Consider the following 72,089-nt stretch of genomic DNA (forward strand, 5'->3'; position numbering starts at 1 on the left):
AACTAAAATCGAACCAATAACCCAATAAAAAAATTTTATAAAATCATTAAAAAACTGCTAACTCAATAACCCTATAATAATAAACCAATAGCAATTTTATCAGTTTGGTTTATTATTTAGTTCGATTTTTACGCGCCCCTAGATATATCTTTACTTTTGCCTCTTGGGTCAGTTTATTTGAAAATGGTTCAGGATCAGGTTTTAAATGGACAAAAAATGGGTTGATGGTTAGTTGTATAAATGAGACATTTTTATGTGGATGACGTGGACTATTCAAGTGGTATTTTTTGTCCACTTGGCGTGTTTGATATCATTTCATTAGAAAGATAATTTTTTTAGCCAAAAATTTAACTGAAGGTTATTTTTGAACCAAAAAATTAAGGGAGATTATTTTGCTCAAAAACAAACAGAGGGTATTTTGCTCCAAAAAATTAAGGGAGATTATTTTGCTCAAAAAACTAACAGAGGGTATTTTGCTCTATTTTAAATAATTCAGGGGTATTTTTTAATCCTTTTCTATTTTTCAGTTACAAATGTAGTTAAGTGATTTTATTGATACAAAGACCCAAGTTCAATGATCTTATTGATATAAAATAAAGTTCATTGACTTTGCTAGATAAATTTTCAAAGTTGAATCATCTTTTGAGATATTAACTCAAAATAAAAATAACTCATCACCAAATGTAAAAATTTGTGTGATTCACTTTTAAAACTCACTCATTTAATCCATCCCCTACCCAATTAACTCAAAATAAAAATAACTCATCACCAAATGTAAAAATTTGTGTGATTCACTTTTAAAACTCACTCATTTAATCCATCCCCTACCCACTCTCTCAATTCAAATAAAAATAATACTAATATACACAATTTACACCCATATCATCTAAACCTTTCTTTGGCCTCACAGCGGACAAACTTTTTACATGGAATTTGAATTTTCAATATATAAGAAAGTCATTTTCTTTCTACCACCATCTTTTGATCTAATATCAGGTTTTAAAACTTATATTTGAAATTAGGGGCGGATTTATATGGAGGTCAGGGGGTTCATCCGAGCCCCCGTGACCGAAAAATCACTCTGCATATACAAGGTCAAATTATTGTTTTAGATATAAATAAATAATATTGCACCTCCTAAATGAAGGATAGTAGCTCAATAATAAAAGGGTGCAAAATCTCTTTTGCCCAAGATCGAATCTCGATGGATGCATATTTGAAGCAATGTTGTAGGCCCGCCATTTGCTTTTTGTCAATTTTGTAAAGAAGCTTTATATTGCTATAAACTTATTCAAATTTTTAAAATTCATGAGATTCTATTAAAACTTTGAATTAATATTTAATAATAATTTAATTAATAAATTAATTTCAAAGTAAATATTATTAAGTATTTGATAGAAAAGTTTAATAATCGTAGTTAATTTAGATTAAAGATATTGAATTTACGAGTAATTCTCTAGTACCTTAATTCATTAATCTAGCTAACACTATTAAAAAGTAGTTCAACCAAATCAAGTTTATTTTTATGTAATTTTGTTTAGTACGTAATGATGATTTGAACTTCCACATTTATGATGACAGAATGATAAGACTTATATTTATGTCAAGTTCTTTATCATGATTCGTTTGCAAATATAAATATTAGATTAAAAGTGATTAAGGAATCGTTTGATTACTCGTTAAGAAAGTTTATATATAGTCTCTCATATATCATACGACTCGTTCATATATATTCCGATCCGCTCATTTGCTATCACTATTGATATGCTTATTTTTTTCGAATTCCCTGGATGAAAATCCTGGATTTGCCACTGTTTGAAATAATCAATTAAAGAAGATTGCCATATATAAATGCAAAAAAAAATTCCAATATCTAATAAACGAATCATTAATGTTAACGGAAAAGTACCTAGGAATAGGTGAACCAAAAACTTAAAAGAATTTGGATTAATGAGAAGCGCCTCCGTAAAAAGGCAAAATGGTTCTATGGACCCCTGTACTATGTCGGTTTTGTAAGTTGGACACTTCTACTTACATGTTAATCATCTGGACCCCTGAACCCACTAAAAAACAATATTTCAAACTCTTTGACCGTTGACCAGGCCTATGTGGCATTAAAAGCGTTGACTAGGACGAGGCGCGTGTAGACATGTGCCTAAGGTGCGAGTGGAGTCAATTTTTCATCAATTTTATATTAAAATAATTTTATAAAAAATAAAAATAATATTAAAATTAAAAAAAAATCTTTTTTTCCTCCATCTTTTTTAATTTAAAAATATTTTTAAAAATAAAAAATAAGAAAGCCCCTTCCCCAACCCCCCAACCCCCATTCAGCCCCTCCCCATCCCACCCCAGCCCCCGGTCCAGCACCCCTCTCCATTCCCCCAACCCCAGCCTTCTCCCCCGTTGCCCCCCACCATTTCCCCAGCCTCCTTCCCCAAGCCCCTCTCCACCATTCCACCCCCCAGCCCCTCTCCCCTATTGCCCCACCAGTTCCCCAGCAACAAAGAAACTTTCATTTTTGAATTTTAATCAATTCACAAAACATCCCCAAAAAAATATTCACATTGAATTTCAAGAATTCCCAACATTCTTGAAATACCCAAATCACAAGAAATTTCAAGAAAAATAAAAATTAAGTCTGTACTTTGAATTTCAAGAATTTTTAACTTTCTTGAATTACCCAAATGACAAAAAAATCATAAAAATAAAGTTTTTACATTGAATTTCAAGAATTTTAAACTTTCTTGAATTACCCAAATCACAAAAAGTCTAAAGAAAGCATAAAAATTGAGTCTTTACATTGAATTTCAAGTTTCTTGAATTACCCAAATCACAAAAATTTCAAAGAAAGCATAAAACTTAAATTTTTGCATTGAATTTCAAGTTTCTCGAATTAGCCAAATCACAAAAAATTCAAAAAAGCATAAAAATTGAATCTTTACATTGAATTTCAAATTTCTTGAATCGCCTAAATCACAAAAATATCCAAAAATTCCTTCTTTCCATACTTCTTAAATTTTTCGGCCTTCACTTTTTAATTTTTTCGTAGAGCAAGAAGAATAAGAAGATGAAGAGATGATAAAGAAAAAGAAGAATGAGAAGAGAAGAAGAAGAAGAAGAAGAAAAAAGAAGAAGAAAGAAAGAAAGAAAGAAAGAAAGAAAGAAAGAAAGAAAGAAAGAAAGAAAAGGGGGAACAGAGGGGGTTATTTATTTATTTTAATAGTTAATATTTTTTATATGTAAAAATGACGTGAAAGATGATGTGGCAAATGTGGCAACTGACGTAGGACGAGTGTGTTACACTCACTGAAAAAGTGTTTAAAATATTGCTTTTTAATGAGTTCAAGGGTCCAGATGACAAACTTGTAAGTAGGAGTATCCACATTACAAAACGGACATAGTACAAGGGTCCACTGAACTATTTTACCCCGTAAAAAAAAGAACAAAAATAAATAAAAGATAGATAGACCAGAAAAAAAAAAGAACTTCAAGTGGAGGGAATTGAGATGGTATAAATGGGTGGGTGTCAAAAGTAAGGGTAAATCAGCAAAAAAGTACAATGTGAGAGATGTATTTGGATTCAAAGTATATCGAAAAGGATATATTTGGTCTAAAAGTATAAAGAGGGGCATATTTAAACTATTTCTAATAATACATACGTATCTTTGAACCAACATACAGTGAAACCTCTCTATAGTGACAGTATTTATACGAAAATTTCATGGTTGTTATAGATTGATATTCTTATATATGTATATTGGCATGTGACGTATAAATATCATTTAGCTTTTATAAACAAAATTACGCAAAATTAAAAAGAGCATGAATACATAAATGGTAAACATTGGCAGTTTTTTCCTCGTGAAATTATGAAATAACCGATGTGCATCATTTTAAATAATTTTTTTCTTTAAATTAGATATTCGTACTTGAAATTTAATGATAATTACCATAAATATTTTCATATTTTATTTTGTACATAATATATTTCTTACAAAAATTATTTCAAATAATGTTTATGTATATTGTAATAGAGAGGTAATTTTACAAAGAGTGTACCGTTGTAATAAACCTCATTATTATTACAGGTAGAATGTCGTAATAGATAAGTAAAATATAACATGAAAAATTGATTCTAGAAAAAATCTAGTTGTTATAGTAAAATATCGTTATAACGAGGTGACATTATAAAGAGGTGTAGCAGTATAACGTAAAAGGTAAATTTGGATCAAAAAATAATAAGGGGTATATTTAAATTATTTCTAATAATACATGGTTGTATTTTTGGCTCTTCTTCATATATGAAAAATCTCACAAGTTTGTTAAAGTTGTGAAAATTGTTCCAATTAGTCTTATATATTTTTTGTCAAATAAGCAAATTCAAGTTCATAAATAAGATATTAGAATATTTTAACACGTCGAAATGATAAATCGCATATCTCTATGTTAATTTTATAAATAAATTTTTGCGATCACAGACGTCAAATATACATAATTTAATAATAGTGTACTAGTCAACCATAATCGTGACTAGCAATTCTCTTATATAATCGTTTTAGTGAACAATCCCTTGATGCTGAGCATGAGTCTCATTTTGCCAAACTTAAAATGATGAAATTTTTCTTTCTTACAGAATATAAATTTATGAGTTATGCTTTACATTTAAAATAAAATCATGATCACAAATTACATGCCCAAATACTAATTTGAAATCATGATTTCAAACTGCATCTCCATAAACCTTCTAAACATACTCTTTTAAGTTATACAGAGTAAAAAATGGTGCTACTTACAATACTTGTGAGGTGCTAGCTTTCTAAGTTCATTTGCAAGGTGAATTGTTTATAGCTGATATCCTGTAATTTTGACATTTTTTCTTCTTTCTTTCCTTCTTTTTGGGGGGAGGGGGTGAGCAATCTTAGTCAGATGAACGACGAATATATATATATATATACGCGCTTCGCGTGTGTACTTCATTTTATTGAATTTAAACGTTACACTAAATAGGATATTTGTTTAAATAATAAAGATGAAAACAATAATTAAATTCAACATCTTTTGGAGAATTTATTTAATTAAACCTAACATTTACCAAAAAATAATTCTCAAAGCCGATCGATATTCATTTACCACCTGTAAACTGCAACGAAATAATACGATGATAAAGACATCAAAACAATATAATTAAATCTAACCTTTATACGAAAATTTCATCAAAGTTGTTCGATACTCATTTACCACCTGTAAACTATAACAAAATAATACGATAATAGAGATATTAAAATAATACAACTAAACTCTACCTTTACACAAAAAAAAAATTCAAAATAGAGATATAAAAAAAGTACAATTAAACATAATCTTATCTAAGAAAACTCCTCAAAGTCGACCGACATTCATCTACCACATGTGAATTCATCTAGACTGTAAACTGCAACAAAATAATACAATAATGATCACAAAGCTTCAGTTTTGATGAAAATAGTTCTTGTCTAAGCGAAAATTTTGACACTAAAGAATGACTTGAATGAAAACAAAGAAGATATATATATATATATACACACGTTAAATTCTATTATATTGACAAAAACAGTAAAGAAGTTGAGGGTTAAAAAATTAAGTATCCACCAATCTAGACATGCAATCGAATCAAGTTAGATGAGCATCAATCATATCTTTATATATATATATATATATAAGAATCACGGAAAGCTAAAAGGTTCATTTCTTTGTTGATAAATCAAACTAGGTATAATATCAAAAAGTTTTCTTTATGTATATAATACAAATCTTGTTTCATCTACTAACAGAATTTCTTAAACAATATATCAGGATCCTTTGTAAAACTATTAGTACGTTTTCTTCCCACACGTAGATCAGAATTTTTTCTTCATCAACAGTGTGAATAACTTAGTACAAATACATCCCTTCTTATAAGAAATTCAACTATGTGTATACCGCTTGAACTTATACTGTGTTCAGTGTAGTTATGTCCTTGAACTTGTATTTCTTACTTTTTAAATTGAACCTGAAAATAAAATTGTCTTTTTTGGAGTCTGTTTGGATAGGATTAAAATCTGGCCAAATCAACTTTTAATTTTTTTTTAGTTTTTTTATGTGTTTGGTAAAATTAAAAAGTGCTTAAAAAGGCTAAAAAAAAAAATTTAAAAAAAAAGTAAAAAGTGAAAAGCTAGATACCCCACCTTTTTTATTTTTAGATTAAAATTCTTTTAGGTTTAACCAATATATTTACCTTTTTATCCCTTATATTTTCCTTCAATTCCATCAATATCCTGAACTTGTAGCCCTTAAATATATATTTTTCCTTTCTTTTTCTTTGGGCTTTGCTTCTTCTCTTCCCTTCAAATTTTCTCATCTGTTTTCACCGAATCCATCATTACATTGGAGTTTTGCTCAAAAATTTTATTTTAAAATTAAAAATTATAAATAATTCACCTTATTTGTGGTGTTAACAACTTTAAGAACATTTAATTCATTTTAACAACAAAAAAGTGTTTAATATCACTTGTTTATCAAACATATCAACAACTTTTTTTCAATTTCACCAATTCTATCCAAACATTTATCTGCTTAATTTATAGAAACTTGTTTTAAGTTTTTAATCTCAATTGGCTCACTCCCTCTTAATCCACAACTCAAGCTAGAAAACAGTCATACTTCAATTGCAAATTAATTACGATCAACTATATAAATTATTATATATTATAGGGGAAAAGACAGAAACGACACTTCAAATTAAACTATTTTCATGAAAATGGCCATAGAATTTAAATTCCAATTTCTAGTCATTTCAATTTACTGGTTTGTTCTATACCGTTTCTACATACCTTCTACATAATTTCTATACAAATCTTATGCATATAAATATTCTATACAAAAATTATACTGTTTTGATACACAATTTATATAATAACTGTACATTTTTTTTTACACGTTTTATACAATAATTATATAATTTTCATACTTTCTATATATTTTTTATATATATTTTATACGTATACATATTTGATAGAACTATACAATTTCTATACATATATCTTATATAGATACATATTCTATTTAACAATTATATTGTTTTTATATAATTTAATTATTATTTCTAAACAATAAAAAAAATAGAATATTTGATCATTTAAAAAATTTATAGCAAAAAAAAAATTGAAATATTTTTAAAAGGTCCGAATTTTCCAAGTTGACTACTGTATCAGTATTGTATATAGACTGTATCAGTATTTTATATGGACTGTATATGAATTACGTAGGCCAAAATGATCCAAATCAGGAAATGACTATAAAACGAAAATAGTATATCCGACTGGTTACTTTTTAAAAAAATTTCAAACTTGGGCTATTTATTTTAAAAAGTATTATAGAGTGTCATTTTCCTACTATTTATTATATCCATAAACAACCGGTTTTCTTGCTTACCTCAAATTGTAAAATTCTATTTAATATAATAACTAGTACTCAAAAAATATAAAAGATTTATCAGTTACCTAAATTAATAATTAATTGTAATATTCTGAAACAATATCAAGTATCAGCCAAATAATAGATTGGTAATAAAACGTGATGTATTTTTGGCATCAAGAAAGTCACTTTCTAGTATTAGTTTACCCAGTCGTCATCGAAATAGGAAATATGACTTCCTCACTTGACTTCATATTAGTTGCATCAAATAACATTTAAACAATTTTACTAATTTTTAGTAATGAGAATTTTTATCATGTAACTCTCTTGCGTGCTAATTAAATATTTTATACTAAAGACGGTTTAATTATCTATGAAAATCAAAATATATTACTTTTGTCGTATCAGACAAAATATCATCCATAATTAATTTATTAATACACAATAATTTGTAATTGACTATTTGAGTAAGTTGATAATGGAAATACTTAAAACAAAAAAATTATACCTAATATTTAAAAATCTGCTACAGAATGAGTAAAAGGGAAGCGTTTTGCCATGATTTTTTTTTTCATTTTTTTCTGGAGTTGAACCCCAAAAAATAAGTTTGACCATAAAATTTCGAAATTAAACTCAAGTTAAATTTCAAAATATTCAGAAATTTGAAAAACACAAAAAAAAAAAAAAATTGTTCATTCCAAACTACTCACAAACATACAAAGAAAAAAACTTCAATTTGTACTTATGCCAAAACGCATCTATAATTTTTGAATATCATTTTTCATTACCTCTACGATTATGAAAGAGGCTAAAATAGGACATCATATATGCTTGATAAGCTCCATCAAAGATCAAATCTCTTCTTTTCATCCTTTCGGGAATCTCATTTAGCTTTGGACAGTCATGGATTCCAAGACCTTTAACCAGAGGCATAGCACTTGTGGCTAAATGCCATCTTTCTAGCTTCTTAAGATTCTCAAGGCGAAGGAACTCCAGTTGACCGAAGTTGTTATCACTGCAGATAATTTCATTTCCTTCATAAGCTCGGACTAAATCTAGATTCCTTAGGTGAGGCAACATTCCCAGAATAGGCATCGAGTCTTCCTTGAGTTTTGAATTCCAAAGGACCAACATTGTGATTGAATTTGGAAATGTGTTCGACAGAGGCATTTTCCCTATTCTCCCATTCAACCACAATTTGTGGAGCTTTTGACAAGAACTAAGAAATTCAAGGGATGGTAATGATTCAACAAGTTTACAATCCAAGAAGAGAGTGCGAAGGTGTTTCAAATTGCCAATGATATTCAGGGGGAAAGTTTTGGTAATGCCCAACATACGTAATTCTCGAAGATTGACTAAATCAAGTGGGTCAACATCTTTCCACTGATCACAAGAAATGCCATAAAGAAGTTGAGGACTTGTGAGTTTGCTTATACATTTCAGGGGTTTTGAATACCGAGCGACCAAATGTCTTAGATTCATCAGGTCAGTTGTCTCATGAGGTAGTTGGCATAAGCATCCGTATTCATTGTAGACACGAAGTGTCTATAAATTCTTGAGATTTTCAATGGAAGAAGGAAGATCATTGATACCTTTCAAAGTTAAGAACTTGAGGTGGTACAAACTCCCTATGGCATCAAGTAGTTTAATACCAGAATGAGTCTCCGAGATCAAAATATATATATGTCGGAACTCATTGCGGAAGTTCATAAGACACAGCTTACAAAAATTTTGATCATACAACACAATTGACCTTAACTTCAAGTTTGAAAGATCAAGTGAGAGGTACCTTTGTGCCTGACCATGAATGACATGTCTGAGACAAAAGGAGGATATGGAGTGCTTTCTTGGATCATAAATGTCAAAAAAGTTCACCTCCAATGCCTTTTTCACGAAAAAATCCCAAATTAGATCGTGAATCCTACATACATAAACTTTCTTCCAAAATACTTCAGCCACTTGAACCAATCTTCGTCTTATCAGCTCATTCAAGAAGCCTTCAGCGACATCCTCCATTCTTTCTTCTCCTCTTGGTATGAAAGCCATCTATAATTGTGTAATGTTATCAGCATAGATCAGGGGATCCTTTGGAAAAACACCAAAGTAAAGAAAACACTGCTTGAGCGTAGTTGGCAAATCATTGTAGCTAAATAATAGTATGTCGGAGATTTCAGTTGTTACATTTTTAATGTTGTGCCAAAGGTGGTCCTACGCCTTTAGCCATTCTTCTAGCCCCCTTTTATGCAAAAATTGTCCGCTTAATACAACAATTGCAAGAGGTAAGCCTCCACATGTATCCACCATATCTCTATCTAACCTTTCCATTTCTAAAAACCATTGCCTGCACATCAAGTAGTTTCCTACAAAAGAGATTCCAACTTTCTTTTTGGCTTAGGAAACGAAGTCCATGGACAAAGCCTTTGTCGTCTACTTTTTCAGCGACATCCTCTTTGCGTATGGTAATAATTACTCTGTTGTCATTCTTTCTATCTGGAAATACTCGTTTCAAACTTTCCCAAGCATCTCTATGCCATACATCATCAACCACCACAAGGTATTTGCGTCCTTTTAATAGATCACACAGATAACTTTCTAGATCTGTTCCAGTCATCTTTTACAACAAATCTAAACTTTTCTTTGTGCATCCTTGGATAGATTTGATGATATTCCTAAGAAGATCCATGGTATTGTACTCTTGAGAAACACATATCCAAGCACGTGTTAGGAACCTAGAGACTATGTTAGGACAGTCGTAGAGGTTTCTTGCAAGAATTGTCTTACCAAATCCACCCATACCATAAATGGAAATTGTTAGAAATCAGGCATAAATAAAGCAAACCACAAGCAGAAAGAAAACAATAACACATAGATTTACTTGGAAACCCTTGCAGGAAAAACCACGGCCATGTGAAAAATATCTAAAGTGGATTTTTTGAAAGAATGAGTATCATAGTTTTCTAGTTAAATTTCTAGAATAGTCTAGTTAGTGAAACATAGGTTCTAGATAGGTTTCTAGGATAATCTAGTGTAGTCACTTGGATAAGAAAATATCTAGAGTAGAAGTAGAAGATAAAGATTTCTAGATTTTTGTTGTAGAAGTAGCTAGAAGATTTTCTAGAACCATTTATACACAAGTATAAGTAGGGATAACTTGAACATTTGTAACTATCCAAAAAAAAAATCCAATACAAAGCATATCCAAGTAGTCTTCTTCCAAATCCAAGTTCTTCTTTCAATATCTTTCTTTACCTTTCAAGCTTCCTCTTCTTAGTTGAATCTTCCGATCTTAGTTAACGATCTTGGGATAGCAGAAGGTCTCTCCAACTACACCTTTCTTATACTATTCTCTACATGGTATCAAAGCCAAAGTCGTAGATTAACTTGTGTTTATTTCAAGATCAGGTTTGTGGTCGATTTAAGTGGTTTGTCTTAATGGATTTAAGAGTTCGCGTTAATGGATTGGGAATGGAGTTTCTAAACCAGTCCAATTGCAAGGTATGGAAGACTTGTATAGAATCATACCTTGTGGGTGAGGATTTGTGGGATATTGTTAACGGGAGTAACACAAGTCCTCCGAACGACGGACCGGAAACTAGTAGTGCATACAAGAAGTGAAAGCAGATTAATGCAAAAACGGGGTTCATTCTGAAGAGGTCTATCTCCTCCAATTTGTTTGACCATATTATAAGGTGTAATTTAGCTCATGAAATTTGGTGTACCCTCGATTAGTTGTTCAATAAGAAGAATAAAGCCCGGCTACAAATGTTGGAGAATGACTTGGTGAACAACACTCAAGGTAATCTTTCTATTGTCGAGTACTTTTTAAAGATTAAGAAATTATGTTCTGAGATTTCTTTATGGAATACGGACGAGGCTATCTCTGAAGCACAAATGAAAAGAATTATTATTCGTGGTTTGAAGCCGGGATATACTCCCTTTGTGACATCGATTCAAGGATGGGCTCAACAACCATATTTAGAGGAATTTGAGAATTTGTTATTGTCACAGAAGTTACTAGCCAAACAATTGGCTGGTGAATTTATCAAAGAAAGGGAAGAAAATGCTCTTGTAGCTGACAAGAGGAACGTTAGAGGAAAGATAAGAGATATGCCTCACTCTCGATTCTCTTGTGGTTCAAGCTTACTTGGAAAGAAGGAAGAGTCTTTTAACAATTATAAAAAGCCTCTCGGATGTTATCGGTATGGCAAAACAGGACATATAAGAAGATATTATCGAGCCACGGAGATCAATATGGTTCATACTAAAAAAGTTGTTAAAGAAGAAGAAGGCTGGGAAAGATACTTAGAAGCTAGAGTCGAGCAATAAATGCCTTGAATTTTATTAATTTGGAAAGAGATTATATCGGATGTAATACAATCTATCATGTGGAGAAGAAAGAAACAGATAAGAAGAAAGAGGATACTGAAGATGTTCAGACTGGAGACGTGGTAGCTGCTATCGAGGAAATAAAAGAAGAAAATCCTGAAATTAGCCATAAAAGTCTGAACGTGAAAGATGTTAAAGTAGATTCTGAGGAGATAGTGTCTGAAAATTAATATGCCAATGATGACATTATCGAATAAAAAATTGAGGGAGATATAATGAAAGTTAAAGTCTCTGATCGATCATTATCATATCAAGGTCAATCACTGGCTTCAAACAAATATTAGAAGTTGATGAAGAAGCTAAAGATCAAATAGATGAAAACATTGAAATTAAATCCCCAATTTCATATGGAGAGACATACATATAATTGAAGAGCTAGAAACAGAATCTAGCAGTGGATCATATTATGGAGCTAAGGCTTCACAGAAAATTGATGATCAGGTCATCATCGAATCAAATGAGGAGGCTGATATAGATGAAATGTCCTTGTATTATAGAGTTGCTTCAGAAAGAGTAAGTTCAAAAATCTAGAATGCTAGAGATCCAAACTTTTCCATTACATTAGTGTCTATAGATAATGAAGTTGTGGAGGATCTCGGAGAAAGGGGGAGCTCGAGAACTCAACATCATAAAACACAGCAAGGACAAATAGATGACAGAAAATCTTCATCATTGGAAGGAGAAAAGGGAGTTGGAAAAAAATGGCTAAGAGTTTCATCAAGGCATGGTTCAAAGCTTCGTTTGAGTTTTTCTGCAACGAGTTTGAGATAGCTTCCAAAATATCACTTTAAGGGGGAGTGTGAAAATTATCTAAAGTGGATTTTTTGAAGAATGAGTATCATAGTTTTCTAGTTAAGTTTGTAGAATAATCTAGTGTAGTCATTTGGATAAGGAAATATCTAGAGTAGAAGTAGAAGATAAAGATCTCTAGATTTTTCTTGTAGAAGTATCTAGAAGATTTTCTAGAACCATTTATACAGAAGTAGAAATAGAGATATCTTGAACATTTGTAACTATCCAAAAAACAAAATCCAATACAAAGCATATCCAAGTAGTCTTCTTCCAAATCCAAGTTCTTCTTTCAATATCTTCCTTCACTTTTCAAGCTTCCTCTTCTTAGTTAAATCTTTCGATCTTAGTTAACGATCTTGGGCTAGCAGAAGGTCTCTCCAACTACACCTTTCTTATACTATTCTCTACATGGTATCAGAGCGAAAGTCGTAGATTAACTTGTGTTTATATCAAGATCGAGTTTGTGGTTGATTTAAGTAGTTTATCTAAATAGATTTAAGCGTTCGCGTTAATGAATTGGGAATGGAGTTGCTAAACCAGTTCAATTACAAGGTATGGAAGACTTGTATAGAATCATACCTTATGGGAGAGGATTTGTGGTATGTTATTAACGGGAGTAACACAAGTCCTCCGAACGACGGATCGGAGACTAGTAGTCCATACAACAAGTAAAAGCAGATTAATGCAAAAGCGGGGTTCATTCTGAAGAGATCTATCTCCTCCAATTTGTTTGACCATATTATAAGGTGTAATTCAGATCATGAAATTTGGTGTACCCTTGATTAGTTGTTCAATAAGAAGAATGAAGTCCGGCTACAAATGTTGAAGAATGACTTGGCGAACACCACTCAAGGTAATCTTTCTATTGTCAAGTACTTTTTAAAGATTAAGAACTTATGTTCTGAGATTTCTTTATTGAATACTAACGAGGCTATCTCTGAAGCACGAATGAAAAGAATTATTATTCGTGGTTTAAAGCCAGAATATATTCCCTTTGTGACATCGATTCAAGGATGGGCTTAACAACCATCTTTGGAGGAATTTAAGAATTTATTATTGTCACAGGAGTTACTAGCCAAACAATTGGCTGGTCAATTTGTCAAAAAAAGGGAAGAAAATGCTCTAATAGCTGACAAGAGAAACGTTAGAGGAAAGACAAGAGATATGCCTCACTCTCGATTCTCTTGTGGTTCAAGCTCACTTGGAAAGAAGAAAGAGTCTTTTATCAATTATAAAAAGCCTCTCAGATGTTATCGGTGTGGCAAAATAGGATATATAAGAATATATTGTCGAGCCACAGAGATCAACATGGTTCATACTAAAAAAGTTGTTGAAGAAGAAGAAGGCTAGGAAAGATGCTTAGAAGCTAGAGTCGAGCAATAAATGTCTTGGCTTTCATTGATTTGGAAAGAGATTGTATCGGATGTAATACAATCTATCATGTGGAGAAGGAAGACACGGATAAGAAGCAAGAGGATACTGAAGATGTTCAGACAGGAGACGTGGTAGCTGCTATCGAGGAAATAAAAGAAGAAAATCCTAAAATTGGCCATAAAAGTTTGAACGTGAAAGATGTTGAAGTAGATACTGAGGAGAAAGTGTTTGAAAATCAATATGCCAGTGATGACATTATCGAAGAAAAAATTGAGGGAGATATAATAAAAGTTGAAGTCTCTAATCGATCATCTATCATATCAAGGTCAATCACCGACTTCGAACAAATATTAGAAGTTAATGAAGAAGCTAAAGATCAAATAGATGGAGACATTAAAATTAAAGCCCCAATTTCATATGGAGAGACATACATATAAATGAAGAGCTAGAAATGGAATCTAGCGGTAGATCATATTATGGCGCTAAGGCTTCACAGAAAATTGATGATCAGGTCGTCATCGAATCAAATGAGGAGGTTGATATAGATGAAATGTCCTTGTGTTATGGAGTTGCTTCAGAAAGAGTAAGTTCGAAAATCTTGAATGCTAGAGATCCAAACTTTTCCATCACATGTGTGTCTACAGATAATGAAGTTGTGGAGAAGTTCGGAGAAAGGGGGTGCTCGAGAACTCAACATCATAAAACACAGCAAGGACAAATAGATGACAGAAAATCTTCATCATTGGAAGGAGAAAGGAGAGTTGTAAAAAAACTACTAAGAGTCTCATCAAGGCATGGTTCAAAGCTTCATTTGAGTTTTTCTGCAACGAGTTTGAGATAGCTTCCAAAAAATCACTGTAAGGAAGAGTGTGAAAAATATCTAAAGTGGATTTTTTGAAGAATGAGTATCATAGTTTTCTAGTTAAGTTTCTAGAATAATCTAGTGTACCCATTTAGATAAGGAAATATCGAGAGTAGAAGTAGAAGATAAATATCTCTAGATTTTTCTTGTAGAAGTATCTAGAAGATTTTCTAGAACCATCTATACATAAGTATAAATAGGGATATCTTGAACATTTGTAACTATCCAAAAAACAAAATCCAATACAAAGCATATCCAAGTAGCCTTCTTCCAAATCCAGGTTCTTCTTTCAATATCTTCCTTCACCTTTCTAGATTCCTCTTCATAGTTGAATCTCCCGATCTTAGTTAACGATCTTGGAATAGAAGAAGTTCTCTCCAACTACACCTTTCTTCTATTATTCTCTACAAGGCAGAGGCAAAGAAGGTTTCACTATAAAAGGAGAGGAGAACAATGTAGAGAAACATAATTTTTGAATTATCTAAATCCACCCACTAATTGCACTTATATAATACGTGCATACAAATAAGTCACAGGCCCAAAAACATAAAGGTCCATACCGGTCGGCCCGATCCCTATGCTACCATCACTAACCCCATTGAAAATCACAAACATGGTTCGCACTGCGAAATTTTTTGGGCCGGATCAACAAAATTTGGGTCACAACTCAAACAGAAATAATGATTCGATGAGGATCTGCTTTGAGAAGTTCAGCTAGCAATCTCTGTACAACATCCTGAAAGCCAACAAAAATCTGGTCCTCATCTATATATGATGTAGTTCTCCTCAATGTTCTAACAATGGCAGACTAATTGTTTGGTCGATCACTTGGCCCTTCTCCTGCATTATTGATATCTATAATACCATAGGTCTCTCATTTGCGAGAGATGTCCATGATGCCGCTTGAGTGATTGGGTCTCCTTTCCAATTTTGTAGAATTTAGTCTCCTTCCTACAGATGCAAGTGCAAGTTTTCAAACAACTATCAAATCCATCGTCATCACCTGCTCCTGCCACAAAGCTGTTGTTATTTCCCATAATATCGGGTACGCAAAAATCTGTATAGTAAAACAACAACTTCAACTTGAGTTCAGGTATAAACAAGAACACAATGAAGTATCAAATACCCTCAACACAAGATCAAAATGACCTTTCCAAGAGGTGTATTTATTTTTTCAAAAAAATAAAGATGAAACAGAAATGATTAAGGCCAAGTCGTCCGAATTCATGAACTTTCCTTAAAGAATAATTCCCCTCACTGTATCCGAGGTTATGGAATCTTTATCCTAGGAAAAAATGGCCTTCAATCCGACTATTGTGGTACCTCAAATAGGCGGATTCTTCGAACACACTCAATGGTTTGAATGATCACACACAGATTTTTTTGTTAAGAAAAGAAGAAGTTTGTAATCTGAAATTTTTTTTGTTCCAAAACCTGTGGATGAAATCAGGTTTTTATAGCCAAGAGATGCCTCTTCTGAAAAGAGACAATGGTCCATCTTAGAGGTGTGATATTTCTGAAAATACATGTCTGTTTACCCAAAATAGTGCAGTATTTTGCTGAAACAGTGCATCACTTCATTGAAGAGTTGCATCTGTTCGAACCAACGATTAGTTCGGGAAACATTGTTTTGAAAATCTGCACCAGTTCAGAAATAGAAACACAGAAGCAGTGCATCAGTTCGCAAAACAGTGCAATGATTCGTTGAAACAGTAGCACCAGTTCACTTCAAATATTGCATCTGTTATTACTTTATGCATGTATATTTAAATGGAGTTTCAAAACACTTTTCGGATTGAATTTATTTATTTTATTTCTGTCAAAAAAAATTTGTCCAAAAAGATAGATCCCATCGATCGATCATTTGACAAATTAAATTCAAATCCTAATCCGAAGCCGAAGCCGACCCGAGCGGAGCGAGCGACGACGATGACGGTGGAAGGCATCTATTATTTCTTGTCTCACTTGCCATGTGGATTAAGTATTCATCAATATAAACACTCTCAAGTTCTCTTCTTCCACCAATGTGGGAGAAAGAGTAAACTTGCCAATTTGGGAGTATACTTTTCATTTTAGTGTCTCCTTCCCTCCACCCTTTTACTCTTTATTTTTACATTCACACTTATTTCATCTACTATGAACCCAAAAATCCCTCACATGAATGGGAAATGGCTAATTTTTGTAAAACTTTTACGAACAAGTATGTAATCACCAAGCAAAGACTGATTACATCTGGATAAGTGGGTTTCACTTTGAACTTTTCGTAGTGAACATGCATCGGATGCACTCGGTCAATTGGTAGATTTGATATCTGTGAACCGTCGAGCTTTAATGTACACCTAGACAACATATGTCACACAACCAGCCTTTTAATGTTTATGGTTCTTACTATTTTGTTCTTTTCAACCATGAAAACGTCTCGGTTTTATGAGAACTTAGAGAATAGGCCTTTACTAACATTCTCTTTGAAGCGGCTTCCACTTCTCCCTCACATGGGTGATTTCTAAATGTTCAATCCTGTAGATTAAACTGTTTGGTCAAATCTGCCAAATTTAAATAATCATTAAAAGACTTTTCACCTTAAGTCTTATCCTGGTTTACTATACATTGTCTATATCATGAGAATGGATTGGGTAATTGACAATGCTAAACCTGTCAGACACAACTTTGTTTGATCTTCTTGAACCTAGCTCTTGGGATCTCCAGTCTGCTAGGTAGAGTTACCGCCATGCTGACTCGTCTTTGGCCTTAAACCCATTCCCTTGGATGTTCTTTCCACTCCTTTTCTAAATAGGCCTTTTGTAAGTGGATCTGACACATTATCTTTTGACTTTACATAATCAATAGTGATAATTCCACTAGAAAGAAGTTCCCTAATGGTATTATGTCTCCATTGTATGTGATGAGATTTACCGTTGTACATCATGTTCCCTGCCCTACATATTGCCGCTTGGCTGTCACAGTGTATACATACTGGTGCCACTGGCTTGGGCCAATACGGTATATCTTCTAAGAAATTCCGGAGCCATTCTGCTTCTTCACCAGCTTTATCTAATGCAATAAATTTAGATTCCATTGTAGAGCGAGCGATACAAGTCTATTTGGATGATTTCCAAGAAACTGCTCCTCCATTGATGGTAAATACATATCCACTTGTGGATTTTACTTCGTTCGATCCGGTGATCCAATTTGTATCTCTATATCCTTCAATTATCGCAGGATATATATTATAATGCAAAGCATAGTTTTGAGTGTATTTAAGATACCCAAAAACTCTTTTCATTGCCATCCAATGAGTTTTGTTAGGATTACTCATGTACCGACTCAATTTACTAATAGTACAGGCTATGTCTGGTCGTGTACAGTTTATTATATACATTAAACATCCCAATACTCTTGCGTACTCCAATTGCGAGTCACTTTTACCTTCATTTTTTCGAAGTGCAAAGTTCACATCCAATGGAGTCTTGGCAATACCGAATTCCATATACTTGAACTTGTCAAGTACTTTTTTGATATAATGAGACTGTGACAATGCTAACCCTTGTGGAGTTCGATGGATTCTTATACCTAAGATCACATCTACAACTCCAAGGTATTTCATATCAAACTTTCTCTCGAGCATTCGTTTTGTTGCATTTATATCAAAAATGTCTCTACTGATGATTAAAATATCATTCATATATAAACAAACAATGACTTAGTGATTTGGAGTGTCTTTAATGTAAACACATTTATCACATTCATTTATCTTGAATCCGTTTGCCAACATGGCTTGGTCAAACTTTGCATGCCATTGCTTAGGTGCTTGTTTTAGTCCATAAAGTGACTTAACAAGTTTACACACCTTATTTTTTTTTCTGGAACCACAAAACCCTCAGGTTGTTCCATGTATATTTCTTCCTCGAAGTCTCTATTTAGGAATGCGGTATTCATATCCATTTGATGGATTTAAAGATCATATACCGCCGCCAAGGAAATTAACATTCAAATCAAGGTTATCCCTGTTACTGGCGAGTATGTATCAAAGTAATCAAGGCCTTCCTTCTATTTGAAGCCTATTACTACAAGTCTTGCCTTGTATTTGTCAATAGTATCATCCACCTTTATTTTTCTTTTGAAGATCCATTTAGAACCTAAAGGTTTATTTTTGGGAGGAAGGTCAACCAATTCCCATCTATGGTTGCTTAAGATTGAATCTATCTCACTATTGACTGCCTCTTTCCAAAAGGATAAGTCTGATGACGAAATCACTTCTTTAAATGTTTGAGGCTCATTTTCTAAGAGAAATGTTACAAAATCTGATCCAAACAAAGTTGATGTTCTTTGACGTGTACTACGTCTTGGATTTTCTTCATTATGTACATTCTCACTTGGTTCATCTCGAGGTCATTTAGTTCCTCTACTAGACTGTTCATGTCTAGATTTATACGGGTAAATATTTTCAAAGAATTCAGCATTGTCTGATTTAATTACCATATTTTCATTAATATTTGGATGTTCAGATTTATGAACCAAAAATTGACATGCTTTACTACTTTTTGCATATCCTATGAACACGCAGTCCACCGTTTTAGGTCCTATCTTAACCCTTTTAGGTATACGAACTTGAACCTTCGCTAGACACCCCCACACTTTGAAATATTTCAAGTTGGGTTTCCTTTCTTTCCATTTTTCGTAAGGAATTGACTGTGTATTACTATAGGGAACTCTGTTGAGTATATGATTGGCCGTAAGGATAGCCTCCCCCCATAAGTTTTGCGGTAAACCATAACTTATAAGTAAGGCATTCATCATTTCCTTCAAAGTTTGATTTTTTCTTTCCGCAATTCCATTAGATTGAGGTGAATATGGGGCCTTAGTTTGATGGATTATTCCATTCTCTACACATATTTGCGCAAAGGGAGATTCATATTCTCCACCCCTATCACTTCTTATCATTTTGATCTTTTTGTCTAACTGATTTTCAACTTCAGTTTTATATTGCCTAAATGCATCTATTGTTTCATCCTTACTATTTAGCAAGTAAACATAACAATATCTAGTGCAATCGTCAATAAAAGTTATGAAATATTTTTTCCCACCACGTGATGGTGCTGACTTCATATCACAAATGTCAGTGTGTATTAAGTCTAAGGGATTGGAATTCCTTTCAACGGACTTATAAGGATGCTTTGCATACTTCGATTCCACACACGTTTGACACTTTAATTTATTGCACTCAAAGTTTGGCAAAACTTTTAAGTTAATCAGTTTTCGTAATGTTTTGTAATTAACATGACCTAAACGTTCATGCCACAAATCATAAGACTCAAGCAAATAAGAAGAATTTGAACTTTTATTTATTTCAACAGTCATTACATTCATCTTATAAAGGACATCGGTTAGATAGCCTTTCCCTACATACATTTCTCCTTTGCTAATTACAATTTTTTCATAAATGGTTACACATTTGAATCCGTTCTTATCTAGGAGTGAAATAAAAATTAAGTTTCTACGTAACTCCGAAACATATAATACATTGTTCAGTGTCAAGACCTTATCGGAAGTCATCTTTAAACAAATTTTTCCTATTCCCTCCACCTTAGCAGTAGCGGAGTTAGCCATGTAGATCATTTCTTCTGCTTGAGCCGGAGCAAATAACGAAAAAAACTCCTTGTTGGCACATACCTGGCGGGTAGCACCAGAATCCATCCACCATTCGCGAGGATTCCCCATCAAGTTGCATTCTAAGAACATAGCACACAAATCATCGCATTCTTTGTTGGATTCAATCATATTTATTTGATCCTTTTTCTTGCCTCTCTTCTAGGCTCAACAATCTGTGGACTTGTGGCCAATTTTGCCATAATTGAAGAATTTTCCCTTGAGCTTTTGCTTGGGTTGATTGCTTCCATGTTCAACTTTCTTTCTTTTCTTCGAATTATTTTGATCATCTTCTACAATATGTGCTCCATTAATTGTAGAATTCCCCTTTGACCTTCTTTCGACAATTTTATTGTCCTCTTCAATACGAAGTCGGATAATAAGATCTTCAACAGCCATTTCCTTGCGCTTATTCTTTAAGTAGTTTTTGAAGTCTTTCCACAAAGGTGGTATCTTCTCAACTATCGCTGCTACTTAGAAAGCATCATTCACAATTAAACCTACAAAACAGTTTATGTGAGTATTAAGAATATTTTTAATTTGTTCAACTAAGGTATTTTTCAAAGATATACCTTCTTCTAGGAGATAATGTATGATGACTTGCAACTCCTGTACTTGAGACACAACAGATTTTCTATCTATCATTTTGAAGTCCAGGAACCGTGCAACAAGGAATTTCTTAATTCCCGCATCCTCCGTCTTATATTTCCATTCAAGTGTCCCCCACAGTTCCTTTGATGTCTTGGTTCCACTATAAACATTTTAGAGGTCGTCTTGGAGACCACTCAGAATATAATTCCTGCAAAGGAATTCCGAATGTTTTCAAGCTTCTACAATAACGAAGTGGTCTTTGTCCGAGGTTGCAGACATAAAGTGGTGAGGTAAAAGAACATCTTTTGCTGCCACCGCTTAAAGTCAATGCCCGAAAATTTTTTGGGCTTCTCCGCCGGTACCATTGTTGGCGGAACATTTGTGCGGCTTGATGAAGCAATATTGTTTGCCCCCACAGTCATAGCCACATCATGCATTTGACTTTCAGTTGTCATTTTTCCTGTCACCACAAGACAGAAAACTTAGTATTTTTCAGAATACTATTTATAAAGTTAAATAACTTGAAACTCTTCTTCTTGTTTCTAGTGAACGATGAAGTTTTTATTACTTCGAATCGTCAACCGAGGGAACCTTAACTTGTGATGAAGATTTTATGTCTTCTAATCACTAGTTAAATTCAAGCGGAGTAGAAAGCTTAAGCTTTAATCTCCAAAAACAAGCAATACAGATTCTGTAGATTATTCCTTAAGATTGTTATTTCCCACAATATATTTAGGTACGCAGAAATCTGTATAGTAAAATAACAACTTCAACTCGAGTTCAAGTATAAACAAGAACACAACGAAGTATCAAATACCCTCAACACAAGATCAAAATGACCTTTCCAAGAGGTGTATTTATTTTTTTCAGAAAAATAAAGATAAAACAGAAATGATTAAGGCCAAGTCGTCTGAATTCATGAACTTTTCTTAAGGAATAATTTTCCTCACTGTACCCGAGGTTATGGAATCTTCCTCCCAGGAAAAAATGGCCTTCAATCCGACTATAGCGGTACCTCAAATGGGCGGATTCTTCGAACGCTCTCAACGGTTTGAATGATCACACACAGAGTTTTTTGTTAAGACAAGAAGAAGTTTGTAATCTTAAATTTTTTTTGTTCCAAAACCTGTGGATGAAATCAGGTTTTTATAGCCAAGAGATGCCTCTTATTTTGCTGAAACAGTGCACCAGTTCGAAACAGTGCATCACTTCATTGAAGAGTTGCATCTGGTCAAAACAGAAACACAGAAGCAGTGCATCAGTTCGCAAAATAGTGCAACGATTCATTGAAACAGTGGCACCAGTTCACTTCGAATATTGCATTTGTTATCACTGCATGCATGTATATTTAAATGGAGTTTCAAAACACTTGTCGGATTGAATTTATTTATTTTATTTCTGTCAAATAAAATTTGTCCAAAACAACAAATCCATAGCCAAGCAACAACAACAACGACACCAAGCATCTATTATTTCTTGCCTCACTTGTCATGTGGAGTAAGTATTCGTCAATATAAACACTCTCAAGTTCTCTTCTTCCACGAATGTGGGAGAACGAGTAAACTTGCCAATTTGGGAGTACACTTTTCATTTTAGTATCTCCTTCCCTCCACCCTTTTAATCTCTATTTTTCCATTCACATACACTTCTTTCATCTATTATGAACCCAACAGCTGTAAGTCTCGAGTATAGCAACAGCTTCATTAGCAATAGAGTTGATTTCAAACACCCATTGTTGAACTCTTAGATCTTCAACTTGCTTTTCCTCTGCATGTTTTAGGAAAGACTGCGTGAAACGAAGCTCATTTGGAAGCCACTTCACATCTTCTCTCAAGACTTAAACGCAGGTTAACTTCCTGTAGGAGGAAATCGCCCAGTTTTTGAACTGCAAACGACACAAAGGCATCATCATCCATTTCAGGAGTAGTCTTTGATTGAAAAAAAAAAAAAGATATGGAAAATTAATACTAGAAAAATTATTTGGAGAAAGAGAGAAATGAGACAGAAGCAGTGTTGTACAAAGAAAAGACGATAAAGTTGAGGTTAATGATAAAGAAAAGTATATATTCACTCTTAACAGTAACCAACCAATATTTGCTACTAATATTCCACTAGAGTTGGATTAATGATAAAGAAAAGTATAAGACACGAGTTATTCCCCTTAAGTCCTTAGTTTCGGTGCCACAGGTTATGCATTAAGACACAAGAGATTTTGTCCCAGATACAAGTTATGACTTATGCCTCAAGATATAATTAAGTTTAGTGGTATAAGTTCTGCCACAGGACATAAGTAGTTCAGTATCACAAATTAGTATCTTATGTTCAGTTACACAATTTGTGCCACATGATACAAGGTCAATGGTAGAAGTTATGATCCAAGACAAATTTCTTCAAAAGTCTTGCCTAGCGAACAAGATACGACAAAATTTATGTCACAGACAAACAAGTTTTGCCTTGCGAAATACAAACAACGCAAGTTTTGCCCTGCAAAATTAGATTACAGTTTAAAATATTTTGGCCTACAATTTTTTTAAAAAGTATGTATTCTTTCAAACAGTAACCAATTTTTGTGCTAATATTTTATGATAAAGAAAAGTAAATAGTTCTATGCATATCTAATACCAAATTTTATACTTTTCATATACAAAAGTTGTGAGCGAATTCTAAGCTTTTGAGCGAGATATACCTATTTTATACCTGTTTAATATAGTTTTCACGCACGGATTTTGAGCAAAAATTTGTAGATATTTTGTAATAAAACTTCAGTTATGTTTGATAAACGAAAATGTTCTGCCATATTTCATAAATATGAGGCACGTCTCAACCTAATCGGTGGCGTAAAGTCAAATTATAATATGAGGCTCTAAACTTCTTTATTTTTATAAAAATCATGCATACATTATTTGATGTGTATTTTTATAATCTTTTAAATACAAAGTTGTTAAATTATTATTTTTGAAGTGGATTAATAAGTAAAGAATGTCACATAAATTGAGACCCGATGAATAAAAATTTAAAATTAGAAGAAAATAGAAAGTTAGAATAGTAAAACAGTTAGAATAGTAAACTCATTCTAAAATGTGTTAACTCGATATGATAACAAAATTTCACTACTTAAAATTTGCTTGTTACTTCGTTTAAATTTTTTTTTTTTTCAAAAACAATTAGCTTATAAGGCCAACTTATTTTCTTAAATCCCATCAGGTTTCTTCGTAATTACCTTCTCTTTTGATTTTTTTAATATTTTTTTTTTCAGATTTTAATTTTTCATATACATAACTAAACGTTAATATACATAAGTATCTTATGTATGATAACTAACTTCCTTAACGATATTTAAGGAAATAAATAAAGTCTTATAATTATTCAAAACGATATTTAAGGAAATAAATCAGGTCTAATAATTATCCAAAACTATATTTAAAGAAATAAATCAAGTTAGTAATTATCCAGTTTACCTTATTAATGTGTGATTAATGAATCCCTTAATTATATAAATATTTTAAAAAAATATACTTATAAAAGCAAATTTACCACATAAATCAACAAGAAAATTTTAGAACCAAAGGGAAAAGGCCCTTATAAAATAAAGGGATGTTGAAAATTTTAAAACAAAAAAAACAAAGAATCATATAAAGGAAATTTTACTACGTAAGTCTATGAAAAATTTTACTATCTAATTTACATATAAAGAAAATTTTTCTACATAAGTATGAAAAAATTGAAACAAAAAAAATGAATTCCTATAAGATTTGAAGGACATGACAACAGTGAACCTCAACCCTTATACATATAGGTTTGCAAAATACACATCCCAGACGTCACATAAACATAATAGTATGAAATAAAACTTGCAAATATAAAGATAACACATCATATACATGCCTAACGTTCTTTCATATACAAAACACTGCTATGTATATGGCCTGAAATACACACAGCTCATCTTGTCTAATAGAGTCATATAAATAACTGTGTTATGTATAAGAGAAAATACATAATGACCCCTGATCTTGTCCAAGGTTTTCAAAAAAACACTTAAACTTTAGATACGACCTATTACCCCAATATTGATTTTTAATCCGTTGTAAATACACCATTTTGACCATATTGTTCAGCAACCCATAGGTGTGGTTGACACTCTCTCTTTAAATAATAATTTTTTTTTTCTTTTCTCTTCTTCCATCTTCACCTTGTTCATACCTCAAGAAGAAGATTACTTCAAAAATCAAAATTACTAAAGGTTTTTTCTTTTGTTGATAATGCGGACTGACAAGGAAAAATTACTTCCCCAAGAATTCATGTTATTGCTTTAATCATTGGTATCTTGATTAGCTGCCACAGAAATCAAATGTCATAAAGAAGTTGGAAGCATGGAGAGGGATACACAGGTTAATCTTCATACTTTGTGTTCTTGCTCCTCTATTGTGTATGGCTACTTTTTTCAAAATTTATTCTTTCAAATCTTTTCTAGCTTCAAATTCCGTCTGCAATTGCAACAGTGTCATTAACTCTTGTACCAATAATTACCACGTCGATTTAAAATCAAATCAAAAGCAAATTAAAATTGAAATCAAATTAAAATCAAAAATTAAAATCGCTATCGGATTAAAAATTGAAAATTCTATCAAGAAGAAGATTTGAAGATACCACATTCATCATATTTATCACCAAGTCATCACTAAATCAAATCAAAATCCTCTAATTTCATACAAAATCAATGATGACTAACATACTAATATTCTAATTAACAGTACATAAAAGAGTGAAATCTCATTACTCATTAGGACTGAGTAATTCCCTGAAATCCACAACTCTCTATATCCATGGAGAAGAAGAGGAAGAGGAAAAACAAAGATACTATTAATGGAGATTAATGGAGAAGAAGAAGAAGGAAGAAGAAGAAGAAACAAAAGAAAAAGATGAAAAATGAAGAAAAAGGTACTTAAATACAAAATTAAAAAATGGGTCCTTTTTATTATACATGGCACATTTTAATTTGTTGGATCAATAATTTTTTTTCATTCACGCGCTTTATGTCAATGTCTACACGCAGAGTCAAGAATTTGGTCAAAATGGTGTATTTATAACGGTTTAGGCAAGATTCGTGGGATAATAGGTCGGAATTATAGTTTAGGTGTATTTTTAAAAAAAGTTGAACAAGTTCAGGGTGCACTTTATGTATTTTCTCTATGTATAACACTATTGATGCATAACATATGCATAACTCTATAATGTATACGACCTGAAATTAAACAGCCCAAGAGTGTCTTGTTTCAATACATATACATAACAAAGTTATATATGTGGATTGAAATAAAACGTCCAACAAATGATATAACTATAAATATATACATAACTCGCTATGTATCATAGTTCAAAATAACAACATGGATTTACAAAGTAATCTAACCATATATATAACAAACTTAATGTATAAAAAGGCGTCTCTAACACTATACATAACTAATTTATGTATAAGGTTGAAATAATAATAAAACGCTCTTATATAACAATGTATAAGAATACGTAGATCGATAAAAAATACAGACTCATCAACAAATCACTATACCTTTGGAAGACGCGGTTGTGATGATTCTTCACTTTTTATCTTACATGAAGATTTAGCAGCGGATTTCTTAGAGCTTGTACGAGCAACTTTTCTTGACTTCTTCATATTGGCAGGGTTATTTCGGTGTTTCAATCTATTTTCTCTAAAACTTGGATCAGACTTTAGTACTATGCTTAAGTTTTGAGAATTACGCACATGCAACAAGTAACTCGTAGATTGTTTATTTAGTAAAGTTTAAAAAATTAAGAAATTAAACTAACCTCAAAAATAAATTGAAAAAAATGATGATGTTCAGCAATTTGATAAGATAAGATTTATAAATTCAAACCTTGAAATCTCTTAATTATGGTTGCTTAATTTTAAGAATAAATTGTGGAGGTATGATATGGGGGTCGCGCCGCGAGGCTACCCCCGTGTGATGGGAGTTACGTCGAACTCCCTTCTTTTTTTCATCAGTATGACTTTATTTTTGGTCATATTTTAAGGGAACTAGGGTCTTTTGACACCCTAAGTCATTTCCAACCTTCTATGTACGTGGATAAGGCCTTAAGAATGACTTTTCACTTCAAAAATCACATTTTAGTCACTCAAATAGCAAGAAAGGAGAAAGCCCACCTAGGGTTCAAAGCTCTCTAATCTATGAGGGTTAATTATGTTAATTCCTCTTGGTTTCAAGGAATGTAGAACTATCCTAATACTCATGGGCTAAATCATAGTTTCACTACAAATTTCAAAATGTATTAATATGCTTATTTATTATGGATTTTTTAGAGTTGATTTAAGAGCATGATTTATGAAATTTTCCTCTTTCATGATGAAATTTGCTTTAATATGTTATGGATTGTTCAAAAAAATGACTAAAGGCTTGAGTTAAATATTTTATTATCAATGGTGAATTGACATGGTTTTATGTTCCAAGAGAGGGTGTTTTTCTTACTTTTTAAATGATCTTTTGTGATTAATAGAGGATTTCATGTGATTTATGAAAAAGATGGACACCTTATGTTAAAGTCTTGAAAAGATAATATTTTTCCATAAGTTTTCATTTGTTATTTGAAATAAAAACTCTCATGTAATTTTGGTGGTCGTTAACATGATATTGACTGAAAGGGTTATGGGCATGACATGATATAACATGCAAGTCTAGGTATGATGGTACCTAATACGGAATGCCTTTAGCATGAAAGAAATAAATATTTATAAGCATGAAGAATGATATTAATAGGATAAAATAGGGCTAAAGAGAGATAAATGGTTATCCAAAGAAAGCACAAGTTAAATGACTCATTGTTGAAAATTGCACTTTGCCGACGCAGGATTTATGATATGTTATCCTATAAGAAAGATAATTATGATATATATAAGGGGGTACTTAAGGTATGCCTGTAAGGGGATATACCCTCATTCAGAAACTTTAATTCTTGCAGCAAACGTGGATTGGGGGCTTGATTGATGAGTTAATGGCGGACCCATGTAGCCCATGGTGTAATAGACTTGTAGGGCGTACCATCTATTTCAGAATTAAAGGAAAGAGTTGAGTCTATATTTTACAAGAAAGATTAAAACTCTTTAATTATGTACAATGTGTTTTGATCTCTATATGTTAAATTGTTTTCACAATGCTCTTCATTATTTTACATAAAATATATATTATTTTTGAATTGTTCTGCATACCAACACATTCCAAGTATTGATCATCCCCCGACTGTCGCATTATCTCATAATGTAGGTTCTGGGGTGCAGTTCGTGGTCCAGTGTAGTGGTAAGCTTCCTTCAGAGTTCAGAGTCAGTGAGTCTCCTCTATTCTGAAGGCGTTTACTCATATGATAGTTTATTATTAGATTCATGGTTTTATCAGGGGCCTTGTCCCGTCTTAGACAGAATAAGTTATCAGTAGTGGCTTCGTGAACTAGATTGGGTTTTCTATTTTAGTATGACTTGATGTAACAAGTGAATATGGGATTTTTCATGTTTTATTTTATCTTTTGCTTTATATATGAATTATGATTATGATAGTATGCTAAGGTTTCTCTCGACCTTTGTGGTTATGAGGCATTTAGAAATTTTTATTTTCTTCATGTCCAAGTTTGTACTACAGAGTACAATTTCAATGGAATTCTCCTAACTCCTGACTTTCTGCATTTTAGATCATGCGTCCGTAAAGATCCTATAGTTAGAACACCTCAGTTGGACCCACTATTCCTATTGGGAAAAATGCTGAAGAGGTCCACCCTACCCATGGGATGCGAACCAGTATAAAGCCCGTAGTCCAAAATTTACTAATCTGATAGGGGTTCCACCAGTTCCAACTAGCCTTCCTCGATCCCCTAAGACGGGTAACAACCATATTCAATATCCATAAAGATAAGTCTCGAATGTTGAGTTTCATCAGTCTATCCATATGCTTGTTCAGCTTGTGGCATCGTAGTCTTATTGGTCGAGAAATGTAACTTATGTCAGGTTCTTCTAAGGTCACTCAGGTTGGTCAATTCATAAGGCTAAACACACCCTCTTTTACAGGTACCAAGGTTAAGGATGATCCTTAAAATTTTATGGATGAGATAGGGAAAATATTTTGAGTCATGTATGCAAATGATACAGAAGGGGTAGAGTTTGTGGCCTATCAGTTGAAAGAGGTAGCTTACCAGTGGTATAATGAGTGGGAAGAGTTAAGAGGTGAGAATGTTGAACCGGCAGTATGGGAAGAGTTTTTGGATGCTTTCCTAGATTACTTCTTTCCTCAGTAATTGAGAAAAGCTAAGGCTGAGGAATTTGTGAATCTAAATCAAGGTAAGATGAGTGTCAAAGAATATGTATTGAAATTCACCTAGTTATCCCATTATGCTCCAAAATTGATGTGCAATATGAGGTCTCATACAAGGAGGTTTGCATCTGGTCATTCTGATGATTTAGTGTTAGAGTGTAAGAGGCAATGCTGAATAGTCATATGGATATCTCTAGGTTAGTGGTATATATACAACAAGTGGAAGAAGATAAGAAAAGTCAAGCGGAGGTAGAGGAGAGGCAGGTTAAGAGAACTAGGTTTGCAGATATGGATACCAATCAGCAGTAAAGTGGCAATTGGAGCAAGAAATGGTCTAAGAAGAAATTTTGAGGCAATGTTTAGTCATCAGCTAGTGCGTCTGTACCTAGACCTTCCGGTGAGTAGTGGTTCCAGCCCAGTAATATTCCACAAATACATGGCACTCAGTCCCTGGGGAGCGTGAATCAACCCTTAAAATCCCACCCTCATTGTAACATATGTAGAAATAATCACCCAGGGAAGTGTTATTTTAGAGACAAGAGTTAGGCTATTTTCAGAGAGATTATCCCTCGACTAAAGAAGGTTATAGGGGAAATAAGGCACTAAGGCCCAAGCTACTTCGTCAGCACCTTTATCTAAGGGTGTCACCCCCAGTATACGCGGGGTTGTAATCGTCTTCATGCTTTGTCTATTCTCCAGGATTCAGAGGCCGCACAGATTTTATTACAGGTATGTCACAAATTTTCTCTCGTGATGTCTATGTGCTACTTGATCCTGAGTCTACTCTATCTTATTAACTCTTTATGTGGCTGTGAGTTTTGTTTTTGACCCCAAAAACATTCTTGAACCCTTCTTAATTTTGACCCCAGTTGGTGAGTTAAATGTCACCAGAAGAGTGCATAAAAATTATATGGTGTCCATCTTTTATCGGGATACGATGGTTGAACTTGTAAAACTTGACATGGTGGACTTTGATGTGATTTTAGGGATGGACTGGCTCAATTCATGTTATGCCACATTAGATTGTAGAACTAGAAAGGTCACCTTCTATTTTCCTAATGAACCAATTATAGAATGGGAAAGTATTCTTTTGCACATAAGGAGAAGATTATATCTTATCTTAGGGATCATAAGCTTATATCCAAAGGTTGTTTGTACCATCTTGTATGTGTCAAAGATTCTAATGCCAAAACTCTGTCTCTCCAATCGGTCCCAGTAGTTAACGAATTCCCAGAAGTTTTTCTTGATAATCTCCCTGGGATACCCCCAGATAGGGATATAGATTTTGGTATTAACCTGTTATCAGACACTAAGCATATTTTCATTCTGCCATATAGAATGACTCTTATAAAATTGTAAGACATGAAGAAGCAGTTATAGGACCTTTTTATAAAGGTTTCATTCGTCCTAGTGTCTCTCCCTAGGGTGCTCCCATACTTTTCATGCATAATAAAGATGGTTTCCTTCATATATGTATAGATTATCGATAGTTGAATAAAGTTATTTTTAAGAATAAGTACCCTCTCCCCAAAATAGATGACCTTTTTACCAACTTTTGGGTGCTAGACGTTTCTCTAAGATAGACCTTCATTCAGGTTACCATCAATTGAAAGTTAGGGAGTCTGACATTCCTAAAACTGCCTTCTAAACCCGGTATATTCACTATGAATCTTGGTCATGTCTTTTGGATTGACCAATGCACCTACAGCATTCATGGATCTTGTGAGCGGAGTATTCAGATGGTTTTTGGATTGTTTTGTCATAGTTTTCATTAACGATATTTTGGTTTACTCCAAGAGTGTTGAAGATCATGTCAATCACATCCGAATTGTACTTTAAACCCTCAAGGACCAAGAGTTGTATGCTAAATTTTCTAAGTGTGAATTCTGGCTTAGTGTAAGTAACTTTTTTGGGTCATATTATTTCTAGTAAAGGTATTAAGGTTGATTCTCAAAAAGTTGAAGCGGTAAAGAAATGGTCAAGACACATGACTCCAACCAACATTAAGAGTTTCTTGGGTCTAATGGATGTAATAGGAGGTTCATAGAAAGTTTTTCATCTATAGTTGCTCCATTTACAAGATTAACGCAGAAGAAAGTGAAGTTTTTGTGGTTTGAGGCTTGTAAAAGCAGTTTTGAGAGGCTAAAAGAAAAGTTGACCACGACATTGGTTTTGACCCTTCACAAGAGTACAGAGGGATTAGTTGTGTATTACAATGCATCTCGAGTAGGACTTGGTTGTGTACTTATGCAGCATGGTAAGATGGTGGCTTATGCATCTAGGCAGCTACGACGATTTAGAGTTGGAGACTGTGGTGTTTGCGCTTAAGATCTGGCGTTATTATCTTTATGGAGTGCATGTTGACATTTTGATCGACCATAGAGCTTACAGTACATGTTTACTTAGAAGGAGTTGAACCTCGGGCAGAGGCGGTAGATCGAGTTGTTGAAGGATTATGATATGAGTCTGCACTATCACCCAGTTAAGGCTAATGTGGTTGTTGATTCTCTTAGTAGGTTATCCATGGACAATATTTCTTATGTTATGGAGGAAAAAAGGAATCTGGTTAAATATATTCATCGACTTGCTAATTTGGGAGTCCGGCTCTTAGACTCCGAGGATGGAGGGTTATTCATTCAAGAGGTGGATCAATCATTCTTATGTTCCTAAGTTAAGGAAAAGCAAGTCAATGACCCTATATTGATGCAAATCAAGGAAGGCCTTGGCCAAAAAAAGGTTATGGCATTTGAAATTAGAAGAGATGGTATTCTGATATACCAAGGTAGATTATGTGCGTTGAATATTAATGAATTGCATAAAAGTATTTTGATTAAAGCTCACACTTCCAGGTATGTTATTCACCCCGTCTCTACTAAAATTTATCATGACCTAAAGGAGATTTATTGGTGGACCAACATGAAGCGAGATGGTGCTAACTTTATGGCCAAGTGTTTGAATTGCCAACAAGTTAAGGTTGAGAACTTAAGGCCGGATGGTACATACCAGGACATAGCTTCGCCCATATGTAAATGGGAGATGATCAATATGGACTTTGTTATCAGTCTTCCACGATCCCAAAATTAGTACGATTCTATCTGGGTTATTATTGATAGAATGACCAAGTCTGCTCTTTTTCTACCTGTAAGGACTAACTATTAGGAGAAGATTATGCAAAGTTATACATTCATGAGTTTTTGATTTCATGGGTCTCTGGTGTCCATTATATCCGACCGAGGTAAGTAATTCTATTCTCAGTTTTGGCAACCTTTTTTAAAGATTTAGGTACCCAGGTGAACTTAGTACAGATTTCCACCCTCAAACGGATGGACAAGCAGAGCATACCATACGAACTCTAGAAGACATACTGAGGGCGTGCTTGATCGACTTTAAAGGTAGTTGGGTAGATCACTTGCCTCTCATAGAGTTTGCCTACAACAACAGTTATCATTCTAGTATCAAAATGGCTTCTTTTGAGGCCCTCTATGATAAAAGATACAGATCACCTATTGGTTGGTATGAGATAGGTGAAACCCATCTGCTTAGACCTGATTTTGTCCACCAGGCAATGGAAAAGGTGAAAGTCATTATAGATAGGATTAAGACTACCCAAAGTCGTCAAATGTCCTGTACCAATATGAGGATAAGGGAATTAGAAATTCAGGTTGACGATTGGGTATTTCTGAAAGTCTCCTCAATGAACGGAGTCATAACATTTTATGAAGGGTGGGGATGGGTTGCTCCTAAACTCAGGCAAATGTTCCCAAATATACTTATGCATCAAGAACTAGTAGATAAGTAAAAAAAAAAGTGCAGGAATACAGTAAATAAAGGACATAAAGTTTCTACATGGAAACTCCTTGTTCAAGGGAGAAAAATCATAACCTGCCTCTAGGATTTCTAAGTTCCATTATACTCAAGAAACTTCTTGAATACATACTCCAAGGATTAACCTCTTAATCCTTTATTTCCTAGAAATAACTCTATTACAAGGAAACACAAGTAGTAACTCCACTGCTTCAACCTCTAACTAACTTTAACTGGACTTTCATAAGCTAACTCTAGCTTGGACAATCACCTAGCTCTAGATGATTACAAAGATAAGGTTACACCACAACACCTACTACAATCATAAGATCCTGTAGGCAAGTATTTGAGTACAAAATACAAAGACTCAACTGCAACAGAAAGTAACAATACAACACGATGAACAACCAGTTTCCTACTGCAATGTATAGCCTTTGGCTCCCACTTTAGAAAGATATTTAGATATAAGTATATATAAGTGTTGGTTTTCTTGTTGAGGAAGATCAGCAATATATAACATGACATAAAAAAAATCTAGGAGAGATCCCATTGGTTGAGGCAAAAAGGTGGCAGGCAGCTTTTCACCAACTTTTATACTTTGTATCAGCTGGACTATTGACTTTGACAGCGACAGTTGAGCCCAAATTGTTCCCTAATGTTTAGTAGCTTTTGTCATCATAAAAACTCCAGGGAACAGGCCTCAGACTATGAATTTGTCAATTATCAAAACTAAGGACTTAACATTTTGGAAAAAAGAAAAGTTCAGTTCTCATTTCATAAGTCCTTGTCGGATTAGAAAGAGGATTGGTAGTGTTGCATATGAGTTAGATTTGCCCACAAGTTTGGCTTTGGTTCATACCATTTTTCATGTGTCTATGCTTAAGAAAGGTTTTGGGATCATTCTCTTGTTTTGCCTATTGAGGAAATTAATATAAAGGTTTCTTTGTTATATAAGGAGGTGCCTAGAGTGATGTTGGATTAGTAAGTTTAAAAATTAAGAAGCAAGGAGATAGCTTGGTTTAAGGTGTTATGGAGAAATCAAAAGACAGAGAAAGCCACTTGGGAATCAAAGGATTATATGCGTGCAAGGTATCTTGTGTTTTTTGAATCATCAGACGACATCATGGAAGGTACTAGTCCTATCTTACCTTTTTATTCCATGTAACTCTTTAAATTGGGCTTAGTGTGTTTCGATTTTTCATTCAAGGATGAATGATCCCAAGGGTGAATAATGTGACACTCCAAACCTTTCGATGCTTGAATATAACATAAAATGATCCCATAAGATCCTTAGATTGAAGATAAACTATTATCTAACCATGGGAGTATATTTGCAAAGATATAAGACTGAATTAATCACATAATGCATTATCTAACCTAGATACCTAATTACACATATTCATAGCCATAAATGAGGAATCATACGGCTCTCACCCTCTATATTGATTGCAACGGCTCTACTCCTTCTTGTGTCATTCGACCAGTCCCCTATTGTCCTTCTTCGGGGATAAACCATGAAAGATCCTTTAATAACTTGAAATAGCCATATATCCACATAAATTATTTTCAAAAAGAATCTAAAGTAGCACCAGCATCTATCATGCTCAGTTCTTTAATTCAAACACCAAGAAGGCATGTATTCCCCAAGGACCTTTCAGCAAGGGTGATCTTCAAATCTCCAATCAAGTACTCAGAGCAAATATTGTTATCATCTTTGTTTTGGGTTCTCTCCCTTTCTTTTCTCTGCATGATTAATCACTTATCAGCTCTGGGAACCCATTTGAGTCTGAGTTCCCAAAAGGGTGACAAGGGAAAATTTAGCCTTATTTTCGTCCAGCTAGGCAATCTTTGTTTCCTCCTCCTGGTTTTTGTTAAGATTTTCCTCCTCCTAGGTGTTATTAAGCTTTTCTTTTCCCTCAGATTTATAGTTTTTGAGGAGGACATCTCTTTTGAGTGATCCTCCATTTGACTGTTGCACTCCAAATCTCTCCTGTTATTGGACTTCTGGTTAACATGATTGGTTATTGCTTGTGAGGATGAGGCCTACTTAAGAGTTTTCTCAAGTTCAGTTTTCACCCTAGTTATTTCCTTCTCAAGAATGGAGTTTTTATCAAATGAGGCCTTCAGGTCTGCCTTGGCATTGGTCAGTTCTTCTTCTAACTAAAATTGAATTCTACTCCCTTCACCTTTACCCTTGGACTCCCACTTTGAGATTCCATCTACTCTTTTATTCAATATATTATTTTTCACAGGCAAGAGTATTATAGGTGGATAGATGCTCAGCCACTTGTTTATTCAGTTTTACTCGTTCTTCTTCACACTTTGCCAATTATTTCTTCAATCTTCTCCTTTCGTTTGTGAGTTCATCCATTTGATCATTTAGTTAAATTTATTCTTCCTCATATTTTTACAAGGCCGACTTCATATTTTCCTTGTCTCTGAAAAGATTATTCAAAGATTCAATAAATATTGAGGCAAGAAACCTCAGCCTACTCAGGCAATAGTCCTTCAGATTTTTCTTGATATCAAGAAGAGTGATAGGTTTCTATTCCTCATTTGCAGTATCTTCCATTAGATCAAAAAGTGAGTCAAACACCGATACTTCTTCTTCTATTACAAACATGAAAACTTCTTCTCTTTGTTTAGAATCACTTGATGAGTCCACCCAACAAGCTTCCAACACTTGGTCGACAACCTTGTCTACTTCACCCTTCTTGCTAAACCTTACAGGAGCCCGAACCTTCTCTTTTTCTATACTTGCATCTTGCTTAGCATATTTCTTGTAATCTATCTTATGTATAGGACAATATTTAATTTAGTGACCAAGCTTTCAATATTTGTGACAAGCGTCATTTCTCTTTTCTGCCTTTGATCCCTTGCTAGATTCTCCTCTTTTAGAAAAAGCTCCAAACCTTTCCAAGGATTTGAGAACCCTTTTTTCAATGTGGGATATTTTAATTTTTTTAGTACAGTAAGCAGCTTGTGAGGCCTTCAGAACTAATTTTGAAGGAACATCCATTTTTCAAGATCCTTCCAAGGTGTTAGCCTTTATAGGAAGAACTTGCTTTGATACCAAATGAATGGTCAGGGTGGGTTGCTCCTTAACTCAGGGAACTATTCCCAAATACACTTACGCAATAAGAACTAGGATATAAGTAAAACAATAAGTGAAAGAATACAGTAAAATAACAGACACAAGGTTTTTACGTAAAAACTCCTTGCTCAAGGGAGAAAAAACACAACCTGCCTTCAGGATTTATAAGCTCCACTACACTCAAGCAACTTCTTGAATACAAACTCCAAGTATTAACCTACTAATCCTTATTTTCTTAGAAATAACTCTATTACAAGGAAATACAAGTAGTAATTATATTGCTTCAACCTCCAGCTAACTCTAACTGAACTTCCACAGGCTAACTCTAGTTTGGACAATCACCTAGCTCTAGATTATTACAAAGAGAAGGTTACATCACAAGACCTACTACAATCATAAGCTAGTGTAAGCAAGCGTTTAAGTAAAAAATATAAAGACTCAACTACAACAAGAAAGTAAAAATACAGCTCGATGAACAACCAGTTTCCTATTGCTGTGTATAGCCTTTGATTCCCACTTCAGAAAGATATTTAGTTGTAAGTATATGGAAGTGTTGGTTTTCTTGTCGGGGAAGATGAGCAATATATATCATGACATAAGAAAACCTAGGAAAGATCCTATTGGTTGAGGCAAAAAGGTGGCAGGCAGCTTTCCACCAACTTTTATACTTTGTGTCAGCTGGACTGTTGACTGTGATAGCAACAGGTGAGCCCAACATATTCCCTAATGTATAGTATCTTTTGTAATCACAAAAACTCCAGGGAATAGGTCCCAGACTATGAATTTGTCAATTATCAAAACTAAGGACTTAACATTTTGGAAGAAAGAAAAGCTCAGTTCTTATTTCATAGGTCCTTATCGAATTACAAAGAGGATTGGTAGTATTGCATACGAGTTAGATTTGCCCACAAGTTTGGCTTTGGTTCATACCATTTTTCATATGTCTATGCCTAAGAAATGTGTTGGGATCATTCTCTTGTTTTTCCTATTGAGGAAATTGATATAAAGGCTTCTTTGTCATATAAGGAGATGCCCAAAGTGATGTTGGATTAGCAAGTTCGAAAATTGAGAAACAAGGAGATAGCTTGGGTTAAGGTGTTATGAAGAAATCAAAAAATTGAGGAAGCCACTTGGGAATCAAAGGATGATATGCGTGCAAGGTATCCTCTGTTTTTTGAATCGTCAGATGACATCATGAAAGGTACTAGTCCTATCTTACCTTTTTATTCAATGTAACTCTTTAAATTAGGCTTAGTGTGTTTCGAGTTTTCATTCGAGGACAAATGATCCCAAGGGTGAATAATGTGACACTCCAAACTTTTCGATGCCTGAATATAGCATAAAATGATCCCATAATATCCTTAGATTGAAGATAAACCTATTTTGGATGTGTTCGAATGGGTTAGAGGCATTTTTAGGCATTGAAACAACCTGTGCGAGGCGAAAGAAATCCCATGCGGAAGCCCCGCGCTGTGAAGGCCATCACGATAGGCTACCATTTTGCCATAGCGAAGGGCCCGCACTGCGAAGGGACCCATTCACAATGGAGGTTGTGTCGCGTGGCCTCTCTCTCGCGATGGGGGTCCCATCGTGAGACTACCCCGTGCGATGGAGGTCGCACCATACCCCCTCCCTTTTTTCATCGATATGACTTTATTTTTGGATATATTTTAAGGGCATTAGGATCTTTTGACACCTTAAGTCATTCCCAATCCTCTATGTACATGGATAGATCCTTAAGAACGACTTTTCACTTCAAAAATCACATTGTAGGCATTCTAATAACATGAAAGGAGAAAAACCACCTTGGGTTCAAGGGCTTTTAACTCCAAGGGTCAATTAAGCTAATTCCTCTCGATTTCAAGGTTTGTAGAACTATCCTAACACTCATGGGTTAAATCATAGTTTCACTACGAATTTCAAAATGTATATTTATTACGGATTTTTGACAGTTGATTTAAGAGCATGATTTATGAAATTTTCCTCTTTCATGATAAAATTTATTTGCTTTAATAAGTTATGGATTTTTCAAACGAATGATTAAAGGCTTGAGTTAAATGTTTTATTATCAATGGAGAATTGACATGGTTTTATGTTGCAATAGAGAATGTTTTTCTTACATTCTAAATGCTCTTTTATGATTAAATGGAGGATTTCATGTCATTTATGAACGAGATGACCACCTTATGTTAAAGTCTTAAAAGAGAATGTTGTTGCATAAGTTTCCATATGCTATTTGAAATAATAACTCTCATGTGATGCTTAAATCTTTTAGTGGTCATTAACCTGATAATGAATGAAAGGGCTATGGACATGACATGATATGATATGGCTTGAAAGTATAGGTATGACGGTACCTAATACGAAATGCCCTTAGCATGAAAGAAATAAATATTTATAAGCATGAAGCAGGGTTTTAAAAGGCTAAATTGGGCTTAAAGGGAGTTAAATGATCACCCAAAGAAAACACGAGTTGAAAGACTCTTTGCTAGAAATGTGTTTTGCTGACGTAGAATTTAAAGATATGTTATTCAATAAGGGAGATAATTATGGTATCCTGTAAAGGGGATCCTTAAGGTATGCCTGCAAGAGTGTATACCATCATACAGAAACTCCAATCCTTGCAGCAAACTTGAATTGGGGGCTTGGACGATGAGTTAATGGAGAACTCATATAGATCGTGGTGTAATAGACTTATGGGGTGTACCATCTAGTTCAGAATTAAAGAAAAATGTGAGTCTATGTTTTACAAGAAGGACTGAAGCTCTTTAATTATGCCTGTGTGTTTTGATCTTTGTTGTGTTAAATTGTTTTCATAATGCTCTTGATTATTTTACATGAAATATATAGATTGTTCTCCATACCAATACATTTCAAGTATTGACCGACCCCGGGTTGCTGCATTTTCTCATATTGTAGGTTTTGAGGCGCAGTCCCATGTAGCAGTAAGCTTCCTTCAGAGTTCAGAGTCGGTGATCCTCCTTTGTTCAGAAAGAATTTACTTATGTATTAGTTTCTTATCAGATTCATGGTCCGAACGGGGCCTTGTCCTGGCTTAGACAAAATAAGTTATCAGTAGAGGTTTCATGGACTGCATTGGGTTTTCTGTTTTAGTATGACTTGATGTAATAAATGAATATGGGATTTTTCATGTTTTATTTTATCTACCGCTTTACATATGAATTATGTTTATGATCGTATTCTAAGGGGTCTCTCGGCCTTTGTGGTTCAGGATGCTTGTCTCGGCTAGGCCCTCGGCTAGGGTCGTGCCATCCTAATTCTTGTGTGTTTTGTATTATTAGTTCGCTTGGTCTTATATTGTTAATCTGATTATAAAGGATAGTAGATGTGTAGCTTGTCCATGTCTTAGCTCGAGTCGAAGCAGCTAGAGTTGGTTGTTCGAGTCGTTTGTAAGTTGATCAAGTAGTTGTTCTTATCCTTTGTGGTTTGTGTCCTGGGTAGAGCTGCCTAGGATGTGTGACTAGAGTTAGTCAGTTATAAATGTGTTAGCGTTATCACACTTGTCTTGTAATAGAGTTGTTAGTGATTATAGGAGTTTGTCATCACTTGGTTGCTTGAAGAAGAGTGGAATTTGAAAATCCTGATGGCAAGTCTGATTTTTACTTCCTTTGAGCAAGGAAGTTTCCACGTAAACTTTTAGTGTTCTTTACTTCATTGCAGTGTTCTTTACTTCATTGCACTATCTTCTCTTGGCATGCACTACACTTGTAGCTTCGGGACCAGGTCCTTCAGCACATATACTCCATATTAAGGGGACAAAGTAACACTAGTTGTTTTTGTATTTTTAACTTTAATAATCTTGCTTGCTATAAGTTTTTTCAGAGGGCACTCCATAGAAGACTCATCTCAAGTCTAGTGGGTTTCATGCTTAAACTAGATAATACACTCATCCAAAATCGAATTTTGCTGGTCGAGCTGAGGAATTATCATTGATTCTTCGAAGGAAGAGACATAGTAACTAGTTACACGTGTGGATGTGTTCGGCACGTAAGCCAAAAAAATTAGTGTCCAAAAAAATTTATGTATAATCTAGACACATACTAAAGGAGGCAGGCTGGGGAGGTAGGGGCATGTGATGGTGGGATGGAGGTTAGGGGATGGGGATTGAAGATGAGGTGTAGGAAGTGAATAAGACACGATCAACAAAGAACGCCACTTGTGGAACTTATTTTCCCTGCTTCCCATTAGGGCTACTTTGTCCAAATTTTTCTAGCCCAAATTTTTGACCAACCGAACATGAAAAAGTCTAAAATGATTTCCTTCCTACTGACAAATTCTGCTTGCAAAACAGAAGCAAATTGCAGGTTGCTACTTGTAACACTTGCATCTTTTTAAATAAAATCTAAGACAAACATCCACATAACCAAAATTCAGTTTGCGAACTCCTTGAGCAAAACAATTTCACTAAACAAAATACTAGTTCTCCCTCCCTTCTCACTGCAAGGTTAAGTTCAATAAGGAAAGCTATATTACATCTGCCATCAAATGATGGCCACTTTTGGTAGAATGAAATCAAAGAATCACCTATGTGCCACGGGGCAGACTATGCTCGTTGGCATTCTGTACTTCAACGGTCGTCAAGAGCAGCTAGGATCTATAACCATCATTATAGAAGTAACCCAAAGCTGTGCCACCGAAGGAATCACCACTTAGAGTGACGATAAACCAGACCTGGTCAATTTCTTTTGCCATGGGAAATTGCCCTTTTATGGATGAATATGCGCTGTTTGCATGAAGCAGATTTGTTTGTTCAACGCTTCCTCGTTTCTAGTCCTACCTCCAAGCGGATTTGTCTGTTCAAAGCTTCCTCACTTCTATAGTCCTACCTCCATTAACAACTTCAGCACCATGCCTACTGCAGTATGTACAATATCTTCAACCAGAACCGCTTGCAACCTCTGCTGCACGCTGTCTCATCATCTCCATGACAGCAGCTCTTCGCCGAGAATCAGACTGCTGCTGCGCCCTCCGCAGATGTTCTCTCAAATCTCTGTATAAAGGGTAAAAAGATAGCAAAATTTATTTCAATAATTAAATATAGCTGAAATTCAAACTTAGGAACTGCCAAAAAGGAGAGGCGGAGAGAGAAAGTGATTGGGGTTTTATGATTTTTTATTTTTTTATTTTTTTGCAAATCTATCAATCGCCTATTTGAACTATGTAAAGCATATCTAATCCCCAGTCGGATAAAGGAGGTTAACCACGGGTTGACAGCAAAGCATAAAAAATAATCAATTAACTATGATTATTCCTCAGACGAATATAGTGAAATGGCTCATATAGCCAAACCCCAATTATATTGGGTTGAAACATAGTTCGATTGATTCTAATTGATTGCTAATTGTAGCTAATGATGTTAATAGAATGAAATAGTCGCATTGGCTAATCATCATTGTAAGTCATTGTAATAACAATATCAATGACAAGTGACTGTGAGAAGTAAAGACTGCAAATATTAAGATGTGTACCTACATTACATTATTACACTGAACCCTGTTTATAGTTATATTCTAAACAATAATGATTTTCTATGTCGGATGCTAAATGCATTAATGTTCTAAACTCCTCTCAAGTTGGTGCATAAAAAGTAATTTGTACTAACTTGTTACAGATGTAACTTCTATGGATGTAACTTGGTGAAAATATTCGCAAGTTGATCATTTGACTTAACAAATTTGGTAAAAATATCTCCCGAGAGAATCTTTCCTCTAATAAAGTGATCATCAATCTCAATGTGCTTAATCCTCTCATAAGATTTGACGCAATATGAAGGACCACTCAATTATCACACACAATACCATCTGACTAATTTCTCCAAATTTTAATTCTCCGAGCAACTACTTGATCCCAACTAGCTCACAAGTTGCTATAGTCATTGCTTGATATTCTGCTTCTAGACTAGAACGAACAATCAACCCTACTATTCTTCTTCCCGTACACCAAATTACCTACCACTAAAACACAATATCTAGACTTAAAACGTTTATCAGACGATGCTACTGCTCAATCGGCATCTCTATATCCAGAGATCTGATCATGCCCTCACTCCTTCAAAAGTAGTCCTTTGCATGGAGCGGACTTTATACAACGATCAAATTGGTTGTCCGGACCAACTATGATCGCACAAATCCCAACAACAACCATCAACAAGCTTCCAAATACCACTTGCATGTAAAATAGACATCTCGTCAATCATAATTCATAAATGATAAAGTGCTTCACCAGAACACTTAGGGATGGAAACAACGGACAAAGATAATACAAAGGCATAGAAGTGCTGTCAGTTAACTAGAAAGAAACAAGTCCATAGTAGGTGCAGGTTTTGGTGTAGAACGTGAATCATTATAAGTCAGTAGTGGTGGCGTTGTTTCTAGAGATGTAGAAATAACGATAGATTCCTCAAGAGTCGATATAGATAAGACCTCACAGATATCTCGTCCCAAATAGACATTTCCAACCCTTGTTTCTTTTTCTTATCCAAGATATCACATCATAAAATGAAATATATCATTAATGTCTAATGTTTTGAGCCTTTTCCTAACCTGAACAACATATGGACGAATCAAGGGCATTCAACTTGGAATAAATATATTACCACAAGAGACTATATAATAGTGTGTTAACCTTCTTCCAAGGTGCTTGGGCATTTTCATCTACCTCACTAGTCATATTGGTTAAGTAATCTAGAACACCTTACCCTTGCACCACAACTGAACCGAGGAAGCCCAAGCTAATAGTTTGAACTTCCCATTAAGAAATACTGAAGTAATCGTGACACTTGAATTTCCAACTCCTAAATTTTTGGAACGTTTCATCTACCTCACTAGGCTTCTTAGTTAAGTAATCTTGAATACCTTACCCTTGCACCACAACTCAACCGAGGAGGCCCAAGCTAATAGTTTGAACTTCACAATAAGAGTTCTAAAGTAATCATGAAACTTGAATTTCCAACTCCCATACGTTTGGGACTACGGGCTCGTTTGATTGGGAAACAAGTTATCCCGAGATTAATTATCCCCGGATAAGTTATTCCACCCTCAATGTGGGATTAAAATAACACAACAATCCCGGGATAAGTTATCCTGTGATTTTATTCCAACCAAACATGGATTAGCTATCCCTTATCCCTCGCACCAAAAGAGCCCTAAAAGTATTAATCTGAGAGATATGGTTGGATTAAAGAGTACCAAGCAAATAATCACAAAATATAACAACGGTTGCCCAAAACTGAACAAAGAGAGCCAGATCAGTAAATCTGGTTGTCAGAACTACTCGAGAAAAAGTGGGTTCAGCTGTTTAGGCAGAAATCACCAAGCGCACCCCAAGAAGCACAAATCAGAAGCTGAAGTTGGTCAAGAACTAATCATGTGCTGCGTGGATCAAACACACCATCGGATAAGGTGTTGTTGCCGGCGCTCGACGAGTGCATTATAAGTAGCAGGTGCTGAAGGAGCTAAAAAAAAAGGCAGTCCAGTGCATTAAAGCTCCCGCTATGCGCAGGGTCCGGGGAAGGGCCCCACCACAAAAAGGAGGGATGCAACATCAGGAGCTAACTGGGCTTTTCTCGTCGGATCTTTCCTAGCGTCATAGTATTATTAGTTTTCGCAAAACAATGTAAAAAGCCGTGTTAACACAGACAGCCACTTAGGTCACCAGAAAATTGCACGGTGACTAATTTTCTTCCCCGGAAGAGGCTGATATTTTTGCACAACACTATTCTCTCAGCCGTGTTAACACAGACAGACACTTAGGTCACCAGAAAATTGCACGGTGACTAATTTTCTTCCCCGGAAGAGGCTGATATTTTTGCACAACACTATTCTCTCACCAAGGCTCTGAACATTATTAGGATGTCTATCTATATTATGACATTGAGCCCTATTAATAGTTATATACTACCCAGCATATAATAATCCTTATCCAGGTGAGACACTATATGCATTAAAATTCTAACAGATCATAAATATCTAAGGAAGCATTAGCCAACAAACCTGCAACGTGGAACATGGCATTCAGATACCTTGCATGCACGAGCATGCAACTGAAGGAGATACCACATCTTCTTACAGAGAACACAACCTCCAGAAACTCGTATTTTACACTGTATACCATGGCGGAAAAGCCCCTTAACTTTGCGACAGTTTGGATATTGACAAAGGGGAAAGCGACACTGAGAAGCATGCACCAAAAGATCAAGCATCTTCCTAAGCTGTAAAGTTGAGGGGAGAAATCATGTCAGATCTCATGTCTAGTATATATTTTGACTAAAATGAAAGAAAATGTAATCGAGCTAGAAGAATTTCATTTATATGTAAAAAGAACATCTACACCACAGAATACTAGTAAAACTGTAAGGTATCGTTTAATGCTTGTCCTCTTATCTTTCTCTTAGGAAGGAGAACAACATCAATATTTTTCTGTTTCATATGAATTTCAAGATATCCAATCGAGAAGATCTTGAGGAGATTTTGGAAAAATTTCTGAAAAAAAAAAAAGAACAGGTTTTTGCAAAAGATAAAATGCTTGGATAGCTCTGATCTTCCAAAGAAAAGTTAATCAAAAGACAGACCTGTTTTGAAAATTTGCAAATTCGCAAATTCACATCACAAATAAAATCTTGTATTCTTGCTATATACACTGTTTTTCATGGAAAATGAATGAAACAATTATCATTACTCACAGAAAAGGTCAATAAATAAAAGCTGTCCCATATAACTTAAAAGGGATTGATTTCCTTATGTGATCATTGGCACTTCTCACCATAGAAGCTAGCTTGTGGATTTAACCTAATGGTCGCAGCATCATTGATTTAGGTCCAAGATCCATTTCTTATCATATCGAATAAAATAATCGTTACTTATCAAAAGAGCTACATGGAGAACTTCGCTAAGTGTCTTTGTGGACTATTTGGTGGAAATAGAATAATTCTATAGGTGCAAGGGATCTAGAACTGATCCAAAAGTTGTAATAGGGGTCTAATAGACTAAACATAGGAAGCAGCACAAAGCCACAAATTACATTAAGGGCCAAGAGAATGCACCTGCAAAACTCGTAGTTGCCTAGCTTCTTTATTCTGTGCATCACGCTCAGCTGAGGATGGATGATTGGTCAACTTATGAGGATGATCAATTACACCATCTTTTTGGTAACAAGCATTGCAAACATCATAATCTGTGCAAACTTCACATCGCCAACCTTGACCAGTTTCTATATCAAGGTAACATATGCTGCAGGTTATCACAAATGCTGGTGCAGTGGGATTATGAAGGTGGTAAAGGACCATCATCGAGGAATGTTTTGCACGCCTCAGGGTATCATATTGGTAATGATTTCCCTGACAAAGGCTCAAAAATGCCTGTCTTGTATCAAAAAACTCACTCTCGAGAATTTCATCTTCATCCTTGGTGTCATGAGGTACCTCCTTGATTTCACTCTGGAAAATTTCATTGAATTTCTTAATCATGGAACCCAATACCTTTTCCAACTGTGAGGCAGGGGGGCAAGAGAAATACTTACTTGATAAAGTGTGTGCTTGTCTTTTTGATTAATAGGATGTCTTTCTCTATCTTCAAGTCTCTGCTCAGTTTCATAGCACCTGAAACAGTACCAATAAAAACCAAATGTCACAAAGAAAAACACTAGGGAATAAGGAACTTTCTCTTGAATGGTATGGTATCTCTTATTCGTACACCAAAAAGAATTTAACATAACTACATGTAACTGCATCCTTTTTCATTTTTTTTTGTGTGTGGGGGTGGGTGGGGGTGGGGGGTGGGGGTTCCTGAAATTCCCCAGGTTAAAATATTGATCAATATGCCATCTCTCTGTTAGCTAGATTTAAAATTACATAATGTAAAGACTGCGAAACCATATGAGTTAAAACTACCATGGACAGGGTGCAGCAAAAAACTGAGCTGCTTCACATAACGTACTTTTCTTGGGACAAATCGAATATATTTGGGTCTTTAAAGATGCTCTGCTGGAAAAGACACTATTATATATTCTCTACCTTCCCAGCATCAAATTTTCACACTTCAATCAATAAATATATTAGTTATACCCTATCTTTCACCAGAAGGGGAAAAGGAAGGAGGTTGAGAGAGGGGCGAAGGATAGTGTCTCCCTCTCCCCTCGACAACCAAAAATTGGTCTGTGAAGTTCTTTCACCTAGACAGCAACCCCACAACACCTGCAAGGGGGTTTCTTTGATTCTCTGTCAAGAAGATGGAATGTGAAAGTCTAATGAATTCCAGCAATGGATCTGCTAAAATAAATTTTCTATTGCATTCTGTTTGAATCCGGAAATGGACAATCAGCTCAGTTCAATCGATTGGTATACACTATGGGAACGTCTATGTCTATCAGAGGAATGACAGGAAATGCTAGTTGCTTTAAAAAATTTAAAGCCTGTCTTTGCTAATGTTTTCTTTCCTTCCTTGAACGTAGTACTGTATCTTTTCTAGCCTCGATATTTTTCTTCATATGATCACTATGGTTGCCTCTAAGATCTCATAAAATAAATAAATTCATAAACAAACAGTTGGTGTTGCCGGCACTAGCTCTGATGTATATCCCTTTAAAGGACTTGGCATCTAACTAAGACTTATATTCATTATGCATGTATGGAGGAAAAACACACACAGTTCATTGTCTACAGATGAGAAAGTTTTGACCATCCACATTCAAGGTTGCACAAGCATGATTCCATAACAACCAGAAAACTTGTAAAACTCTAAGCATATAGAGAGAGGAGATCCATACTTGTCACAAAGCTGAAAGTTCTCGCATTGCTTGCACTCCCAACGATTTCCAGAAACCATTAGAACGCAACAATGGCTGCATGCCTTCTGTAAATGAACCATAATAAAATCCTCCTTCATTGGAGAAATCGTTTCACCGAGCTGTGGGAAGTTTAAAGAAATGGACAGAGTTAAAAGTGCATATCAATGAAGAATGGCAGTACAGTCATCAGCTTTTGTAAAGATGAATGGAAAATAGAACAAAACAGAAACAAAACATTACACTAAGATAACAAACAAGAGCAACATTCTTTTTTTCTAATTGAGGTGGTGTCCAGTCCAACTTCTGTGGACGCTCGACTATTCCATAAGGTGCCGGCTACCTCCAACCAGCACAGGCGTGTGGAAGGCATAGATGGCAGATAGGAAGAAATCACCTAGTTTTTTTGTCACTGCTAGGGTTTGAATCCTCGTCTCTCATGGTTTTCAGTCACTGCATTAACGGCCACACCTTTGGGTGCATATAAGGAGTGCAAAGTTCACTCTAACGCAAAATACTTAATCATAGTTTAATTTCACGGAAGTTGCAACCCACAACTCCCATATTAACAGCAAATTAAACAACCAACTATCCAATATACAGAAACTAGAAGGACAATGAATAAACAAAGATGTTTAGAAATCAAAATTACTTTGCGCATTAGAAGCAGATCCTTAGATGCATTCCCAGAAAGATCAAGTTGACCAGATGCTTTCAGAGCTCTTTTTGTTATTGTCTTCCTTATCGTTCCCTTCTTAGTAGGCTGTTTTCTCTCATCCTCTTCCTGCTGAAGTTGGTTAATCATATCCTCTGCAGCACCAGGCCAATAGTCCCCATCAAAATAAGGAAGACGAGCAGCAGTAACTTTAGCTTTACATTCACCCCTGGGCTCGAAGAAATGGTCGTATAAATTAGTGAGCTCAACAACAATTTTTTCCTTCTCAGCTTTTCTTAACATTGATAAATACCTGAAATATGAAATACACGAGTTTAATTAATTAACAAATATGAGAAAATACACCTTATATACAGCAGTAAGTAATCTACATGAAAAAACATTATTAAGCTCACCACTCTCTGAGTTTGTCAGATTTTGGGGTCTTCTGAATTTCAGGATGGCAATATAAAATATAATCTTCACCCTTCAGTGGAGGACAAGCCCAAATATAACAACTCGTAAAACCACGCTTTTTGCAATATTCTAGATATCCAATCTGAGTGCAACATATATATACTGTATATTAATACAAACCAATAGAAAATATCTAGATCAGCAATTGGAAGATGCGAACAAAGATTACCAAAATTTCATGGTACACAAATGTGCGGAGAGCCTCTCCAGACACTGTTTTGATCTCTGGCCTGAAATATTTAACAGAATCTAGATACGAGAGATAAACACGGCGATGATTTGGCTGTGCGCATTCAGATCCAAATTCCTGAACATACATGCCAAACAGGCACACTTCCACGCCTTCAATTCTCTGAAATAACAATAACACCTGAAGAATGCAAACTTTTCAGTCCATAACTCAAACAATTATCGCCAATTTGCAAATGAAACATAAAAGACGAGAGTCCTATCAGAGGATAACACCAAGATTTAAGCATATCAAGACATAACAATGTCTGAACATTACTGCCTGGCATTTCATTAATCAGTAAATAGTCGTATTTCACAAACAAGTTTTAAACTTTACCAGAGTTGATATACGTGGCTCAAGACTTTGAGTCAAGAGGGCAGGTATTCAGAAAGGTGGTCATGTGGCTCCCATGCTCAAATTATGATCCAAACTTCCCCAAAGAACACCTTCTTCGCGTTGGACAGGAGGAAATTTAAAAAATTGAAAGGTATTCGAGATCAGGAGGGAGTTTTGAGACAATATTTCGGGTCATGGAAGATGAAACAAATGAATATGGACTAGACAGGACGACAAAACCATCATCTTTTGCATGTGAAACATCTTTTCTCTAATGGTACACCAGCCCTTACGGCCTTAACCCTATATATAGAATGGGAAAGGGTCAAACATACCCTTGAACTATTGATAATAGACCACTTTTATCCTTTGTTAAGTTTTGGGATCAATTTTACCCCTGCCATCTGTTTTTGGGCCCACACCTACCCTTACGTCAAGCAGGTGAAAAATCCCTCGCTTTTGGTGGCGACTTCTCATAAGCCACTACAAAAAGTCATCAGAGAAAAATTATATTTGTTTTTATGAAATCATTTTCGTTTTTTGAATCTATATTATAGTACTTACTAATGGAGTTACATGTTTAAAAAGAGAAATAATTATTTAGATACTATTTTTATTATTAAAAGGGAAATAACAGTTTTAGTCCCCGAGTAATTGCCTAATACCTATTTTGATCCTTGTGTTAGTGAATGAAGCACATTTAACCTTCAATTAAATAATTAAATAAAATGTGTAATTTTAGTCCGTAACCTAACTTGAAGCTAACACCATCAACTTTTAAATTATTTTCTTATCCACGTGGTAACATATTTAACGGTATGCTATTTACATTTTACCCCCCCACCCAACCCTGCAATTCCATCTCTCTCTTACATTGAAGAAATAAATCATGGAGAACAAAACAAGTAAGCAGACAAAATTAAGAGTATTCTGAAAGCTTTCCTGTAGCGCAAACAAATTTAAGAGTAATCTGAAAGATAATCCCATAAGTAGCCGTCTTTCTCAACAGTAAAAACCAGTAATCGAGGATTGTAAGTTGCAACACAGATCTATTTCAGCTGATGCGCCATCTGCTTAACTATTTAGTACTAAAAGAAAGAAAGTCAACATTAACCTAAGATTGTAAATAAAATCATATCAGTTGAACTGCTAGTAAAAACTAGTCTTGTTTTAGGAATGTTATTATTAATTATGCTACTGTGCAGTGAAACTTGACACAAAAAGGTTACTTGCACATAACAATTCTTCCTTATTCTTTGACTTGACTGACTATATTGCGCCATAGTTACGTTTCACTACAAGGAATTTGTGAAGCATAAACTCTAAGACTCTTAAGTAGTATACTGCATCTCTTCTCTAGGTAGTATACTGCATCTCTTTCACAACTACGAAAATTGTCTCCATTGAAGAGGATAACCACAGAATAAGAAGTTAACGGTGTTTAACATCAAATTAAGTTATAGGACTAAAATTACACGCTTTCTTTAATCAAAGGTTAAATATGCTTAGCTCATTAACAATAGGACCAAAAATAGAATTAGACTAACTCAAGGACTGAGAACTCTGGAATTTTTGGTTGCTACACATGACGGTAGATGTTACCCAAAAATAGACGGCATGGGTAAAATTGATCCCAAAACTTAATGGGGTAGAAGTGATCTAATTCCGATAGTTCAGGTGTAGTTTTGAGCCTTTTCCGTAAATAGAAAATTGTTTCTGGTAATTCTTCTAAGGAAACAAGGACCATGCTCCAAACCAAATCTCTATGACGTGACTATTACTGAGCAGAATCTATTTCAAGTTTGAAAATTTGTGGTTGCCAGTTGAGGGATTTGTATATTAATGTTGGTAGATTTCTTTGCGCTAATGGAACACTGAATCATGTACTGACAAAAAAATTACTACTTCTGAAAGGAAGGCTGAGGGAATGGAACAAAAGCAAGGAAACGAACTTCGTCCACAAGGCACACAATTGGATAATGCAGTGGAAAATGATAATATACAGTAAGAAGACTTTTTGGTCAGGGATAATTCACTGATGGTAGGAGAGGAAACGTCAAATTCACTGTTGTAGTAGACTATTGACTCGATTTGTGAAGATCATCAGACTGGTTGTTCTTATATTCTTGAACTTACCATTTTAATGCTTCACGGCCATTAGAGTAAATCCATATTCTCATTGTGAACTTGGGAGAATATTTGGACTCTAAATTTTATATTACTTGTATGACCGCATACATTGCCTGCGCGCTTGGACGCAACAAGTTTTTGTATTAATATTTATATGCAGGAGACTATGTTCAGCATGGGGGACCACTTTACCATCAAAAAAGAGGGGAGATTTAAGGCTTCTTTTTTTGTGAAAGTGTTAATTTATTTTTTTTTGAGGAGGAGATTTATGGATTCAAAGGCCAATTGAAATAGGAGCGTGACATTATCAGCACTGAGCAAGTGATACATCTCTAGGCTCAGATGGTTATTCTATGGGTTTTTATTAAGCTGCTGGTCATTAGTCAAAGCTGATGTACTGAGAGCTCTCGATTTCTTCTTGAAACATTAACGCTACTTTGACCTTAGTTCCAAAGAAGAATGATGCATTTGAAGTGAGGATCTCAAACCTATAAACCTGATAGGGTCACTTTACCAACTAGTATCTATTTGGGATTAACTTAAGGTGTCAAGCATAGAGCAGATTGTATATGGGAACGGACGACGACAACAACATACCCAGTGTAGCCCCACAAAGTGGGATCTGGGGAGGATAGAGTGTACGCAGACCTTACCTCTACCTCAGAGGTGAGGTAGAGAGGTTGTTTACGATAGAACCTAGGGTCAAGACAAAAACAGACTAGAAAAAGATGTAATCTTAAGGGGATTCAGATAAATGTGAAAGAAGGTTAGCAAATCAAAAGCAGCAGTAATTCTCATTGGGAGGGAGACTAGTACTAGTCAGCAGTGTGCCGGATTCACTTCAGAAATCTGTGATGTCTTTATTTTCTAAACCTGCTAAGATCGAGAGAAGAACTGAAAAGATAAGGAGGAACTTCTTGGCAATGATTTAAGACGCAGACTTAATTTGGTAAAACGGAATGTTCTTCCCAAGTCTATCGGAAACAGCCTCTCTACCTCACCTCTGAGGTAGTGGTATGGACTGCGTACATTCTACCCTCCCCAGACCCCACGATGTAGGGATGTAGGAATATACTGGGTATGTTGTTGGAATGTTCTTACCAAAGCTAACAATGATGGTGTTTGAGGATTAATGATCTCTGACTACAGAATAAAAGCCTGTTAAGGAAGTGGTTAAGGAGATAACTCAGAAGTAGATGCCCTTTGGGTTGGTGCGATTAAGAACAAATATGGAGCAGAGAGCAATGACGTACTAGAGAAGTCAAAACTGCCTTAGGTGTTCCAATTTGTGAAGAACTGGCACTGTCATAAGTCTCAAATAGGGATCAAGGTGGACAATGAAGTGCAGATCTTCTTCTGGAAGGATAAGTGGATTGGAAATGAGCCACTGAAGAGCCAGTTCCCAGAACTGTACATTTTTTACTGGCAGCAAATATATCAGCTTCTTTGGCAGACAAAAGAGAGAATGAGAAGGAATATCAGCTCCAGATGGAATCTCAATGAACGAGAGGTTAACAGTGCTGTTGAACTTTTTAACCATTCAAATCTCAGTGACTGAGAAGACGCCATCAGATGGTTGATCAACAGCAAAGGAATGTTTACAGTGTCTTCTTGCTACAAGATTTCACATGAGAAGTGAATCTAAGAAAGCCTTGGCCTTAGCAGCAAATCTGGAATGATAAAGCTCCTTTCAAGGCAGCCTGTTCACTAGGATTGTGAGTAAAGAAGCTTATCCTAATCATGACAATCAACAAAAAAGACGGCAGGTGAAATTCAGAAATGCCTCCGATATGGGAAACAATCAGAGAGCATTTCCCATTAGATTTGCCACTGCAACCTTAACACCCAACTATGGCAGCTTTTTCTGAATATTACTGGTCTGCACTGGGTCATGCCTTGTTCAACAGCTGAGTTGCTGCAACAGTATTGGGCAAAGAAAGAACTAGCATAGGCATTGGATCAAGGATCCTGCATCATTTGGTGGACTAATTTGACAGAGAAACAGTGGATGTTTCAATGATTTTACTGATTCTATCGTTAACATGAAGTTTAAATGTATATTTATTTGTTTTGCTCATGGTGTAGATTGGAACATGTGAGTGACGTTGAATCAGTTTTCAAATGTTAGAAGCCCTAAAAGACAAGGATATTAAATTAAAACAGTGCTTTGCTCTGTTTCCTTATGTAAATACTGTACAGCTGCTACAGCACATCCTTTGTTGCTTATTTTATCTTTAAAACCACCATACCTTTTCAAAATAAAAGTTATCCAGATACTCCTGAAACTCACTCTCAGTAAAATAGTGCCAGATAAGGATCTAGTTCTAACAAAAAAATATCTTGTAGTAATTAAATAACATGTATAACATTCATTCAAATCATTAAACCTGAATTGACATTCATGAGAATGATTCAGTTCTGCATGAAGGTACCTTTGATTTATACGGGAACTCCAGCGGATAGTTCTCTTCCTGAAAAATATCAAGAAACCGTGGTTTCACTTCTAACTTTTTGTCCACTGATGACACAACTCTTACAACAAGTCCTTCCGCTCCAGGAACCTGCAAACGAAAATAAGGAGGAGCCAAATTAGGAAGGCACAAGTGAACTTGTCAACACCACTACCAAATACTAAATGCAGAAACAGAAGTTAGAACAAGCTAAAGGTTATATATTTCCCAACGCGAAAGAAGCATTGACGGAAAAAAGGCTGACGAGAGTTGACTAATTCACGAAAAGCGCGAACTCCGTAAGCTAGCGCTAACTCCATAAGCTACCTTAGAAGGAAAATTCACTTTCAAACACCTTTAGACACTTATAGTTGCAGATCAGGACCCTAGAACTTAAACTTCTAGTTTTTCCCTCAAGAAGACTGGCCCTAATCAACTGGACTATAACAGTACAGGTTAAAGTAAAAAAATGCAGCATCCACAGAAAGAGAAGACCTTGATTTGTGGATGTTTAAGCCTATTGATTTTTATACAATCCAACTGCCCTCCGAGGTTGAAATGGAGAAGGTATACCTGAGTGTTATGCGATAAGGATACTATCGAATTAAAAAGGTTAGTCTGTCAAACAGATAAAAGTCCAACAGGAGTGAATGTTAAATTGTTGTAGTCCAACACCCACAAAATTTATATTCCAAATATACGAATACTAAGATGGATGTACGACCATACAAGATTAGAAAAAGACTAAAAGTGATCAGATTCGCCAGAAAGTGTAGGAAGTGCTTATTAGCGCCTATTAAGGAAGAAATGAGAAGGCCTCTTGAAATGATCTGGTAAAGGCATCAACCTTCAAAGCACCAATCAGTAATTCTGAAACTGTGCTGAGTGAAGGTGTTTAAAAGGATAAGCTAGACCTAAGATCACATGGAAAGGTCGTCTTGAAGAGCCTACAATCCTTAGAATCCATGCAAACTTGGTGAAAGAAAGAGCATAATGGAACAAGAAAATTTATATAAACAATATCAATTAGCTGGGAATGTGATTAACCATGCTAGTACATATACCTTAGATCCTATGCTTCCTAGGAGCCATTTGTTATAAAATGATTAAGTATAGAGGTTGAGATTAATATAAATGGACAAACATGGTCAGTCAGAATTCACATAATCATCCCCAAAGTGTTTGGAACGGAGTGTAGTAGTAGTCGATGTTGTTTACTTATAAGAGGAATCAAGTCTCAATGCATTAATCATTATCACTGCAAAACATTAACGAGTTAGCCAAGCCAATTGACTTACCTCATCATACCCTTTTCCATCACGCTTTGCTCTTTTTATCCGTTCATCCTTCAAACTATCAGCTAATCGTTTCTCAATGTGTTCACTAAGATGTGTTTGAGGCAGATCTTTTGCTCCAAGAACAGCACTTTGTGGTAAGGGCTTGCGCTCAGCTCTTTCAACTTCTGCTATGTAGCAATTGGGACAGGTATACTCAGCTTGCCCACCATCATTCCTTCTACCGTTGAATAAAGCGCAAATTTGATGTTGCCAAGCTTCACACTTATCACATTGCACCCACTGCGCAAAGCAGTAACCTCTTATATAATGAGACCCAAAAAAATTAATACTAGATGAAAAGAAACATGTTATTGATAAAACCATCGACCATACAAGTTTCCACATAAAATGCAAAGAGTTAGACAGATACCCATTCTTCAGTCTCCTCATCATTTCTCTTTTTCTCCATCCTTGCCTTTAGAATAGTGGTTCCATCAACAACGATGGTGTCACCACGGGCCTCATTATAACATGGAATGCAGAAGTAGTGTCGTGTATCACCGGCTCCAATGGTATAATACATCGCATTACGTTTAATACGAGCACCACATGGAGAACAATATATGGGTGGAGGTTCAAAATTTAGCTTCTCAACTGCACATAACTGACACGAATTTTCACTCATAGAATGCTCCATTGCTTGATTTTTTTCTGCTTTCGCTTTGCTCTGACAAGCAAAACAGAACAGAAAGGAAAAAGTTTACTCATACAGATTAGAAATGAAACCAAACATGTCGCCAAATAAAATCCATACATAGCAACAAATCAGACTCTTGTCCAACTACATGCACCGAGGAACAATATAAAAGTTAACAGTTCTATTAAGTCTACATAACATGGTAGAAGGATTACATGAAAGAAGTTAGAATAGTACATTTCCTGTAAATAGCACGGCACTTCATTATCACCTTTCTCAAAAGAAATAGCATAGCACTTCATTATCATCAGCAACAATTATTTAAGCCTTATAGTCCTTGAGAGTTGACAAAAACTAAGGTCTGACAGATCTTATTAGCCACTTACTGACTAGACTGATAATTAAGACAAATAACTATCCAAATTACCCATTCTTCTTCTTTCAACTTCAGCTAGAGGACAACGAACTATTAATTTAAAAAAAAAAATTATAACAATGGTGTTATGGTGGAGCTTGCCTGGCGCCTGCACCTCGACTAACTTACCGGGTACTTCCTATCTCCAACTAGTACAAGTACCAAGTAACTTCGTCCCCAAACAGAAATTTTATACAAGTTTTTCTTTTTTTTTGCTTCTTCTAGAATTCGAACCCTGGTCTTCATGGTCTATTCCAGATTTGCGACACCCTCGAGTGCATACAGCAAATTATGAGTGACTGACCAACAGAAGAATCATTTCAGCTGAATGCAAGACAATCTCAGTTCACAGTATGAACTCATAACTTATATACTTGGCCAAGGTGTAGAAATGCTAAAAGAATTTCTGAAAACATGTTTTCTCTTTAATCCTTTAAGAACTCAGGCCACTTCTTCATAGGGAAGGTTACCGAACATCCGTATTTTTGACTAACTGGTTATCAAGTTCTTATCTAGATTCTAGAAAAAGAAAAGTAAAACACTCGTTGAATGATAATTTCTTTAACAACCAAACTGCTACAGCATGAACGATATAACACTATGCCCGAAATATATATGACTGACCTGGCCTATCCACTGTCTCAGACCTTTAATGTGTTCCCGGACCTGCTCTGGGGTAAAGAGCTCCATCATTGAGACACCTTTTATTTTAGGCTTCCCAGGTTTGGATCCAGTTGTATTTTCCGAAGGTGCTGATGTATTTTCCTGTTTAGGCTGATCTACATCCTTCTCAGTATTAACATTTTCCTGCTTCACAAGACAGCCTGGATTACTTGATGCAAGAGAATCACCAGCAGGCCTTTGGGTGTATGTATCATCCAAATTATCTTTTGCTATATCAGTACTCCCATGACTAACTTGCACAGAATTTGCAAGAGCTTCCATCTTTACTTCAGTGACTTCAGCCTTCATTACCACAGCATCGTTCTGTTCAACAAGCTGAGCATCTTGGAAAACATTAGATTCACAGGCCGAAACTGGCACAAAATTTTCAGTTTCCAAGATATGAGGTTGGGAAGATGGTTCTATCTTCATGCGTTTAAGAGAAGGCTGCAAATCTTCGGGAGTTTTAACTGCCACTGGAGTCAGGTTGCCAGTCAACTTAGAAGCACTTTCAACGGCATGAAAGGTTCTACAAGTACCATTGAGGGAATTTGTCATATCAGAAATATAGCCAGGACGAGCAAACACTTTCTGCTGTGTCTGCACAAATTTCTTGACAGGAATGCAAACAGGACAGTTTACATTCTTGCACTGCTTATAATGATTAATTAAAACTTTTGTTTCAGGGCACCGAAGATACCGGCAATCAAATTTACTGCATCTTTCCATATGCCTCAATAGTTTTTGTGCATGTATGCAATTGTATTCAGGACATTTTCCTTCAGGAGCAGAACATCGACGTGCATGAATCAAAAACAACAGCCACCTCTGCTGATTAAGATACTGCCGTTCACGAGGAACGTTACCAGATCTGTGCACGGCACTGCTCGAATTATTGGTTTCAACTGTTCTATTAGCAACAGATTGACTGGCCAAAGATCCCTCTGTAGATAAATTATTTGGCTGAGCTTCCTCTTGCGTGGATGTTCTCTGACGCAATTCCTCTTGTGCAGTATTAGGTTCAAAGAAGCTACCTGGTATCTGAGACACATCTTGAGATTTGGGATACCATTCACGCTGCAATACTGCACCTGAGTAAACTCCATTAGAGAGATGGCTTAAACCAAGAATCAGCAATGAGCTGGTTTGGATGCAAAATTATCGCATTGGATCTAAGATTAAGAAAGTAATGAATAGATATCCTGCTAGCTAAATAAGAGAAGCAGCTGATTACCTTTAGATTGGCTTCCAATCATATTTTGTTGAAACTGATTTTGCAGGGCTTCATCATGATTTTCAGGCTCAGATTTTACTTGACTGCCAGGATTGGACGGCAGCTGAGCTCCAAAAGCATTGCTCCTTAGCAGAAGTTGTTGCTGCCAACTTTGTTGCTTCTGTTGGGATAAACGTTGAGCAGATTGATGTTGATGCTGAAATTGTTGAGGTTGATGAGAAGATAAATGGTCATCTCCCAGATAATGCTGGGACTGAAGGTTCATCTTCTCTGATTGAACAACAGGTTGAACCTTTGCATTTGGCATCTGCTGAGACGCAGTCAAGTTCAACTTATTGCTCATCAAAGGAGAGTTTATTTTTGACATGGACTGTAAGGCTACAGGGCTCAAGCTGTGACTACTGATGACTGTCCCTGCAGAAGGCGCAGGATTATACAAGTTTTCAGACAATTAAGTCTCAGTGTTACTAATACCATATCTATCACCTGTTATTAAAAACAATGAAATACTTCTAATATTATCAAAACATGAAAGGTAGCATATTAAGTCTCAGGATTATACAAGTTTTCAGACAATTAAGTCTCAGTGTTACTAATACCATATCTATCACCTGTTATTAAAAACAATGAAATACTTCTAATATTATCAAAACATGGAAGGTAGCATATTGCAGGAATGAGCTTAAAGGTATCTGTTGTACTGAGTTGTCACCTTGTGTTGCTGGTTGCTGATGTTGATCAAAATGTTGAGGTAACAACTTTGGAGAGTTTCCATACATGGTAGCGGATGTACAACCCTCAGAGACTCCAGGACCATTCAAATGCTGCAAATTGTTTCCAATCATTACAAGCCCCTCATTTAGAGGTGCAGTTGACTGTCCATAGGATCTACTCTGCAATTCTGACCTGATTCCACCACCCATCTGGCTGCCAAGTGTATGCAGTATATGGCTATTTTGACCAGAAATATGCTGCTTTTGTTGTAGTGGCTGTGACACGGTTGTGGAATCAACGCCAGAAACGGCAGCACCACCGTTAGATGATTCCAAGTTGATGTGAGATTGTACACTGGCATTATTATTGGAATTATCACTATTACTAAACCCAGGAGTGGGAATCATTTGACTTGTTATTCTTTGTCCACCCATGGATGGTACCACGTTGTTCCCACCAGAATTGATCGAGAAATTGGATGTAGACTGCTGATATCCATTTGCTAAGGGGCCTGCAAGGATGAGTTCTGTTACACCAGAGTGAAGTAAATACCTTATTAATTTGGAAAGAAATAATGCCTAAAGTAATATCATCAACATAAACAAATGAAACACCATGCATACTGCCAGAGGGGAAACTGGTCGTCCGCACGAAGCCTCCAGAGTTAACAGCAGAGGATGTAATAGTACTTCCAGCAGTCGCGGAACTGTCGACGGATGATGTCCCAATGAGGGACGAATTCAAACTTCGGGGCATGCCTGGAGTTGGTATCATTGTACCAATGGAGACGGATGAATTAATGTGTTGACTATGATTATTTCGAGGAAGGCGTCTAATCACGGAAAGTAATCGGTTCTCCAGAGTAGATAGATCCATATACTCCTCCTAAAAGCATGAAAAAGATGAAGCTTCATTCACAAATGAACAGAAAAGACTTTTCATGATAGCACAATCTTCTACGTCATACTATATAATTATAAAAAAAAACTGAAACAACAATAAACCTTTGTCGAAGCACTCTTAAACAAGCTCTCCTCCAGGCGTTTAACTAGATCCACAACCCTCTGTGGTTGCATCTCCTGGGCTTGCTGCTGCTGCTGCCGCCGCATGAGATACTCATAGCTGGACAATAGAAAAGTTGTAAAGTTCACATCAGCTATCATCAGATAACTCAGCAGCAATGTGGAAGAATCAATTCCATAAAATAGAGATATAACAAATAATTGGGAAGTTCAGAAGAAAAATCATGAATAATGCAAAAACAAGAGCATTCTTTTGGACAGAGAGTACATTATGGAGAATCTGAAAATAATGAACCAATAAGCTCATTAAACAACGTAATTCAAGTAGTGAAAACACCCAAAAAATTCTTTACGTTCACACACCATTTCCCTGTGATTTATCAAGTGTTTATCCTCAAATGAGGGACAGTTCCAGTTCATATAATACCATGCCAACCACTTATTACTTGGTGGAAATACATTTTCAGACGGTTTGCGAAAAAAACAGAGGGATCAAAGGTATGCGTTCCCTAGAGCCAAGAACAAGAAGAATATATCCACCAGGTTGACTCACCCCACTATAAGTAAGGTCGATATTGATTTACTTCTTAAACTCTTAAGGATCAACCTCCCAAAGTCCATCAACGTTTGGTAATAGAAGAGCAGATCACAAATCCCTCCACAAGTTTTTGCAATAAAACAACACTTACTCTCTTTCATCATCTTCTATTGGTCTAAATATCAACTACGTAACTCTAGTACTTCAAAGTTGAAGTCCTTTCTAAAACTCCTAACTAAAAATACTTTAATAAACTTTCAACACCTAAACAGAACAACAGCCTGTTGAAGCAACTTTCAAGAGAGTTAGTACTTTATAGTAGCAAAAGAAAGGCAAAACCCAGCTGATGAAAATATAACATAGTCAGTTTGGCCCCCCTAAACAAGCCATTTAGCAGAAGACTTGCTTTCAAATATGTTCATACTGGAAAAACTTAAAGAACAAAATATGTGTATCCAGCCTCTGATTTTCACATATAACCTCCACCAACAATTCTTCCAGCATATAGTTATCAAAGAAAATGTGTTAAACTAATGCTAACAAATTGGTCATCGGTAGCTCTTCCCCTCAGCCTGTGTCTACACCATCCAACTGGCAACCCCACATTCCTCCCTAATAGGATTAAGGAAGAAATAAATCATCAACAACAACATACCCAGCGAAATTCCACTGGAAGGTTAGAATGTACGCAGACCTTACCACTACCTCGTGGGGGTAGAAAGGCTATTTCTAAATCGCCTTAAGAAAATATTAATGGACGCCTAGATATATAATATATCTTCCTTTTTATTTAAAGGAAAAACCTTTGTTGATTTTAAGATCAAAAGAAAAAAGACAGAGAAGTATATTATCCTACATCTTCCTTGAAATATATCTGCGAACCCTCAATAACTCAGACTCCATATTGGGCATAGTACGATGGACAACTGGATTTTGCATCTGCATAGGAGAAGGATTTCCATTCTGCTGGGGTAGCCCAGGCAAAGAAGTGCCACTTTGATTTGGAACCTGCCCTGAAATCTGCCCCGACGTATGCTGGAAATTCATTTTTTTTCTTGTATCTTTCTAAATAAGGTATACTTCATAAGTGGACTATCAGGACCCATTCAAATGGTTGAGAATCCCATACATCATTGGCTTTTATATGAATATCGGGAATATTGTGAAACCTGCAGTTCAAATAATACCAAAGATAAATAAAAGATTAATTTACCACGTTATCTAAAAGCATTACAGGAGAATTGAAATCTGAAAAGGATATTAGAAAAAACAGTAGCTACAACATGATGCAACTGATAAGGAAAAAGAATAACAAAAACTAATTCTCATGTATATGAACAAGAAGGTAAGGACAGGAACAGCACTACATTCCTTGTGACCAGGACTCCAATTAACTTCATCACTAAACAGACTCTACAAATATTTCAAGAGCGAGAACATTGCATAAATTGAGCAAGAACAAACGAAAATACTAACTGATACTACACTTAACTCCGAATGAAAAACAGTGAGTGATTATGTTGCCCATTTCGGGGTGGAAAAGAGATATACAGGTGATACAGCTAAATTAAATTCAGATGACTATGTATGACATGGATTGAGTCAGACACACAAATTGTACATAATTGTCAACACCAACATCGTATTCTGCTAATGAACTTTCACTAATCAAAAACAATAAAAAAAGAAGTATATTATTATGTGGTTCAAAACACAGTCCAAGGTACTGATACCATGTTTGAACAACTATTACATTAACCATATTTGATCAACATTTACATTCACCATATCCAAGAAGCAAGATGGTATAATCACTTAATCAACCAGTTGTATACTCAAGCAAGAGGCCCCTGAGACACTCTCTAAAGCTGAGCTTCCATAAAGCCCTAATACTCAGTGCACAAGATTGATCAAGCAGCAGTATCACCTCAAGACTTGAGCTGAACACAACTGTTCAACTAGTTTAAACTCAGCCAATGTGAGCTTCGCAAAGTACAACCATTCCAAAAAATCTAGATTTATGCACATTATGGCAAGTCAACAGCTAGTATAGAAATAGTCAATGATCATGACCTTAATAGAGCAAAAAGGATTATAAAGATTCATAGAGTCGACACGAACTAGTTTAACCAAAAGAAAAAAGGGGAATGCAATGGAAAGCAAAAAGAAGCTCAGCTAATTAAAATTGTGTTAACCAAATTAAAGATGACAAAAATTATCAGACTTAATAAATGAACTAATTACAACAACATACCCAATGTAATGTGTAATCCCACAAGTGGGTCTGGGAAGAGTAGTTTGTATGCAGACTTTACCCCTACCTTGGGAGGTAGAGGTGTAGTTTTCGATAATAAATGAACTAATAACACAACAACATACCCAGTGTAATCACACTCGGTATGGCGAGGGTAGTGTGTACACAGACCTTACCGCTACCTTGGGAGGTAGAGAGAGTGCCAATAATAGACGAACTTATAACAACAACAACAGCAATAACAATACACCCACTGTAATCCCACGAGGGGGCTCCAAGAGAGTAGTGTATACGCACTCCTTAACCCTACTTTGGGAGGTAGAAAGTATTGTTTCCAACAATAAATGAACTAACAATAACAACAACATGCCAATTGTAGTCGCACAAGTTGGATCTGAAGATGGTAGTGTGTACGCAAACCTCACTCTACCTTGGGAGGTAGAGAGACTATTTCTGACTATAAATGAACCAATAACAACAACATCATACCAATGTAATCCCAATTCCCACAAGTGGGGTCTCAGGAGAGTAGTGTGCACACAGACCTTACCCCTTACCTCTACCTGGGAGGTAGAGAGGCATTGTTTCCGACAATAAATGAACTAATAGCAACAAAATATCTCGTGTAATCCCACAAAGTTGAGTCTAGAGAGAGAAGTGTACGCAGACCTTACCCCTTACCCCTTTTTGGGACGTAGAGAGGCATTGTTTCAATTAATAAATGAACTAATAATAACAACAATATGCCCATTGTAATCCCACAAGTGGGGTATGGGGAAATTTGTGTGAAAGCAAACCTCACCCATACTTTGGGAGGTAGAGTGATTGTTTCCGACAACAAATGAACTCATAACAACAACAAGAACATACCAATGCAATCCCAATTCCCACAAGTGGGATCCGAGGAGCGTAGTTTGCACATAGACTTTATCCGTTACGCTTACCTGGGAAGTAGAGAGGCACTGTTTTTGGTAATAAGTGAACTAATAACAACAACAATAACATATCCCGTGTAATCCCACAAGTGGGGACTGGTAGAGTAGTGTATAGGCACACCTCTCCCCTACCTTTGGGGGTAGAGAGGTTGTTTCCGATAATAATGAACTAATAACAACAACAACATACCCAGTATAATCACATAAGTTTGGTCCCAACTGGGGTCTGGTTAGGTAGTGTGTATGCACACCTCGCCCTCCCTTGGGAGGTAGAGAAGTTGTTTCCGATAATAAATGAACTAATAAAAACAACAACATACCCAGTATAATCACATAAATGGAGTCGCCAGTGGGGTCTGGTGGAGTAGTATGTATGCACACCTCACCCCTACCTTGGGAAGTAGAGAGGCTGTTTCCGATCATAAATGAACTAATAACAACAACAACATGCCCAGTATAATCACATAAGTGGGGTCTGAGGGTAATGTATACGCAGACCTTACCCCTTACCCTATCTAGGAGGTAGAGAGGCATCATCTCCGATGATAAATGAACTAATAAAAGCAACAATATACCCAATGCAATCACATATGTGGGATCCCCAGTGGAGTCTGGGGAGGGTAGTGTGTACACAGGCCTTACCACTACCTTGATAGGTAGAGGCTTTTCTGATAATAAATGAACTAATAACAACAATAACATACCAATATAATCAGTCCCCAGTGTGTACTCAGACCTTACCACTACCTTGATAGGTAAAGAGACGATTCCCTATAATAAATGAACTAACAAATACAACAAAAACATAGCATTATTTATCCAATTCAATGAATACATAAAAAGCCCTAATTTTTACTTTTTTAAAAAAAAAAAAAAAAAATTGGACATTATCAACAAGAAGCCATTTTTCATAGGAATAAATTCAAGCAAACTTAATCCAAAATACCCATATAAAAACATTCAATCACATTTTCAATTTCAAAAATTCAGGCAAAAATAACACTAAAATTCCCCTAATTTTAGTACCAATAAAAAAAATCAACGAAAAACTCGATTAAATCCCCAAATTTTGCTAGGGTTAACAGTCGAACCTTCAAGATCGAGTGATAGACTTGCGAAGATAAACCGGCGGCCGCGGCGATGATTATACCGGCAACGGTGGCGCGACGGCGAGACGGCGAGACGGCGAGACGGCGAGAGGAGCTTTATGGGAATTGGTGAAAAAGTTGAGGTTTGGAAGACTATTGGGGGTAGATTGTAATTTAATTAGCTTATTGGTTATTTTGGGGGAAATTATAGATGTTTACAAAAAAAATTAGTACCAAATTTTTTTCATGTTTTATAGGATAATATTGCTGAAATATGGATGTTGAATATTGAGTAAAATTAAGAAGAAATATAGATTTAGTTACAAGATTTTATTCAAGAAAATCTAATCTTTCAAATCAAAAAGAGTATAAAATTGATGAAACAAATATGAAAAAGACATAATTTGGTCATGTAATTATAGAATCAGTAATTTTGTATCGTCGAGTCACGCGTTGACTTCATTATGGCAAGTGATTTCGGAATAACATGTTCATTTGCAACGTCACTTACTGAAAAATTAATCTTATTTTATCTCGAAGATGTGTGTATGACAGAATTTTTTCTCATGCGATTTGGGATGTAGGACGCGTGTATCTCATGTAGTTTGTTATGTATGACGCGTGTGTACTTGTTCAACTTTATAATAGTTTAAGTATCTACTTGTGCATACTTAAAGTTGAAGGGCATAGATGACAGTTGGGGTCAAGTTTAAATTGCATGTTTATGTATTATGACTATTGATAAATATTATTCCTTGAACATACCTATATATCGCATATTATTATATTGCTCTGCAAATGCCCGTCTAGACTAATGACCTTGTCTACAAGGCTGAACTCGTAACGTGCTCACAAGTTCATACACCAGACTCTAAAAACGATGTCTCGAGTAGTCAATTGACATAAAAGTCACATCCTTTTCTAGTATAATTGTTTAGATATAATTGTTCCTTATGTCAAGTATAAACACTTATTGTCTAGTATAGCATTGAAACTACGAGTTTGTAAAGTTTCCTAAATTGTTGAGGATCTTAAGCACTTACTTTGAGTAGTCAAGTTTATTCTGTGGATGTCACTCAAGGTTGCTCACTTAGGGGTCATTTGGTAGAGTGTATTGGCAAAATTAATACATGTATTAATTAATGTGTATTATAATGATTAAAAAAAATTGTTGCAAAAAAGTGTACAAAATCAAATAAGAGTATTTTTGTAAAAAAAATATTTCTTTTATAGGAATTATGTAAGATGTATTATGTCTTATACATCAAATCAAACAATGTATAAGAAATAATACATGCATAACTAATATAAGCATTATTAATGCAAACATTATTAATACACTATATTTTGCATTGATCTTATACACTCTACCAAACTACCCCTTGGTGAGACTTGTTAGCACATAGTGGGGTTTGGTGGATTGTCACCAACCATGCTTACTTACACGTGCTTTAAAAAAATATTTTAAGATTAGATCAGGATTTTATGCTAACTAATATCGTTCGTACTTCCCAGCAAGAGAAGAACTTCACTCCTAAGGTCGGAAGCGAGCAAGACTAATAAATTTAGATTGGGGCACCGCCCTCACTAAAACTCATTTTTTCACGCCTATAACACCTTGTAATTTATGTTAGATCTTTAATCATCTCATGTATATATTAGAATTTCCAAGTCAAAACATAAGCCTCAAAGTCATATTGGATCGAAATTGGAAGCACATAACCAAGCTATGAGGATAAAATGAAAGAAAATCACTTATGATATCACTAAAGCTTTCGCTAAGTGTCATGCTATGAGGCCAGCATAGTGCCTAGACAAAGGAGGGCCACCAACACAAGAAATAGAACTTCTGAAAAATTAGCCTACCCCTAAGCGCCCAAGCTACCAAACCCGCTTAGCCCCAAGCCAAAAATGAGAGAATTTTTACATTTCGTCAAATTAAGAGTATCTCCATCCTAGTGCTTTTTTATACTCTTTATATGTGTTTAGAACCTTTTTTTTTTTACATATGAAAACACTTAGCATCATATGTTATTCATTACTTTTCCCTCCTCAACTCAAGGGACTTTAGAAATTACGTAAACTCTCTCCTCAAGTTTTTCTTCTTCAAGGTATGTAAGATTATTTCTTTTCTCGTCATCCTCATAAATGTCATAGTATATTTTTAAATTTCTCCCATGAACAAATTAGGATTAGATAAAATCTTTATACAATGAGATCTCTTTGATTCATTATGAAACTTCATAAATTCTCAGTTCAAGTGTTCTATCCACATAATAATTCTTGTTCTATATGATTTTTATGGATTTTCTCCAAAGTCTTTATAATTTTTTTTCTTTAAAATCTTTGATGAAATCCTCCATGCAAGTATTTAAATTTCAAAACTCATTCCCTATCTCGTATTTATGAATCGTCCTTTTTTATGAAAACTATTCTAATGTTTACGAATCCATCTCATAATTTATGAATTTATCTCACTTCTTATAAAATTCTGTCAAGAACGTTTACAATTTTATTTTATGGATTTCAGCATAACTTGAAAGGAAGACTTTTATCTTAAAAATCAAAACTTAGCATTTTCATGTAATTTTAGCGCAAGAGCTTACAATTATGATTTTTTATGAATTTAAGCATAGGGCTCACTAGTATGAAACATATAGAATTTTGAGTATGAGGGCTCACTAGCATTAAATGCATATGATTTTTAGTTATTTTAAAAGAGTATGGTATGAGCATATATATATTTTGGGAGGTTTATTTTAACACTGGGAAGATATGGATCATAATGGGCTCCATCGCTTAAAAATGTGTATTGCCAAAGCTGGATTTATATGTCTCAAATTGGAATTACTATGGATCCTTATATATTGTGTTTTTCCTATGCCAAGATATGACCGTTTTATCAATTAGATTAAAGATTGGACATCATGAGCTCATATGTTGTTTATCGATTATAAGAAACTCCCCAATCAAAAATATATAGTATTTTTATGTATACATTATTTATGACACGAGCCCCCAACTGTTAAATATGTTTCACACTATTTTTTCACCCGGTTTACTTATTGTTCAGTTATTTCAGTTTACCTTTTGATTTTAAAGTTCATGACTTTACTTTACACTCTACTCATGATTTTTAGTTATATAGTTACCTCATGACTCACGGATTCAGAATCTCTTGTGTTTCAGTTTTACTGTGTCATGTTCTTGCTGGCCATTTTACATCCGATACATTTAATGTTTTGACACCATTCTATGTTGTATCATTTTATAGTGCGATTTCAGTTACACATTTTATGATGCAATTATATTTACGCTGCATCATTTTAATGATCAGGCACGCCATTAAGTTCATCCTCTTCAGCTATTGGTGAACCTCTCTATTTCCTAAAGGCATAGTCTAGAATTGTTTATTTTGTTCTTACTATTAAGGTATATTAGACCTTGCCAAGATAGAGATTATTTCTTTTATTAAAGGCTTCATAGACAGCATAGCTATTAGTAGTGGCAGACTCAGAATTTTGACGGTTCAATCAGAAATGACTAGAACCAATAGCGCCGGCTCTACCCTTTAATAAACTAGGCAACCACCTTAGGCCCCCAAATTTGAGGATCTCATTTTCTTTTAGCAATAATAGATTATGATTTTTTACAAACAAATATTAAATGCTATTTATAAAATAAATTTTATAAATAGTTTTTTATGTAAAAGGAAAAAATTATTAAAATAAGTTTGATATATCTTGAGTAATATTTCTCAAGAAAGATCAAATGCATTGGTTATATTATTAATTAAAAAAAATTATTAAAGGAAATTGACTATTAAAAAAATTAACAACTTTGCATCACTAGAAAATTTTAAAAGCAACTTTATAAATAAGTATATAATTTTTTCGATAAAAAGCTAAAGTCTCTATTTAATTTTGATCTTAGGTCATAAATATACTTGATCTGTCCCTGATAATCAATAGTATAAGTATAATATCTGACATGGCAACCAAGACCCAATAACTTCCTTATATTTTTTTCGTTAAGATCACAAGATGAAAGTCATTTTAAATTTACACTTCATAATTTTAAAAAAGTTGGAACCATTTTTTAAGATAAAAAAAAAAACAACAAATTATTTACTTGTATTTCTTAACAATTAAATTAAATTTGTAAAATACTATTTCAATCCAAAAAAATTAAAAAACCAATTCAAATTTTCATTATTATGAATTTAACAAAATCTAATTTTTTTGTGTGTGTAGAAGTACTCCTAAAGAGTTATTATTTACAAATAGAAGATAAATAAAAAAGAGTTACACAACTAAATTACATTGATACATTTACTTAAGAAATAGAGTTACACACTAATTTAGAAATTTTAGGATAAAACAACCGACAATTTACAATAAAATACAAATCAAACTATAAATTATAAGGAATTTTATACACGTATACTTGCATGTTTTTGGGGTAGTGCTAGATGGCCATAAAAATTTGGCCATAATTTGGCCATAATTATAAAAAGACTGTAATGACCTTTCTCTTTTAAAGCAAACTAATTCTTTTTTCTTTTTTTTAATTAAAGAAAATTAAAATCTTTGTTATTCCCTAAACTTAAAAGTCAATTCCCACATTGAAAAATGATAATAAATAAATAACCATTCATTAAAATAATAGAATGTATTTATTCATTTTAAATAAGTTGTATTTTATTAGGATATGATACAACTTAAATAGGATATTACAACTTATTTTAAAATATTGGGGGGGGGGGGGGGCATTAATGCACGTAGTTAGGTCGATTAGGACAATTGGAATTTGAAACATTACAAAATGCAATTCCATAAATGGGAACTTTTTTTGATAGTTATGTCTCTCTCTCTATATATATAATTCATGATATTTAATTTCAAATTTTCAATATATAAATGATTAGTATTGAACACTTTATAATATGAATATACTTTCTAAATTTTAAAATTAAATGCTTACACATGTACTTTAATAATTTTACACTTACACCTCCTATGAAGTGTCTCTATAATTAAATATATAATATAATTTTTAAACGATAAATTATAATCATAAATATAAATCAAATATTCTTGCAAAGTTATTCTAACGAATATTTAAAACAAGGGTATGAAAAATTATTCAGACATTTGATTAAAAAATAAATAAATATTTTAAAAATAAGATATGATACAACTTATTTAAAAGATATACCCATTATAAATTATGACTTTCTATGGCTTTAAGTAGGTAAATTCCTTGAAAATTTTATTAACTATAATATTTTATTATATATAATCTCTTTTTAATTGTAGTTTTTATTTATTTTTCCCTTGAAAACTATTTATATATAACTAGTTAAATAAAGTTTCAATTACGTAGGATCGTCATTATATGCAAGGTTTAAATATTTTGAGCAAAAATAGGATTAACGTTTTTTGGGATATAACTGTAAGATTTTCATAACATAGAAAATGTAAGTGTTTAGTATAATTAATTATTGTCGATAATTATAAAGTGTTTTGAGCTTTGACTATCTTTATTGATATATTTTAAAATTATATATTTAAAAAAATATTTAAATATTTATTTTCTAAATTTATTTAAATATAATAAATAATAGAGTTACTTAATTGGAGGTTTCATTAATTATAAAATTAACTAATGATTCACAAGTTATCAAATCGGCTTAATATAAAGGAGCAAAACTACAACATTAGTGCGTGAGTATTCTCTTAGGTCGATGTTAACTAGGGTCATCATTAATTATTTAAATTTTTATTGTACTTTTTAAAAGATGATAACTAATCAATATGTAAAACGTCAATTTTTATTTTTTTTGGTAAATAAACGATTTTATTTAATCAAGTGAGCCTTTACAACACCAAGAAGCTATAAAACTTCAACATTAATATGTGACTCTCTTTAGTTGTTATAAAATTGGATTGACACTTATGGAACAATGATTTTTATGGTTTATATAGATTGGCGATTTCTACCATGTCTAAAATATTTTTAGTTTAATTTCTACTGTCGTTATTGTATTATTTTCAAATTATGTTTAAATATCTAGTTAAATATGTGTTTTAAATTTATTTAAACATAGTAATTCATAAAATTACTTAATTAGACGTCATAATAATAACAAATATAAGTAATGATTCTCAAATTATCAAATCAATGTAGTATGGGCGCAAGACTACAATATTAACGTGTGACTCTCTTGGGTTCTTGTAAACTAGAGTCGATGATAATGAATACTTTGATTTCTATAACTTGTCAATGTCCACCACATCTAAAGTGTTTAAGTCTTGACTGCTATTATTACAATATTTTCAAATTATATTTAAAATATCATTCAAATATAAAAAATTTTAGATTTAAAATATAAAATATAAAATATGCTCAAATATAAGTAATGATTCACAAATTATCAAACCAACATAACACAAGGGTGCAAGACTATAATATTAATACACGATTTTCTTAGGTTGATATTAACTAGGATCGATACTTATTAACTATATAATTTTTACGATTTTTATGATACATTAATGTCTACCATGTTTAAAGTGTTAGAGTTTTAACTTTGTTATTAAAATATTTTCAAATTACCTTTAAAAAATTATTTAAATTATGTATTTTAATTTTTTAAAAACATAATAATTTTTTACAAAATTTTTAAATAATATATGTTATACCCTTTGTCTCAATTTATGTGGTATTGATGCAATTTTGAGAGTGTGCTAAAAAATTTTATATATTTTTTAAATATTTTAATTTAGTAATTATTGTGATTTAAAGTACTTGTTATTTTATCTCAATTTATGTGGCCACTGGAAAATGACGAACGGGACCTGGAACTTTAACGCGACGCAGATAAATCACAGAGGTCCATTGGATTTTGACGAATGCGAATTAAACCTTCACCGCGATGCAGTGCTTGCCTAAATGGCACACTGCCTTACTAAAAACGCCATAACTTCTCAATCGATCGAATTTTGGCAAAATTAGTATCGATAGAAAGCTAATTCAATTTTCTACACAATAGAGTGTCTAAATATAGAAAATTCTACAGGTAACAAAGGTTATTCATTTTTGAAGCGAACCCTTGGCATTCTAGGAGCGAAATTAAGCTAGAAAAAAGTATGGAGTATTACACCTAAATCTGCCCAAAACACATAATTTGAGCCCCAAATAGACTAGATACTTCATTATTCAACTTTTTCTCTCTAAGAACAAAACCCTAGCTTTAAGAAATTAAGAACAATTCCATTACTCCTTCTACAAGAAAGTCATTAATCCAAGCTTTCGGGTTCAAGAACTTCAAGAAGAAGCTTCAAGAACACCATTAGAGATTTAAAAGTTCAAGCTTTTACATTCAATCAATCCAACAAGGTATGTGGGGTTATGAACAAGGATCCTCTTTCATCCTTGTGCCCAAAACTTGTTTTAAGTTAAGATTTCATGAATTTCATATTAGGATTCATACCCAAATTATCTTGTTTTGAGTTTATGAATTTATAAGTGATTTAAGTATTGAAGTACTTATTTATCTTACCTACTTATGCTTTGAATTGAAGATTTATATCATGAATTGCACTTTCTTCTTATGAATTGATATTGTTGAACGATTTCAAGAATGACATTGAGCATGAAGTTTTGTTGTGAATTGTCCTGAGTTTAAGCATGAATTTTTAAGCCCACAGTTTAAGTGTTGAGATTTTAAGAAGATCATGCTCTTAAGTTTTATTTGATAAGTTCGTATCAAGAATGAGTTTGAGATTTCAAGAAGACTATGGTCTTACATTGATTTGATAATTGTTTATCAAGATTTAAAGAAAAGAATT

The 72,089-nt window shown here is 34.5% G+C and overlaps 1 protein-coding gene and 1 pseudogene across 4 annotated transcripts; both read right to left on the bottom strand.

Annotated features, from left to right (window-relative positions):
- Nucleotides 1-8,208: 8,208 nt before the first annotated feature.
- Nucleotides 8,209-23,087, bottom strand: LOC107871659 (annotated as a pseudogene).
- Nucleotides 23,088-40,649: 17,562 nt separating this feature from the next.
- Nucleotides 40,650-64,590, bottom strand: LOC107870442 (histone acetyltransferase HAC1). Of its 4 annotated transcripts, none has more exons than XM_047412627.1 (18): nucleotides 64,240-64,590; nucleotides 60,816-61,128; nucleotides 59,404-59,521; nucleotides 59,023-59,284; nucleotides 58,398-58,910; nucleotides 57,686-58,099; nucleotides 56,413-57,536; nucleotides 55,107-55,403; nucleotides 54,698-54,976; nucleotides 53,382-53,510; nucleotides 48,421-48,621; nucleotides 48,191-48,333; nucleotides 47,772-48,087; nucleotides 47,102-47,241; nucleotides 45,857-45,935; nucleotides 45,381-45,773; nucleotides 44,332-44,549; nucleotides 40,650-41,330 (listed from the first exon to the last, which is right to left on the bottom strand). In XM_047412627.1, the coding sequence occupies exons 2-18, from the start codon at nucleotides 61,004-61,006 to the stop codon at nucleotides 41,216-41,218; spliced, it is 4,932 nt and encodes a 1,643-aa protein (XP_047268583.1). In that variant the 5' UTR covers nucleotides 61,007-61,128; nucleotides 64,240-64,590; the 3' UTR covers nucleotides 40,650-41,215. The 4 variants fall into 4 exon arrangements, with proteins under 4 accessions (XP_047268583.1, XP_047268582.1, XP_047268581.1 ...); XM_047412626.1 differs by having other exon boundaries at nucleotides 56,413-57,542; XM_047412625.1 differs by having other exon boundaries at nucleotides 59,014-59,284.
- Between the last annotated feature and the right edge of the window lie 7,499 nt (nucleotides 64,591-72,089).

The sequence above is a fragment of the Capsicum annuum genome, chromosome 5 (assembly GCF_002878395.1).
Source record: "Capsicum annuum cultivar UCD-10X-F1 chromosome 5, UCD10Xv1.1, whole genome shotgun sequence".
In the NCBI taxonomy this organism is placed as follows: Eukaryota; Viridiplantae; Streptophyta; class Magnoliopsida; order Solanales; family Solanaceae; genus Capsicum; species Capsicum annuum.

What these genes read in the sequence shown, in the direction of transcription:
- LOC107870442 (XM_016716976.2), bottom strand. Translation starts at nt 61,006, where the DNA reads ATGAATTTCCAGCATACGTCGGGGCAGATTTCAGGGCAGGTTCCAAAT. An exon ending in AGTTCCCGTATAAATCAAAG is followed by an intron (nt 48,622 to 53,381) that starts GTACCTTCATGC and finishes TGCATTCTTCAG; the next exon opens with GTGTTATTGTTATTTCAGAG. An exon ending in ATCTGCTTCTAATGCGCAAA is followed by an intron (nt 47,242 to 47,771) that starts GTAATTTTGATT and finishes AACTTCCCACAG; the next exon opens with CTCGGTGAAACGATTTCTCC.